This window comes from Cetorhinus maximus, chromosome 7 (assembly GCF_964194155.1).
Source record: "Cetorhinus maximus chromosome 7, sCetMax3.hap1.1, whole genome shotgun sequence".
Classification (NCBI taxonomy): domain Eukaryota; kingdom Metazoa; phylum Chordata; class Chondrichthyes; order Lamniformes; family Cetorhinidae; genus Cetorhinus; species Cetorhinus maximus.
This window is the reverse complement of record NC_135885.1, coordinates 108,603,709-108,675,797: the sequence shown is the minus strand read 5'-3', so window position 1 is coordinate 108,675,797 and position 72,089 is coordinate 108,603,709. Positions and strand designations below refer to the sequence as shown.

Below are 72,089 nucleotides of genomic sequence, written 5' to 3'. Positions count from 1 at the left end.
ACAGAACAACACTAAACTCAGAGTGCAAATCAGGTGTTAAGCCCCAAGCTGACTTAGAATAGAAGCTGAGTGGGACTAATTGCTCCAAGAGAAATCACTTTGCTGTCTGACCAGGCCCCAACCCTAGGTTCTGGCTACATTTACGTTAACTGTGGTATTGATCTGAAGCCAAACTGTTCCACAGTTCCACAATGATTGTCATGTTCAGAATACAGCAAAGGAGTACCAAGAAGTTGATAAAGAAAGGGAGAATAGAATAAGCATGTGAACTTGCAAAAAACATAAAAACAGACTGTAAAAGCTTCTGTAGGAAAAATTTGGCTAGGACAAATGTGGGTCCATTATAGGCAGAGCCAGGAGAATTTATAATGGGAAATAGAGAAATGGCAGAGAAGCTAAATGATTACTTTGTGTCTGTCTTCGCTGAGGAAGAGACAAGAAATCTTCCAGAATTAGAGATCCAAGGGACTATGGAGAATGAGGAATTGAAGGAAATTAGTATTAGTAAGAAGGCTGTATTGGAGAAATTAATGGGACTGAGGGTTAATAAGTCTCAGGGACCTGATATTCCATATCCCAGTGTTAAAAAATAGCTATGGAGATAGTGGACACATTGGTGATCATCTTCCAAAATTCTATAGATTCTGAAACAGTTCCTGCAAATTGGACGATAGCAAATGTCACCCCACTATTTAGAACAGTGAGAGAGAGAAAACACAGGGAGCTACAGACCTGTTAGCCTTACATCGGTAGTAGGGAAAATGCTAGAATCTATTTTAAAGGATGTGATAAATGGACACTTGTATAATAATGACCTGACTGGTATAGTCAGCATGGATTTATGAATGGGAAATCATGTTTGATGAACCTGTTGAAGTTTTATGAGGATGTTACTAACAGAATTGGTAAAGGGGAGTCGATGAATGCAGTATACTTGGATTTTCATAGGCTTTTGATAAAGTCTCCCACAGGAGGTTGGTTACCAAAATTAAAGCACATGGGATAGGAGGCAATATACTGGCATGGATTAAGGATTGGTTAACAGGCAGAAAACAGAGAGTAGGAATAAATGGATCATTCTCACTTTGGTAGGCTGTGACTGGTGGGGTACCACAAGGATCAGTACTTAGGCCCCAGCTGTTCACAATATATATCAATAATTTGGATGTTTGGACCAAATGTAATATTTTAAAGTTCACAGATAACACAAAACTAGGTAGGAATGTGCGTGTGAGGAAGATGCACAGCGGCTTCAAGAAGATTTGGACTGACTTAATGATTGGGCAAGAACATGGCAGATGGAATATAATGTGGAAGATGTGAGGTTATTCACTTTGGCGGGAAGAATGGATGTGCAGAGTATTTCTTAAATAGTAAGAGATTAGAAAGCGTAGATGTAGAAAGGGACCTGGGTGTCCTCGTCAATAGGTCACTGAAAGTTAGCATGCAGATGCTGCAGCAAGCAATTAAGAAGGCTAATGGTATGTTAACCTTCATCACAAGAGGATTTGAGTACAGGAGTAGTAAAGTCTTCAATTGTGTAGAACAGTGGTTTCACTGCACCTAGAGTACTGTGCACAGTTTTGGTCCCCTTAGGATGGATGTTAGTGCCATAGAGGGAGCGCAACGAAGTTTCACCAGACTTGTTCCTGGGATGGCGGGACTGTCCTAGGAGGAGAGATTGGGGAAAGTAGGCCTGTATTCTATAGAATTTTGAAGGATAAGAGGTGATCTCATTGAAACCTATAAAATACTTAAAGGGATAGAGAGGGTGGATGCAGATACAATGTTTCCCCTGGTTGGGGAGCCTAGAACCAGGGGACACAATTTCAAAATAAGGGGAAAGTCACTATGAACAGAGATGAGGAGAATTTTTTTTACTCAGAGGGTTGTGAATGTTTGGAATTATCTACCTCAGACGGCTGTGGAAGATCAGTCATTGAGTATGTTTAAAGCAGAGATTGACAGATTTCTAAATACCAATGGGATATGGGGATAGTGTATGAAGATGGTGTTGAAGTGCATGATCAGCCATGATTATATTGAATGGTGGAGCAGACTCAACTGGCTGAATGGCCTACTCCTGCTCCTATGTTTTTTTTAATTCATTCATGAGATGTGGGTGTCACTGGCTAGGCCAGCATTTATTGCCCATCCCTAATTGCCCTTGTTCATAGGGCATTTAAGAGTCAACCACATTGCTCTGGGTCTGGATTTACATGTAAAGCAGATCAGGGCAGCAGAGTTCCTTCCCAAAAGGACATTAGTGAACCAGATGGGTTTTGGGGTTTTTTTCAACAATTGGCAATGGCTTCATGGTCATCATCAGACTTTTAATTCCAGATTTTTATTGGATTCAAATTTCACCAAATGCAATGGTGGGATTTGAACCTGTATCCTCAGCGGGTTACCCTGGGTCTCTGGAATATTAGTCCAGTGAATATACCACTATACCACCGCCCTCCCCCTTCCTATGTGTGAATGCACCCTAAAAGCTGTCTTTCCCTTTGTGATTCTCTATGAAAATTGTTGGATCGATCAAAATGTTGTTGAGCTTCAGCTTCATATAAGTACTGCTGAATTATATAGTAAGAGGCAACAGCCCAGCCATATATAGGATTCTGATAAAATTACCTCTTGTAGCAAGTAAATGAAACTGAGGAATGTTTAATATTTAAGTGAAACACAACAGAGATCCAATAAATATTTAAATATTACTTAAATAATTTACCATCTCAGTTGCATCCTATGCATGGCAACAGAAATGTTTCGGCAAATTAGGCACAGCCAATAAACTGTAAGCAATAATTATGATTTTGGTATCCTTGAAAGAGGGTAGAGATTGTCCGCAGAGGACAGCAATTTTTCTCACCCTCCCTTGCTGTTTCATGTCAATAGGAAAATATAGTCTTGAGTTACCTAGGTTGCTGATTTCTTCCAGCCTGCACAATCACCTCTGAAGCTTCATAAGATATAGGGCAGGATTTTCTGATCCCTCCTGTGACAGGCATCATGGTGGGTGGGAGTGGAAGGTACTACAGCAGTGAAAAAATCAGCTTCCCATCGGCATAAAATCAGGGACAGGATGTTCCAGTCGACGAGCAGGGGCGTGGCCTGCTCGCCGACGCGTAAAATGATGCGGGATGATGTTGGGTGGAACTCCTGATGTCACCCCGTGTCATTTCCATTTTCAGGTCGGCGGGGGCGCAGCCGAGTCAGCTGCCAGCCCGCCGACCTGTCAACGGCCTATTGAGGCCATTGAAAAACTAATTAAGGCAATTAATGGACCTGCCCGTCTAACCTTCAGGTTGGTGGGCAGGCCGGGAGCCCTGGCAGGCTTTGGAAAAAGCATGAAACCTCATCCATGGGTGGGATGAGGTTTCATGAGGGTATTTAAATTTTTATCGAATTTTTCAATAAAAGTTATGGACATGTCCCAACTCATGTGAGTGTCACATGAGGGGACAAGTCAGGGAAATTTTTTATCATTTCTATTAAAAAATGTTAATTCCGAGCCAATCTCCCTGAGGCAGCACTTAGCTGAGGGAATCCCCCCGTCAGCACAGGGAGCACATAGTACCCATGTAAAATGGCAGCACGCCCCCAAATCAGAGGCGCACCTGCCCATGCCCGCTCCTGCACTTCCCCCCCAACGGGGGGGAGAATTTTACCCCAGGTTGCGATCATCCACTCCAGGCCTCAATGGCAGCATGTGTTTCTCACCGCGCCATGTCAGGAGTGCCATTTGAATACATCTGAATATCATGAATGCTTATTATCAAGACAATCAACCCTTCCAGGGTGAATCAATAGGCCACGCCAGCCTCAGCCTTTGGCTGGGGAAAACGTAATGTACCTGCCCAAAACTTTCAACATAATTTTTGTGTTCAAGAGTGCTTAATGCACTCAATTAGAATTTGACATCAGAACTTGTAATTTAGAATCAATTTGACATCAAATTTGATAGTGCACTCAAAACTATCCAGAGCACTCAAATCTATATCCAGTGTGCTCAAAGCTATCTGCAGCGTGCTCAAAGCTATCCAATGCACTCAAAGCTATCAGATACGCTCAGCTACCTGCAATGAAAAATACAAAGGAATTAATTACTTAAATAATATTGGAATTTATTCAATTTTTCACTTAGCCCAAAAAAATCGTTCCGCTATATAGCACATGAGCACACTACCCCATCAGTTAGAATGATAGAACCATGGAAAAGTTACAGCAAAGAAAGAGACCATTCAGCCATCCTTTCTGCACTGGCTGAAAAAAAAACTAGCCACCCATTCTAATCCAATCTTCCAGCACCTGGTCCGTAGCCTTGCAGGTTACAGCATTTCCAGTACAGGTCCAGGTATCTTTCAAATGAGTTGAGGGTTTCTGCCTCCACCACCAAACCAGGCAGCAAATTCTATACACCCACCACCCTCTATGTGAAGCAGTTTTTCCTCATATCCTCTCTAATCCTCCTACCATTCGCCTTAAATCTATCTACTCCATCTAGGCCCCTCATAATCTTGTACACCTCAATTAAGTCACCCCACAGCCTCCTCTGTTCTAAGGAAAACAACCTTAGCCTATCCAATCTTTCCTCATAGCTGCAATTTTCAAGCCCTGGCAACGTCCTTGTCAATTTCCTCTGTACTCTCTCCAGAGCAACATGCCCTTGCTGTAACGTGGTGACCAGAATTGTACACAAAATTCTCACATTTCATACAGTTCCAGCATTACATCCCTGCTTTTGTATTCAATGCCTCAACTAAAAAAGGAAAGCATTCCAAATGCTTTCTTTACCACCTTATCTACCTGTCCTGCCACCTTCAGGGACCTGTGGACAAGCACTCCAAGGTCTCTCACTTCCTCTACACCTCCCAATATCCTCCCATTTATTGTCTGTACCCTAGCTTTGTTTGCCCACCCCAAAAGCATGACCTCATACTTCTCTGAATTGAATTCCATTTGCCACTTTTCCGCCCACTCCAACAAACCATTGATATCATTATTGAGTTGACAGCTATCCTCTTCACTATCAACTACATGGCCAATTTTTGTGCCATCTGCAAATTTCCCAGTCATGCCTCCTATATTTAAGTCCAAATCATTAATATTTGCAACAAACAGCAAGGAACCCAATTAATTCATTTTAACCTCAGGCTCTATACTTACCAGCCACACTTCTCCAGGTCTCAGGGCCTAAAGCCTCTCCCCTCCCCACTCTCAGAGTCTAAAACCTCCACCCACCCCACACCCTAGTCTCAGAGTCTAAACAATCTCTTTCGCCCCCAATCTCAGGGTCTAAACTCACCCCTCTCCTCTCCCCCTCCAGTCTTGACTCTCTCTCCCCACTCTCCCCACTCTCCCTCCCGTCTCCAAACTCTCCCGCCCTATCCCTCCAGTGTTGAAACTCTCCCCCTCTCTCCCTTCAGTCTCCAAACTTTGCCCCTCTCTCCCTCCAGCCTGCAAACTCCCTCTGTCTCCCTCCAGCCCCCAAATTCGCCAGCCTCCCTCTCCCCACCTGTCTCCAGCCTCCAAACTGTCCCCCCTCTCTCTTTAGCCTCCAAACTCTCTCCCTTCTCCCTCCAGCCACTAAATTTTCCCCCTCTCTTTGCAGTATAGACCTTTGGCCCCACTGATGCCACTGATGTTGCAGGGCCTCACTGATGCCAGGGGGTTCGTGGGCCTCCCACACTCTCTCTCTCCCTGAACTCTTTATCCCCCTGACCTCTCTCAATTCCCCCCAACCTCTCTTGACCTTCTCCTCTTCTCTCAACCCCGGCAAAACCTCTCTCCCCCCCACCCCGCCAACCTCCCAAATACTCACCTAGGAATGGTCCTCAATGCTGTTGTGCCAGCTTCAAATCCACAGCAGGGCCAGCTGGAAAACATCACTTCCGGTCTCCAGTCGGCCCTGTACGCTGAGATCTCCAGTTGGTGGGGGGGTGGGAAGAGAAGTGGGGAGGGAAAAGGAGGGAGGGTGGAAGAGAGAGGAGGGGGGAAGCGGGGAAGAAGGGGAGGGGGGGATGAAGGGGAGCAGAAAGGCAGGAAGAGGGGAAAGTGGTGATAGAGAGGGGAAGAGGGGAAGAGGATGAAAGGGGAAGAGGGGATGGAGAAGGGAAAAAGGGTGAAAGAGAGGAGAGGGCAAAGGGGAGGAATAGAAGGGGAAAGAGAAAGGACGAGGAGGGAGGGGGAGGGAGGAAAGAGGGGGAGGGGAAAAGGGCGAAAAGGAAGAGGAGAAGGGGAAAGAGGGAGGAGAGGGGAAGAGGGAAGGGAGGAAAAGGGGAACCAGAAAGAAGGAAGAGGGGGAAAGAGGTGAGGGGAGATGGTAAGGGGAATAAGATTGGTTGGGGAGGTTGGGGAGAGGGGGGTAATAAGAGGGGTAGGAGAGGGGGATAAGGGGGTGAAGGGAGGGGTAGGGAGGGGGGAGAGAGAAGGGGTGGGGGAGAGAGGAAGAGAACTGCTGCAATCTGGAGGGTAGGGAATGGGGCGTTTTTCTGGTTTGGATTTTTACACTTATTAAGGTAAATGCAAAGGACTGAAAGACCTTCCTGTCAGGAATTCCCAGTCCCGCCAATGGCAGGACCGAAAAATCATGCCCTCCATTTCAGATATCTAGGCGAGGATTTTTCCCGCAGGCTTCAGGATTCTGATGTCAGTGTTAGATAGGGGTCAGAAACATGCATTGTGGGGAAGGCAGCCCATGGTTTTCCCTGAATCTTGAAAACCCATTTAACCTCTTTGACCAAGCTTTTGATCATATGGCCTAATACTGTCTTATGTTGGCTCGCCCTACCTTAAAAGTTTGACTTTTGAAAGTTTGTGGGGTGGTGGCAGGAGAAACTTGCTCGGGGGTGCTGGTGGGGGAGAAACTTGCTCGGGGGTGCTGGTGGGGGAGAAACTTGCTCGGGGGTGCTGGTGGGAGAGAAACTTGCTCGGGGGTGCTGGTGGGGGAGAAACTTGCTCGGGGTGCTGGTGGGGGAGAAACTTGCTCGGGGGTGCTGGTGGGGGAGAAACTTGCTCGGGGGTGCTGGTGGGGGAGAAACTTGCTCGAGGGTGCTGGTGGGGGAGAAACTTGCTCGGGGGTGCTGGTGGGGGAGAAACTTGCTCGGGGGTGCTGGTGGGGGAGAAACTTGCTCAGGGGTGCTGGTGGGGGAGAAAACTGCTCGGGGGTGCTGGTGGGGGAGAAACTTGCTCGGGAGTGCTGGTGGGGGAGAAACTTGCTCGGGGGTGTTGGTGGGGGAGAAACTTGCTCGGGGGTGCTGGTGGGGGAGAAACTTGCTCGGGGGTGTTGGTGAGGGAGAAACTTGCTCGGGGGTGCTGGTGGGGGAGAAAATTGGAGGAATGGTGGGAGAGAAAATTTCTCCAGAGCAGGGGGAGCTGATGAGGAAAGAACTTTTGCAGCCTGGGGTTGGTTGGTGCAGGGTAGGTGCGGTGGGGGCGAAGGGAGGTGGTGTGCAGGTGTGCTGCACAAGTTATAGGTTATAAAGAAAAACATAGAAGTACCTCATCAAAACAGAGTCTTTTTCCAAAGTTAGCTCAGTTTTTTGATGTTTGAAGTTATGTTTGAAATTCAAAAATTTGGAAAATAAACTATTTGATCATTTTTGGTGTCTGAATGCTTAAGTGATGTTGTTAATTGCAAATGTTTGAGCACTGGTTTGGGGCAACTGATGACATTGATATCAGTTACGGTACTTGTAATGTTAAATGACAGCTAAACGATTGATTTGAATTCAATCGATGTCAAATAATGACTAAAAATTACTGCTTTTGAGTGCAATTAATGTCAAATGATAGCTAAATTATTGTTTTTGAGCACAAAAGATATCAAATGAGTGCAAATGAATGCTGTTAAATGCAAATGATGTCAAACTTTTCAGGTAGGAAGGGGCACTCAAAGGTTTCATGGCAATAGGCCTCAAGATGGAAAGGGGTAAGGTTCACGTAGGGCATAGGCACATCCATCTCAAATAATTCAGGGTGTCATCCAGGGATATCCACTATCACAATGGGATGAAGGATTAAAGGGGGAGGACTGAGTGTTATTAGAGGGAGGGAAACCTGAACATTATGCTCATCCAGAACGATGGGAGGGGCTTCCACAGTCACACAGGGAGGGTCCAAGTTGGTCTGGTCGTAAAACCTCAGCAAGACCATCTTGAAACCTAAAGCTATGGCACAGCAGAAAATGAGAATGAGACTCTGGTGGGGAGGGCTCTGAGGACCTCAAGGAAGAGTGCTGCACTGCACTGGAGGGGCCAATTAAAGGGATACCCAACTGAACTGTGTATGACCAAATGAGGAGAGATGTGCAGCTGAGAAATGTTAGGAGCCCTTCAATGACAATACATGGAATCAGAAGAGTTAAGCAAAAAAGCTCATTCATGCAAGATTAATCCTGAATCCTGTCACTAATTGATCTCTTTGTTTTGATCTCCATTTAACTCCTCGTTCCAAGTGTGGAAATTCCCCAGAGCGATGACAAAGTCAAGAGCAAGTGAACGACTGGATAAGTTGCAGATGCCTGTTAAAACCAGGAGGGTTAGGGTTAGCAGGTTGGAAACCCTCAGCACCCCCCACCCCCCGCCCGCCCCCACTGAAATAAACTCATTCCCTCACTAAACATTTGACCTTACCTGTATACCAAAAGTATAGTCTTACAAGCAGCATATCCAAGCGCCTGGCCAAATCTCATTGCTGTAAAGGCAGAGGCTGGGGGAGGGTGGGGTGGTGTGGGAAAGAGGGAGACCATCTGGATTTCAGTAGAAAATAGGTACCAACAATGGTACCAGCCCCTTGAACCCACAGTCACTCACTAGTCATTGACAGAAATAGGACTTTTGAAGGCCGATGCTCACTCATGTCTTCTTTTTATTGATGCTGCAGAGAGGAGACCTTCAGGAAGATGGAGGCTGGGTTTATTGCTGCCTGCATAATCACATACAGGTAGGAGAGAAGGTGGAGACGATTTCAACACAGGCTCACCAAAGGGAGGGGCTGCAGCCTTATGAGCAAGGGGCAGCAGGGCTCCCTTCAGATGCAGAGAATGAGGCTCAAAGAAATGTTGTGCATTAGCGGCTCTCAAGAGCAGGGCTGTACAGCACACGCATGCCTTTTCTGTAGGTGAACAAGAGACAGTGTTGTCAACACCTCTGTATGTCCAGGGATCTGGTGGCTCACATCTGCCACATTCTCCAGAAGTTGATGCCACGGGGACTGGAAGGACATCTATTGCCAGTGGCTCTGAAAGTCAGTGCCGCTCTAAACTTCAACATAGTGTCTCTTTCCAGGACTCCACTGGGGACCTCTGTGGCATTTCTCAAGCTTCCACCCATTGGTGGCAGGCATACAGGAAGTAGCAGACACCCTCTTTGCCAAGGTCAACAATTACGTGCACTTCGTAGAGATCAAGCTAGCCAGGAAGCCAGAGTACTGGGCTTTGCTGCAATTTCGGGGGCACAGTTGCAGGGTGCCCTGATGTGGCTATAAACGCTCCCTGGCAACAGGCACTCCAGTATATCAACACGAAAGGCTCAATGTGCAGCTGGTCTGCAACCACAAGAAACAAATCATGCAGGTTTGTGCCAGATACCCAGGAAGCGTCACGACTCATACATCTTGAGTAGATCGCAGATCCCGGACATCTTTGAGTTACCACACAGGATCCAGGGTTGGCTCATTGATGACAAAGAGTTGGCTGATGACATCCGCGTGGGGACCACAACATCCAGCTGAGAGAAGTACAACGATGCTCATACCGCTCCTTGATAACATTGGTGGAGCAAACCATTGGCATCTTAAAGATGCAATTACAATGCCTCGACATCTGGCAAAGCACTCCAATACCCTCCCCAGAGAGTCTCACGGATCATCATGGCTTGCTGCATGCTGCACAACCTTGCGCCTCAAAAGGGGCAGGGCTTGCCAGATGGTAACATGGAGGAGCTGCATGTCTCCTCTGATAAGGAGGATATGGAAGGGATGAGGGTGATGAGGTCAAGAAAGGCAAGGTTGCAGGGAAAGAGACCATAGCATGGGCCAGATGAGGCAGGCTTGCACATGGAGCCCGCATAGCCACCAGATTCCATGAGGATGGTGATGAGTAGTACTGAGTTACCTCTTGGACAACTGTCCTCCATCATGGTCCAGCATTAACACCAGCACTGCTATTCCTCTCATTTCAACCATCCACATCAATATGAGAATCAGGCTCACATTGTCCTGATCCTTTGGAGGATGATGAAGCCTGGAGAGCATGTGTACTTGAGGTGCTAACTGGAGGAGGGATCAAACATCAGAAGGCGCTGCCTCTTCAAGTGTCCCTCCAGGACCCCAGTTGCTACAGTAGCCTCCAAGAGGCAGGAGCTGTTCTACAGTACTCAGTGGGCTCACAGCAGTATACCTTCAGTCTGTCAAATATCCTCAAGGAGATCCATCTCCAGCAACAGAACAATGCATTCAGTGTAATCTCAATGGTGATACTAATAGGCAACACTAGTGCCAAGGCAGCTGAGGATGATCTGCAGGTGTTAATCCATTCTGAGATCATTCAGTCCTCTGTGTCACCTTCATTTGCATCACATTGCTATTCGGCACTCTTAGTTCAGGATGTGGGTCTGCATTTAACCGGACATTTCAATCGAGATGAATACCTCAGGATTACCATGTTCACACACTTGCCTGACAGACATCAAAATGCCCTCTCTTTAACACAAACGATCTCCCCTAATGGCCAGCCCTGGCCTTCGTGAACTCAAAAATGCAAACACAGAATGGAGCCCTCAAAGTGACACTTTGTTGATAATAAACAATACACACCGGCTTCATTAGATCCTTGCTTCTAGCCCTTTGTGGCCCTCAACAGTGTCTTCCCATCAAGCTAACATATGTTCATCGAGAGCATGCTCAAAGGCTCCATTGACCTCAATGTGTCACCATTTGAGTTTATCATTGCTGAATCTTAGCAGGTGTTTAGGTGAGGAGACACTAAGCAGAACATATGGCCCAATGCTGCATCCCTATATTGTGATGAGAGTCTTGTGGGCATAATGCAAACATTTACAATGTGGGAAATGCTCACTGTTGTAGCTTCAAGTGCCAGGACAAGAATGTGGCTACATCTCCAGTACATTGAGTAGGAAGGTGCCCACACTTATTGGTGAGTTTAGCAGATGCACACTTGGAGGATTGGCAACGTGCAAAGCAGAATGGAGGGCACACAAGATCTGAGTACGGGCTCATAGATTGAAAACCCTGCCGGATGACAGAAATTACATGGAGTTCCAGGAACTCCCCTTCTCCAGGCATTTCGACTTCTATCCTTCTACAGTACACCTTCACCTTTCAAGAATGCAGACGAGTCAGGTGAACACCTCAGCCTCAGTCTTACACAGCCATGAATGAACACGACATGACCTTGCATAGTATGTAAATAAGATGCCTTCCACAAGAACACTTTACATCGAGGGTGAGGTATCATTGATGTCAGAAACGTGCTGAAAACAGACACACACTGTGGTGAGATGGATGCACAAAACATTGAACAGAAACACATGATAGCGACATCTGCAATAAGTGGTGGGAGGGACCATGGTGTTTCACCTCATTGACTACAACACAGCTCAACATAAAGAGGCATACACAGGAGATGTGAAAAAGGTGCCATTCTATCTGCAGTGCTGAGAAGTATATACATGTGGTTAACACATGTTTCTTTCAAATATTTCTTTCTATTCCTAACCCTACCACTATGTTTTGGTGCAACCCCAACATCCAGAGGTCGAGGCAGCCTGCTGACGATGATGCCCTGTTGTTCGTGATAACTTTGGTGAGCATCCTGTGGAGGGCTGAGGCCTGGAGGGAACTGGCCTGCTTTGGGTATCCTGCTGTGGGCCAGATGCACCCATCTTGGCCTGTGGGGCTGGAGGCAATGGGGTCACAGGAAGAGAGGATTCAGATGAGTTGGACACTCCTGGAGTCACCTGGGTGGATGGCTCCGGGGTGTCCAGCTGCTGGTCCTCATCCTTATGGATGCCTGAGGGCCTGGATGACTCCTTGAGGAGAAGGGGCAGCTGGAGTGAGATTGAGGTGCCCTGGTCCCCTCTTGTATAGCCACTGCTGGATACCACCAATGCCTACAGTGATGGAGTGCAACTCCCGCAGCCGCACAGGCGCTATGTCCTAGAGCAGGGTCTCCAGTATTGACCTCGGTGCTCTGGCATGCTGGTGCTATAACATCAGACTGAACGTAGACGGACTCCTCCATCATATATTGCAATCTGTGGAATGCAACTGACAACCCTTCCTGATTATCAGTGCAGCTCCACTAACTGAGTTAGGACTGAGTCCAGGGGCTCATCATCTGACTCGGGTTTAGCAGAATTCTAGCCTCCAGCAATTCTCCAAATGCTGGCAACCTTGGATGTCCCTGCCTCCACCTGCTGTGGACTGGATTCTGTGCTGTGCTCACCAGTTTGAGACACTGAGCCTGCTCTAGAACTAAGTCCCACCGAGGTGTGTGTCTCTGCACTGGAGGAGGGTGTGGGTGAATGCTGTGACAGGTCTTCTCCATGACTTTGTTCAGATCCTTATCTGACATGTCTTCAGGGCTTGAGATGAAGGGCTGGTTCATGGTCTCCTTGGAGCATTTTCCAGAGGTGCCTATGAAAGAGAATAGAGAAAATTAGTGCATGGCAGGCGACTCAAAAACAGGACAATGGACTCACAGTATCGTTGTCTGGGGGATCAGCTGATGCAGGATCCTCACTTCATTGTGCACTGCCAATCTCACTGTTGCCACATGAAATAGTCCCAGTCCTCTCCGGCCAACTCATTAGCCTGCTCCTCAAAGAGAGTGAGGGACTTTATTTCAGCCACGCCACCACTGGTCTGGGATTGCTTCCTCCTATTGTGGGCAAGCTCATCCTGCATTGACAGATGGAAAGAATGTGAGGAGAACACATGCCAAGGCAGAGAATAAGGGTGCCTGGCATGCATGGGTGGTGAGTGGAGCCATCCACAGGATGAGGATGCAAACTACACAGGACATGAGCCCAGAGGCACACACAGAGGTGTGTGTGGGAGAGTGGTGATGTCCCTTGAGCTGGTAGTATGAGAGATCACTCTGGAGTATCATCCTGCAAATTTCTGATGGTCTTGTGAGTGTGTGAGTTGAGAGTGAGGAGCTGGTTGACTTATTCGTTCTGTTTCTGCACTGGTTGGCTGACCTCTTCTGTACGACGTTGGACTCACAGCCGTGGCCACCTTCTCCCAAACCGCAGCTGAGAGGTTTCTGGACCTCCTCCAGCCATGTCAGGGATAGAGCACCTCCCAGCAGGCCTCCACTACATCCAGAAGGTGGCCCAGTGAGGCGTCACTGAACTTGAGGGCAGAATGTTTCTTGGCTCTGGGGGCCATCTCTCGCCTGTAGCAGTCCTGGAAAGCAGACATTGAGAAAGCTGTGCGTGGGTGCGCTTTAAATATGGCACCTAGAGTGATGACGCGCTGAAGTCATGCTGGGGCAAGCAAATCAGAGGCTGCCCATGATACGACGTAATTCCGGCTGATGCATATTTAATGAGCCAGATGGCGGACAATACCCAAAATATAAAAACCCACCAAAATGCCGCTTTTCCTGCCTGCCACCACACTTAGTGCACCGAGGGGAAAATCTCGCCCATAGTTTAGTTTGACCACTGACATGGATAACCAATATAAAATCAAAATACTGCAGATGCCGGATATCTGAAATAAAAACTGAAAATGCTGAAATTACTCAGTAGGTCAAGCAGCATCTATGGAGAGAGAAAACAGAATTAACATTTCAGGTTGGTGATCTTTCATCAGAACAGGAAAATGTCAGAAATGTAACAAGGGAAAGGGGATAGGGAAGGAAAGAACAAAAGGGGAGGTCTGTGATAAGGTGGAAGTCAGGAGAGACAAAAGCAAGGTTAAAAGCTGTGACAATGACGTAAGTAAAGGAACAAAAAATGAGTCCAGAGGAGCTCTAACTGGCAACAGGAGAATCATTAAGAGTCAAAAAAAATTAGAAGAAATTGTTGAACTCAGTGTTGAATCTGGAAGCTTGTAATGTGCCTAATCGAACGATGATGGGCTGTTATAGAGCTTCTGTTGAGCTTCATTCAAATCATATAGGAGGCTGTGCAGAGAGAGGTCAGAGTGAAAATGGGGTGGAGAATTAAAGTGGCACATGACCAGAAACTCAGGGTCATACTTGTGAACTGAATGGCGGTGTTCAGCAAAGTGATAACTTAATATGCGTTTGGTCCCCCTGGTGTATAGGAGACCCGATCATGAGCAACGATACAATATATTAAATTGAAAGAAGTACAAGCAAATTGCTTGTTTCACCTGGGAGGAGTTTTTGGGTCCTTAGATGGTGGTAAGGGAGAAGGTAAAAAAGTCAGTATTGCATCTTTTATACTTGCATGGGATGGTGCCATGGGAAGGGGAGTGGATGTTGGAGGTGATTGAGGAATAGACGGGGTATCCTGGAAGGAACAGTCCCTTCAAAGTGCTGAAATAAAATGTAGGGAAACTACTTCAGCTCACTCATTTGCAAAATATGATCAGCTGAAATGTTTGAAAAATGTTTGAAAAAACCCAGGTATGTGGCAAATAATATAACAACACAACTTTGCACAGAAATCAACATTCAATATGTTTGTATCATCCCAGCAGTAAAGTTAGGAACACTGTGGAACAAAGGAAGAACTCTTATTTATTTGGTTTCTTTCGTATATTCAGGACATCTTAAAGCAACCTAATAACAAATGAAATATTTCTGAACCTCTGGTAAATAGGCAAATATGGCAATCTATTTGCCTTCAGTAAGTTCCCATAACTAGCAAATGAATGATTAATAAATTAGGATAATTTTCAGTCCATTATGCTTCCAGGAGCCTTGCCCATAAAAGCTCCACATTCACAGTCCAAATCAGCAAACTGCACTTCCACCAAGCCTCCAAACATTCGATTTGTGTTGTCCTCTGTTGACATCGCAAACTTGCAAAACTAACCCACAGTACTATTTTGTGCTCTAACAATCCCTTGAGCGATGTCATTGGGAGATCCTGGCTGTTGGTAGGGTCACAGGGGGATGTGCCACACAACGCATGGTCCAAAAAGTCCTCAATGTGGAACAGATGAAGGAAGACTGTGCATTTCACAGGCGGCGAAGGCAGAAGAAGGCTGCAGTGATAAGGTGGTCCCGATCATTGTGAAATATTTTACCATTTTTACACCAAAATCTGACCACCAACCCATCAAGATCATATGGACAATACCAGCACCCCAAGGTCCTCACATTAAATAAAGTCACATGCAAGCTTCTACTAGGGTCCATTTGCCAAGTCCTGTGGCAATGGATAATTGGCAACAGGGACAGGACTGTGAACCTAGGAGTTCCTAGTCAAAGAATCTGCACAAAGACAACAGGCTCATGAAAGCCATTGGACATTTGTGTTGGGACAGATGTAACTTTGGGAAGCAACATCTGTGACTGAGAAGTCCTCTTCTGGATACCCACTGCTAACCTTAAATGGGGAGGGGGAATTTAAAAAGTGCCCTAAAAATAGACTGTCCCACTTTCTCCTGGCTGGAGAACCATACTGTTGATCACCATCTTTCTGATCAAAGAAAGAAAAGTTTAAATTTTGCAACTTGGAATGTTAGAACAATCATGGATATTCTCAAGAGTGACCATCCAGAAAGAAGAACAGCAATCCTGTTAGAGGAAGCCAGGGAGGAAACAGCGGATGCTCTGAGGATTATTTTCCAATCCTCACTAGATACAGGCAAGGTACCAGAGGATTGGAGGTCTGGGAACATTGTAACAATATTTTAAAAAGGTGCAAGAGATAGGCAAAATAATTATAGGCCAGTCAGCCTGACTTCGGTGGTGGCAAAATTATTAGAATAAATTCTGAGAAATAGGATAAACTTAGAAAGGAATGGATTGATCAGGGATAGTCAGCATGGTTTTGTTAGGGGAAGGTGTGCCTTACTAATTTAGTCAAATTTTTTGAGAAAGTAACAGGTGGATTGATGAGGGCAGTGCAGTGGATGTTGTTTACATGTATTTTAGTAAGACATTTGACAAGGTCCCATATGGCAGACTGATCAGAAAAGTAAAAGCCCAAAGAATACAGGGCAAGTTGGATCTAAAATTGGCTCAGTGACAGGAAACAATGGGTTATGATCGATGGATGTTTTTACAAGTGGAAAGCGGTTTCCAGTGGCGTTTCACAGGGCTCAGCGTTGGGTCCCTTGCTGTTTGTTGTATGTATTAATGATTTGGACTTAAATGTGAGAGGCAGGTGGCACAAAAATTGGCTGTGTAGTTGATTGTAAAGATGATAGATGTCGACTCCAGAATGATATCAACGGTTTGGTTGAGTGGGCGGAAAAGTGGTGGATGGAATTCAATCCAGTGAAGTGTGAGGTAATGCATTTGGGGAGGGCAAACTAAGCTAGGGAATACACAATAAATAGAAGGATATTGGGAGGGGTAGAAGAAGTGAGAGACCTTGGAATGCATGTTCACAGGTTGCTGAAGGCGGCAGGACAGGTGGATAAGGTGCTAAAGAAAGTATATGGAATGCTTTCCTTTATTGGACAAGGTATAGAATACAAAAGCAGGATGTAATAATGGAACTGTATAAAACGCTGGTTAGGCCACAGCTGGAGCTTTATGTACAGCTCTGGTCATCACATTACAAGAAGGATATATTGCTCTGGAGAGAGTACAGAGGAGATTCACAAGAATGTTGTCAGGGCTTGAAAATTGCAGCTATGAGGAAAGATTGGATAGACTAGGGTTGTTTTCCTTAGAACAGAGGAGGCTGTGGGGTGACTTAATTGAGATGTACAAGATTATGAGGGGCCTAGATGGAATAGACAGGAAAGACCTGTTCCCCCTAGTGGAGAGGTCAATTACCAGGGGGCACAGATTTAAGGTGAATGGTAGGAGGATTAGAGAGGACATGAGGAAAAACTTCTTCACTTAGAGGGTAGTGGGTGTCTGGAATTTGCTGCCTAGTTTGGTGGTGGAGGCAGAAACCCACAACTCATTTGAAAGGTACCTGGACCTGCACTAGAAATGCTGTAACCTGCAAGATCAGGTGCTGGAAGGTTGGATTAGAATGGGTGGCTAGTTTTTTATTTTTCAGCCGGCACAGAAAGGATGGGCTGAATGGCCTCTTTTTATGCTGTATCTTTTCTATGGTTCTATCATTCTAACTGACGGGGATCAGGTGGTGTTCTCTAGCATGTGCTATGTAGCAGAATGATTTTTGGGGGCTAAGTGAAAAACTGAATAAATTCCGATATATAAGTAATTAATTCCTTTGTATTTTTCATTGCAGGTTGCTGAACATATTTGATAGCTTTGAGTGCACTGGATAGCTTTGAGCACACTTAGTCTGCTCCTATCTAATATTGTATTGTTTCCTTCTTTAGTACTATTCAACACTGTCACTCCTTTATGCACCTTATTCCTTTTTCTATTTCTACATGCTGGTGCTCTTCCCCCTGCTAATGTAGTTTACACCTTCCTCAAGCACACCAGTGAACCTCCCACAGACATCGATCCCAGACCTATTGATTTGCTACCTTTTGAAGAGGTACGTACTGTTCCAGATCTAGTGCAAATGCCCCAAGAATCTGAAGCTTTCCCTCCTGAACCATGGTTCAAGCCACACTTCATATTGCTACCCTCGCTTGCATGTGGCACTGGGAGTAATGCAGAGATTACTTCCTGCAAGGTCCTATTTTTTAACTTCCTCCCGAGCTGCTGAATGTGACTGAAGGATCTCAATACCTGCCTTCTCTATGTCATCAGTGCTGACATGTACCACAATTTCTGGCTTACTCCCATCCCCCTGCAGAATATCCTGCACCCTCTGCATAATATCCCTTACCCTGGTTCCAGGGAGAAAACACACATGCAGGACTCACAATGATTGTTTAAAAAATGCCTTCCTGTCTGCCTAACTATGGGATTTTCTACAACTGCGTTTCTACTTTTTGCTATTCTCTCCTTTGCTTGTCTATTACTGCCATGGTTATGAATGCAATCCTTCAAGGTGCTGTCACTTCCAGCTTTCTCCAATGCTGAATACTGGTTTAAGAGTGGCATAAACCCTGAGGACTTTTGCACTTCCTGCCTTTTCCTACTGTTTGGCTGACCACCTATCTATCATTCTGAACTTGCGCTGGCTATGAATGGCCACCTCCTGGAAGGTTCAATCCAGGAAGTTCTCTGTCTTGCTGATGCTCTGATGCTCTCTCAGGGACAGAGGTGGGAATCTGTGTGTGGAGCCTGAAGAAATGGGAGAGATACTAAATAAGTACTTCTCATCAGTATTCACCAAAGAGAAAGACTTAGTGGTCGATTTGTCTAGGGAAGAGTGTGTAGATAGCCTGGATCATGTTGAGATCAAGAAAGAGGTGTTAGGCGTCTTGAAGAATATTAAGGTGGATAAGTCCCCAGGGCCAGATGGGATCTACCCCAGAGTACTGAGGGAGGCAAGGAAGGAGATTGCTGGGGCCTTGACAGAAATCTTTGTATCCTCACTGGCTACGGGGGAGGTCCCAGAGGACTGGAGAATGGCCAGTGTTGTTCCATTGTTTAAGAAGGGTAGCAGGGATAATCCGGGAAATTACAGGCCGGTGAGCCTTATGTCGATGGGAGGGAAATTATTGGAGAAGATTCTTCGTGATAGGATTTACTACCATTTGGAAGCAAATGGGCGCATTAGTGAGAGGCAGCATGATTTTGTGAAGGGGAGGTCGTGTCTCACTAGCTTGATCGAGTTTTTCGAGGAACTGACAAAGATGATCGACGATGGAAGGGCCAGTGGATGTTATATACATGGATTTCAGTAAGGCTTTTGACAAGGTCCCTCATGGCAGACAGGTACAGAAGGTAAAGTCACACGGGATCAGAGGTGAGCTGACAAGATGGATACAGAATTGGCTTGGTCATAGAAGACAGAGGGTAGCAGTGGAAGGGTGCTTTTCTGAATGGAGAGCTGTGACTAGTGGTGATCTGAAGGGATCAGTGCTGGGACCTTTGCTGTTTGTAGTATATGTAAATGATTTGGAGGAAAATGCAACTGGGATAATTAGTAAGTTTGCAGATGACACTAAGGTTGGAGGAGTTGCAGATAGTGAAGAGGATTGTCAAAGGATACAACGGGATATAGATCGGTTGGAGACGTGGGCAGAGAAATGGCAGATGGAGTTTAATCTGGACAAATGCATTTTGGAAGGTCTAATCCAGGTAGGAATTATACAGTGAATGGCAGAACCCTTAAGTGCATCGACAGGCAGAGGGATCTGGGTGTACACATCCACAGGTGGATAAGGTAGTCAGGAAGGCATAAGGCATGCTTGCCTTCATTGGCAGGGGTATTGAGTATAAAAGCTGGGAAGTCATGCTGCAGCTGTATAGAACCTTGGTTAGGCCACACTTGGAATATTGCATGCATTTCTGGTCACCACATTACCAGAAGGATATGGAGGCGTTGGAGAGGGTACAGAGGAGGTTTACCAGGATGCTGCCTGGTCTGGAGGTTTTAAGTAGTGAGTGTCTGGAATTCGCTGCCAGAATAGGTGGTGGAAGCAGGTACGATAGTGGTGTGTAAGAGGCAGCTTGACAAATACATGAATAGGATGGGAATAGAGGGATACGGACCCTGGAGGTGCAAAATGTTTTAGTTTGGCAGGCAGTATGATCGGCGCAGGCTTGGAGGGCCGAAGGGCCTGTTCCTGTGCTGTAGTTTTCTTTGTTCTTTGTACTCAAGCTGCCCCTCAAGCTCAGAAATCCTAAGCCCGAGCTCAAGCAGCTGGAGACACTTTAAACACATGTGCTCACCCAAGACACATGAGGTATCCTGAAGTTCCCACATTGCTCAGGAATTGCAAGCAACAGATCTCAACTCCCCAACTATAGTTAAAAATAGTCTCTGTTCCGCCTTTATGAATCTTGTTAGTACCTTATTTAAATTATGAATTTTAATAAATGCCTTTAGACCTGTTCTGTGTTAATGCTCTAAACATTAATTCACTTACTGTTATACATACCCTGACTGAATTTTAATTTCATCTCTATTAAATCTATTCGAATGAAAGTAGGATTGTTGCTTGTTTTTGCAGTTGTGGCCAATCTTCTAAATTATTTTTTCTCTCTTTATAAACAAGATCTGTGAGGCTTGAATGCCCAGCTGCCAACACCAGTCTTAACTCATTGATTCGGCAATTCATTCGGTGCTTCGCTGTCACTCTCACTACCTGGCAATGCATGACAAAGTGTGGTGCTCAGCTGAAATATTACTTATTCAAACTTGGGAGACATGGGCTTCCTGGGATGCACTGATTTTAGATCCTTTCCATATCTTTTATTTCTGTTAAAGACAAGAGATTCAATAAGGCGGACTACCAGTGACTGAAAACTTCATGGGTTCTATAATGGGTCGCTGATCTGCTCAGTCAGATTATCACCCCATGTGGGTGAAGATGAAGATTAGCCTAATTGTGTTTGCAGTGCAGTGGCCTCGAATTTTGAGATACCCCAATTCCTCTATGATCCCCATTCCAATGGCATACATGGCATTGCTGAGATGCAGCCACAATTAAATTCGATTGGCCAAGGGTTACGAGTGCTACATGTCCAATCAAAACCAGGCATGATTTGACCAAAAATATCCTGCAGGCCTTGCAAGGAGGCCTGCCATCAGAAGCAAGATATTCTGTCATGATCAGCACACTGTGTTTGCCCACAGGATGAAACTGCAATGTTATATTATGGCTTGTAATATGTGGCTGAAACTTGTAGACACCTATTCCAATAAGAAGATGCACAAAAGGATTGAGAGCTTTGGGGAGGGGGTATGGTACTGAAAACCACAAGAATACCATGAAAGGAAGAAATTTTTTGAAGCAGATGGACGATATGTATTTCACTAATGGCCACCAGCCTTCATTTGAATGTCCTGTCTGTTTTGTTCTCTGCTCTTCGAACAGAGAATCAGCTGTCACCATACCTTAGATAAAAACAAAAAACTACTGCGGATGCTGGAAATCCAAAACAAAAACAGAATTACCTGGAAAATCTCAGCAGGTTTGGCAGCATCGGCGGAGAAGAAAAGAGTTGACGTTTCGAGTCCTCATGACCCTTCAGCAGAACTGAGTGAAGTTGGGAGAGGGGTGAAATATAAGCTGGTTTAAGGTCGGAGGGGGGAGAGAAGGGTGGGGGGGTGGTGGTTGTAGGGACAAGCAAGCAGTGATAGGAGCAGATAATCAAAAGATGTTACAGACAAAGAAACAGGGAGGCGTTAAAGGTGGTGATATTATCTAAGAGATTGTGCTAATTAAGAATGGATGGCAGGACACTCAAAGTACAGCTCTAGTGGGGGTGGGGTGGAAAGACTGACAGGATATTATAGTTATAGATTTAAAAATAATGGAAATGGGTGGGAAAATAAAAATCTATATAAATTATTGGATAAAAAACAAAAGGGAGGGGGAAGATACAGAAATGGGGGTGGGGATGGGGGAGGGAGTTTAAGATCTAAAGTTATCGAATTCAATATTCAGCCCGGAAGGCTGTAAAGTGCCTAGTTGGAAGATGAGGTGCTGTTCCTCCAGTTTGTGTTGGGCTTCGCTGGAACAATGCAGCAAGCCAAGGACAGACATGTGGGCAAGAGAGCGGGGTGGAGTGTTAAAATGGCAAGCGACAGGGAGGTTTGGATCTTTCTTGCGGACAGACCGCAGGTGTTCTGCAAAGCGGTCGCCCAGTTTGCGTTTGGTCTCTCCAATGTAGAGGAGACCGCATTGGGAGCAACGAATGCAGTAGACTAAGTTAGAGGAAATGCAAGTGAAATGCTGCTTCAGTTGAAAGGAGTGTTTGGGCCGTTGGACGGTGAGGAGAGAGGAAGTGAAGGGGCAGGTGTTGCATCTTCTGAGTGGGCATGGGGAAGTGCCATAGGTGGGGGTTGAGGAGTAGGGGGTGATGGAGGAGTGGACCACAGTTCTGTTTGTGGATTTTGGGTAGGAGGTAGAAGCGGGCCGTCCGAGGTTGGGCGACTATCAGGTTGGAAGCTGTGGGAGGAAGATCTCCAGACGGCCCGTCTCAGACCTCAGACAGACCTTGGACGGCCCGCTTCTACCTCCTACCCAATATCCACAAACAGAACTGTCCCGGCAGACCGATCGTGTCAGCCTGTTCCTGCCCCACGGAACTCATTTCTCGTTATCTTCACTCCCTTCTCTCTCCCCTTGTCCAAACCCTTCCCACCTACATCTGTGATTCCTCTGACACCTTACGTCACATCAACAATTTCCAGTTCCCTGGCCCCAACCGCTTCCTCTTCACCATGGACGTCCAATCCCTCTACACCTCCATCCCCCACCAGGATGGTCTGAGGGCCCTTAGCTTCCTCCTTGAACAGAGGCCCGAACAATCCCCATCCACCACTACTCTCCTCCGTCTAGCTGAACTTGTTCTCACACTGAACAATTTCTCCTTTAACTCCTCCCACTTCCTCCAAATAAAAGGTGTGGCTATGGGTACCCGCCTGGGCCCCAGCTATGCCTGTCTCTTTATGGGGTATGTGGAACATTCCTTGTTCCAGTCCTACTCCGGCCCCCTCCCACAACTCTTTCTCCGGTACATCGATGATTACTTCGGTGCTGCTTCATGCTCTCGTCGGGACCTGGAAAAATGTATTAATTTTGCTTCCAATCTCCACCCTTCCATCATTTTCACATGGTCCATCTCTGACACTTCCCTTCCCTTCCTTGGCCTCTCTGTCTCAATTTCTGGTGATAGACTGTCCACCAATATCCATTACAAGCCTACCGACTCCCACAGCTACCTCGACTACAGCTCCTCACACCCCGCTTCCTGTAAGGACTCCATCCCATTCTCTCAGTTCCTTCGCCTCCGTCGCATCTGTTCTGATGATGCTACCTTCAAAAACAGTTCCTCTGACATGTCCTCCTTCTTCCTTAACCGAGGTTTTCCACCCACGGTCGTTGACAGGGCCCTCAACCGTGTCCGACCCATCTCCCGCGCATCCGCCCTCACGCCTTCTCCTCCCTCCCAGAAACATGATAGGGTCCCCCTTGTCCTCACTTATCACCCCACCAGCCTCCGCATTCAAAGGATCATCCTCCGCCATTTCCGCCAACTCCAGCATGATGCCACCACCAAACACATCTTCCCTTCACCCACCCTGGCGGCATTCCGTAGGGATCGTTCCCTCCGGGACACCCTGGTCCACTCCTCCATCACCCCTTACTCCTCAACCCCCACCTATGGCACCTCCCCATGCCCACGCAGAAGATGCAACACCTGCCCCTTCACTTCCTCTCTCCTCACCGTCCAAGGGCCCAAACACTCCTTTCAAGTGAAGCAGCATTTCACTTGCATTTCCTCTAACTTAGTCTACTGCATTCGTTGCTCCCAATGCGGTCTCCTCTACATTGGAGAGACCAAATGCAAACTGGGCGACCGCTTTGCAGAACACCTGCGGTCTGTCCGCCAGAAAGACCCAAACCTCCCAGTCGCTTGCCATTTTAACACTCCACCCTGTTCTCTTGCCCACATGTCTGTCCTTGGCTTGCTGCATTGTTCCAGTGAAGCCCAACGCAAACTGGAGGAACAGCACCTCATCTTCCAACTAGGCACTTTACAGCCTTCCAGGCTGAATATTGAATTCAACAACTTTAGATCTTAAACTCCCTCCCCCATCCCCACCCCCATTTCCGTTTCTTTCTCCTCCCTTTTGCTTTTTCCAATAATTTATATAGATTTTTCTTTTCCCACCCATTTCCATTATTTTTAAATCTATAACTATAATACCCTGTCAGTCTTTCCACCCCACCCCCACTAGAGCTGTACTTTGAGTGTCCTGCCATCCATTCTTAATTAGCACATTCTCTTAGATAATATCACCACCTTTAACACCTCCCTGTTCCTTTGTCTGTAACATCTTTTGATTATCTGCTCTATCACTGCTTGCTTGTCCCTACAACCAGCCCCCCACCAACTTCTCTCCCCCCACCTCAACCCCCCCCACCCCCACCCCCGCCACCTCCCCCCCGACCTTAAACCAGCTTATATTTCACCCCTCTCCTCACTTCACTCATTTCTGTTGAAGGGTCATGAGGACTCGAAACGTCAACTCTTTTCTTCTCCACCGATGCTGCCAGACCTGCTGAGTTTTTCCAGGTAATTCTGTTTTTGTTTTAGTTGCTAGCTCAAAAACAGTTTTTTCCAGATCTTCACAGCAGTAACTGCTTCTGTCTCTCTCTCTCTGTCCATGCGTCTATGTCTCTGTGTTTTACAAAGCAGCTCCTTTACTGGGGGTTACTGTGTCAAGATGTAAAAACTGTCACTTGATTCTAAATAGGTTTCTGTTTAGATTTCTTTCCCCATGACAACAAATCACATGGTCTTGGCTCCGGGCAGAGTTAATATAACCACTATCCCCCCATCCAGAACATTCTGTTTCACTTTAAGTTAAAAAGAGACATTTTAAGACATAACTGTCTTGGAAAGTCTTGCATTCGTAACACTATTCAGTTCTGGATGGTGGTGAGAATGATGGCACCTCTGGGGAATGCAGCCAGAGCCAGTCCCATGGCAGCTGTACAGGGCAGCAGCAGGAACATTAGGGGCAGAATTTTGCCCTTGGTGTGGGGGCTTGGCAGGGCAGGTGAGGGCGTTCGGGAAGCTGATCGGGGCCCACGTTTGGGCCTGGAAGGCAATTTCACGCTGGCGGGCCAATTAAGCCCCCCCCAGCATGAAACATGAGCGGCAGCGAGCGTGACCTTCGCGCATGCGCGCAAGTGAGCACTGCATAATCTCCCTGAGGCATGGAGCTACCTTAGGGAGATGAAGAAAAATGAAAAAAAAATTTAAAATAATGTCCCCTCATGTGATTCTGTCACATGAGCAGGGACATATTATTAATAAAAAATTAAAGATTTTATTTCATTTCTATTTGATTTTGGAAACCTCATCCCGCCCGTGGTCCAAAGCCACCTGCTGTTGAGTAGAGAAATAGAGAATAGAGCATATAATTGCTCTAGCATGGCATGGAAGATGATGCATATTCCTAGGCTATTGGGACTGGTTTTGGGGGAACAGGACCTACACAGGCCAGATGCGTTGTACCTCAACAGGTATTGACCCATGTCCTCATGGGCAGTTTGTTAGCATTGTTGGGGAAGGCTTTCACAAACTTGTCTGGGTGATGGGAACCAGAATGGAACATTATAGAAGAAATACAAGATGCACAAAGGATTAAAAGAAACAGATTCACAGAAAAGTTACAGCACAAAAGAATGTAATTCGGCCCATCCTCTCCATGCTGGCTCCCTGAAGGAGCATCTCACCTAGTGCAATTATCCTGGCTTCTCCTTATAGCCCTACACATTCTTCCTTTTCAAATAATAATCCAATTCCCTCTTCAATACCTCAACTAAACCTGACTCCACCACAGTCTCAGATAATGTATTCCAATCCTCAACACTTGAGGTGTAAAAAATCTTTTCCTCATGTCGCCATTGCTTCTTTTGCCAATTACCTTAAATCTGTGGTTCTTAATCCTTTCACCAAGGGGAACAGTTTCTCCCTATTTACTCTGCCCGACCCCCCATGATTTTGAATACCTCTATAAAATCTCCTTTCACCCTTCTTTCCTCGAAAGAAAACTGTCCCAACTTCTCCAATCCATCTTCATAACTTAAGTTCCTCATCCCTTGAACCACTCTTGTGAATCTTTTCTCACTCCCTCCAACACCTTCATATCTCTCCCAAATGTGGTTCCCAGAACTAGACACAATACTCCAGCCAAGGCCAAACCAGTGTTTTATACAATTTTAACATAACTTCCTTGTTTTTGTACTTTATGTCCTTATTAGTGAAGCTAAGGGTGCTGCGTACTTTTTTCAACTGTACTGTCAACCTGTTCTGCTACCTTCAATGATTTATGCATATATACACCCAGGCCCCTCTGCTCCTGGACCTCCTTTAGAATTGTACTCTTTGGGCAGAATTTTCCCATCCTGCCCATGGTGGGTTTCATGGCAGGCGCGAGTGGAGAATTTAGCAGGAACCAAAAAATCAGAATCCCGCTTGCATGAAAACAGTTCACAATTCTCCCAATGGCAGGTTAATGGTGGGTCGGGTATCCCATAGATCACAGAATCACAGAATCACACAGTGCAGAAGAGGCCATTCGGCCCATCGAGTCTGCACCGACACGTGAGAAACACCTGACCTACTTGCCTGATCCCATTTACCAGCACTTGGCCCATAGCCTTGAATGTTATGACATGCCAAGTGCTCATCCAGGCACTTTTTAAAGGTTGTGAGGCAACCCACCTCCACACCCTCCCAGGCAGCGCATTCCAGACTGTCACCTGGGTAAAAAGGTTTTTCCTCACATCCCCCCTAAACCTCCTGCCCTCACCTTGAACTTATGTCCCCTCGTGACTGACCCTTCAACTAAGGGGAACAGCTGCTCCCTATCCACCCTGTCCATGCCCCTCATAATCTTGTACACCTCGATCAGGTCACCCTCAGTCTTCTCTGCTCCAACAAAAACAACCCTAGTCTATCCAACCTCTCTTCATAACTTAAATATTTCATCCCAGGCAACATCCTGGTGAATCTCCTCTGCACCCCCTCCAGTGCAATCACATCCTTCCTATAATGTGGCAGCCAGAACTGCACACAGTACCCCAGCTGTGGCCTCACCAAGGTGTGAAGACCAATGGCGTGAATTCCATTTGCATTAATTATCATGAATGCTTATTAAATTACCTGCCTGCTGGTATCATGTGCCGCCTTCCAATCTTATGTCACGGCAACAGAAAATCATGTCGGTCTGAATCACGTTTGAAAAAGAGTGCTGTGCAGTGATCAGACCTCACTTCACAGGCAACTTCGAGGTGAGTGAAACATTCATAGTCTACCTGCCGCACCGCTGCAGTGGTCTTGTCGCAATGCCAATGGAACGCCACACTGCTGGGGGTATTGGGTGTTCTGCTCCTGGTGGGTGCCTCTGTAGTCTAGAAGAACATGACTGTGCAGTGGTATTCAGACCAGTCTGAACCTGCAGACAGAGACCAGCATTTCAACTGGGGTGGGGGGTGTTGGGGAGAGCGGAGCAGGAGGGCATTGCAAGGGGTTGAGGAAGAGGAAACACAGTGGGGGCAAAGGCAAGGAGGCATTACAAGGGTTGGGTGGGTGAGAGAACGATAGAAGGCAGAGGGAGAGGGGCTGGAAGTCATTGCATGGAGGTGGAGGAGGAGGGGGAATGATTGCTGGCAGAGGAAAGAGGGAGAGGAAGCTGGAGCCTGACAAGGGAAACTGAAATGCTGACAACAAGGAGGTGGATGGGATACCACATGTATAAATGGGAGGTGATGCATGCAAACTGCGGAACAGGAAAGGAGGGGGTGTATTAGTGTGGCCCAAGAGGAGTGGGACATGTGGAGACTCATAAAGGGGGTGCGATGTGGTAGGTTGGGAAGGGAGATAGTGTAGTGTTCAGTTCTGAGGGCAATGGAGAACTCATTGAAATTCAAAGCTCTTAGTCTGGGGCGAGCAGCTCAGAGTGAGAGAGTAGAGACAATCCTTGGATTCCCAGTCGGGAGTCAGAGAGGAGAGACACTCCTTGGCTCACAGTCAGAAATCAGAGTGTTGAGATAGTCCTGGGGCTCTGTGGACTTCACAGTCAAGACTAAGAGGGTACAGAAAGTCCTGGGCTGCAGTGAGCAATGCTACAGGGCTATCCATGGCACGCACATTGTTCTCCCACTCCAGGGAGTGGCACGGGCTGTGTGCTCAGTTGGGATAGTGCACAGCTTGGTGTGCAGGGCGTTTTCACAGTCACAGTCCATGGGCTTGTCTGGATCTGTATTGGGCTCTGGATGGGATGGTAATGGTTATGGGAGGCACCTGCAGCCTGTATTCAGGGAAAATACAAATAAAGGCACCTGCAGCCTGTATTTGGGGTGATGGGGGTGGTTTCCTCTGTAGGTGACTGTGCACACAGCCACTAGATGGAAAGGGTAGAAGTCCACATTAGGCATGGATGCATCTACATTGCTGGGCTCGGGGGAGGATAGAAATGTCGACCTCAACAACAATGGATCTAGTATTACTGGGAGAGGTTGGAGAATGACAGGAGGGAGCTCTATCTTCACATTGTGAGGTTTCAGGTAAATTTCTGGGACATGGACAGTGAGAGGGAGCATTGAAGCTGGTCTCAAATTAATAGCGGAGAACGACCATCTTGCACTCTCAAACTAATGGCACAGTTATAACCTGGAAGTAGAAGCGAATCTACAGGGGAGTGCCTGAGGCAGTCTGGGAGGAGCGTACTGCTGGAATAAGGGGTCCTTTCTGGGGGCGCCATCTAACTTGTTGGTGCCACAACATTAAAATGGAGTCAGAGATGCGAGAAAAGAGGAAGACCTCCTTGGGAAGCTGGCCATTGGAACCCATTCCTTTTGCCATGCTGTAACAGGGAAATGTAGGAGAGACTGGTTTAACATCACATTTGCTGCATTTCAACATTAACACACAGGAATGTGAAATTTGGATATGCAGGCAACTGTTGAGGAGTCATGGATGCTGCATTTTTTTTTTCATTCGTTCATGGGATGTGGGCATTGCTGGGCAGGCCAGCATTTATTACCCATCCCTAATTGCCCTAGTTCAGAGGGCATTTAAGAGTTAACCACATTGCTGTGGGATCTGGAGGCATGCCATCAATGGAAGACTTTCATGTGCTTTCCAGGATTGGCATTCATAATGGGCCAAAGGGCATCCAGTCACTTAGCAACTTGTTAATTGGTATACCAGATCTGAGATTCATGCACTGATCTAGGTCAGGTAGTGCATGTCATTCAAACCTTCTCCAACCTCTGTGGGATTTAGATGTTAAGTCTCAGGGATGTCATCTTGGTTATCTCAATGTGTATGTTATCGCCTCAGATACAAGGCTGTATCAGCGACAAGGTTAGTAGGGCAAAAACAGTATAGACCATTACAGTTGCTATTGGTTCAAGATTGTGAACTTCACTATGTTCACTCACTATTCATTAATTTGTTCAATCTGTCATTTCAGAGAGAAGGATGAAACAATTATGGATCCAAGGCTTAATGCTGCATTTTTTTAGGGTTCTAATACAATGGAGGAGGTAAAGAAGGGACAGGTGATGCTGAGTGCAACTTGAGGAGGAGGCCCCGCCTAAGGTCCAGGATGCAGGAGAGCCACAGCAAGAACATGAGGGTCTGCAGGATTGACCCAGAACATGGAGATGACTCACTAGACCTAGGGTATACTGAAGAAGACTCTCCTATTTATAATGAGTGAGAGACAATGCCGCACACGTCACCGCTTGTCTGAGCTCTGGTAGATCACATCTGCCACATTCTTCATGAGGAACTAATGGCTCATTAGGCTCAGTCGGACGCTATCTGCTGCCGGTGGCATTGAAGGTAACCACTGCACTCAATTCCTTTGCCTGCAAGCCATTCCAAGGATCCATAAGGGACCTGTACAGCATCTTGCAGTCCGCCACACATAGATGCATCAAGGAAGTCACAGATGCCCCCTACAGCAAGGCACAGCACTATGTGAGGTTTACACTCGCTGAAGAAAGCCAGGCTGCGAGATTCAATGGGTTGTAGCTATCTCAGGCTTCCCAAGAGTGCAGGGTGCAATCAACTGCAACCATGTGGCATTAAGGGCTCCCCAATGTTCAATTGGTGTACGCTCATCAGAAGCACATCATTCACGTTTGTGCCAGGTATTCTGGGAGTTGCTATAACTCATACATCCTGAGTTACTCCCAGGTGCCTCAGATGTTCGAAGGGCCTGAGCGTCTGCAGGGATGGCTGCTTGGGGGATAAGGGGTACCCACTGAAACACTGGCTCATGACACCCTTGCCTTGGCCTCAGAGTGCTTTGGAGGAGAGGTACAACGCAGCTCACAGCTCCACACAGTCTCTAATTGAGCATCCTGAAAATGCGCTCCCATGGTTTGGACCGCTCAGGTGGGGCACTGCAGTACATTCCAGATAGGGTCTCCCGCATCATCGTTGTGTGTTGTGCCCTTCACAAGCTGTTGCTGCAAAGGGGTGATCCTTTGCCAGAGGGAGAAATGGAGGAAGATGATAGTTCCTCGGAAGGTGAAGAGCAGGAGGGCCAGGAACCTGAACAGGGTAATGAGGGTCAGCTTCCACCGGACAATATCATCGAGGAAGCACAACATGGAAGACTTACTGCTGACACTTTAATTGCTACTATATTCCAGGAGGAGTAAAGTGAAGGTAATGGGAGATGGCCACATTCCTCCTGTCCCTTATTGCTTTACCGTTGCATTGAAAGAGATGTCCAACCATTCACATCAAGAGCAAGTCTAGCATTCCAATTTGCACCTACCAGCCTCATGATTCACCGGGCCACAACCTTTAAGAAGGTAAATGCTGCACCCTGTACGCACTTGCTCTGAAAAGTGAGAGTCGACACAACAGCATGAACGCTGTGGCAACTTACTCGATGCAGTCATCACCACATTAATGAGAAATTATAGTGACTAATGAGATGAGGACTCGTTTGGGGATATCATCCTCCTGTCCAGGTTTTGCCCTTTGGCATTACCGCTGAGGAGACACAACTGCTGCTAATCCCTCAAGGTTGCTGAGCTGTTCTCACACAATGGTGTGTCATGAGGGAAATGGTTTACAAGTGCATTAAGCACAGATATCCAATTAAGATTTTAACACACCTCTATTACATCACACAAGAGCGCAAAAATTAGCTTCAGTGAGGTTGACATCACATGAATGTGAATCGCACAGTGGGAAAATATCACTGAGTGGGTGGATAGCTGAACCTCGAAACAAAAGGATTCATATATATATAATTACAATGCCTTCAGTTTACCAAGGCAATGATGAACATATATTGACAAAGTTCAATAATTTTACAGTGGTTGCACACCTGTGATCCAAAAGTGATTTGAATATTTCTTAATTTTTCTAACCCTACCAATACAATTTATATAAATGATTTGGATGAAGGGACCAAAGGAATAGTTGCTAAATTTTCTGATGACACAAAGATAGGTAGGAGAGTAAATTGTGAAGAGGACGCAAGGAGGCTACAAAGTGACATAGATAGGTTAAGTGAGTGGGCAAAGATCTGGCAAATGGAGAATAATGTGAGCAAATGTGAAATTGTTCATTTTGGCAGGAGGAAGAAAAATTAAGTTTATTATCTAAATGGTGAGAGATTGCAGAGCTCTGAGGTTCAGAGGTGTCCAAGTGCATGAATCACAAAAGGTAGTATGCAAGTGTAGCAGCTAATTAGGAAAGCTAATAGAATGTTATAATTTATTGTGAGGGGAATTGATTACAAAAGTCGGGAGGTTATGCTTCAGTTGTACAGGGCATTGGCAAGACCGCATCTGTAGTATTGTGTCTGGTCTCCTTATTTAAAGAAAGATGTAAATGCATTAGAAGCAGTTCAGGGAAGGTTGACTAGACTAATACCAGGAATGGCAGGTTGTCCTATGAGGAAAAGATGGACAGGTTAGGCTTGTATCTACTGGAATTTAGAAGAGGCCACTTAATTGAACCCTTTAAGGTTCTGAGGGGTCTTGACAGGGTGGAGATGGCAAGGATGTGTCGCCTTGTGGGAGAATCTAGAAATAGGGGTTACTGTTTAAAAATAAGGGGCGGCTCATTTAAGACATAAATGAGGAGACATTTTTTCTCTCAGAGGGTTGTGAGTCTTTGGAACTCTCTTCCTCAAAAGGCGATGGAAGCAGAGTCTTTGAACATTTTTAAGGCAGAGCTAGATGGATTCTTCATTAACAAGGGGGTGAAAGGTCATCAGGGGTAGGCAGGAATATGAGGTTGCGGTTACATTCAGATCAGCCGTGATCTTATTGAATGGCGGAGCAGGCTCGAAGGGCCGAGTGGCCTACTCCTGCTCCTAATTCGTATAGCTGGTTGCAGCCCCAACGTCCACAGTAGAGGTGGATGCAGCCTGCTGACTGCAACATCCTGATGTCTGTGATCACCTTGGTGGACTTCCTCTGGTGGCCTGAAGCCTGGAGGGCCCAGCCTGATAAAGGTCTCCTGATCAGGGGCAAATGCACCTTTCACAGCCTGAGCAGCTGGAGTGGATAGGGTCACAGGCAGAGAGAAATCAGAGCAGTTGGACACCCTTGGAGTGTTCTGAGTGGAGGCCCCTGGGGTGTCTGGCTGATGCTCACCCTCCCTGTGGGCGCCTGAGGGTCACCTGGAGGGAGGTCAAGGTGCCTTGTCCCCCTCTCACCTAGACACTGATGGTATCCACCAGTATGTGTGGCCATGGAGTCCAGCACTGAGTGCAAATCTGGCAAAACCTGCTGCACCATGGTCTCCATGGTGGCTGCCAACTTTCCGATAGTGACCTTGAGGCGCTCGCATGTTGGAGCCATGACATCAGACAGAATGCAGGTGGATTCATCCATCCTTCACTCTAGTCTACTGAGTGACTGCCGCATCTCTGCCTAATGTTCCACCGCCTATCATTGTATCTCCAGCATTGTGTCGGCGGCTGCTCGCAGAGGTTCACCATCTGACTCAGACTCAGTAGCTGGCTGGTCTCCAGCAGCCCTCCAAGTGCCAGAGAAATATGGAAAATTCTGACCTTTATTAGATATTGCCTCTCTACGCTCCTTTTGAATCACTTCGCACTTCTCTGCATTAAATTCCATCTGCCATTTGTCTGCTCACTCCATCAACTTGCCTATGTCCTTTTGAAGTTCTACACTCTCCTCCTCACAGATCACAATATCTCCAAGTCTGAAAATTTTGACATTATGCCCTGGGGAAGATGAGACCTGTACAAGCTGGATGGATTGCACCCCAGTAGAACCAGGACCAATATCCTCACAAGTACTGTGACAGAGGGTTTAAACTAGACTGGCAGGGGGATGGGAACCTGAGCGGGGGGACACAAGTGAGGAAAGCAAAGATAGGAATGAAAGACAGAAAAGTAGAAAGCAAAAGTGGAAGAGAGAAAACAAGGGCTATCAGCAAATAGGGCCATTGTACAAAAATGGATGTGTAAAAATGTTAAAAAGACAAGTCTGAAGCCGTTGTATCTGAATGCATGGTGCATTCGCAAAAGGGTCGACGAATTAACAATGCAAATAGATATAAATGGGTATGATGTTATTGCAATTACGGAGACATGGCTGCAAGGTGACCAAGGCTGGGAACTGAATATCCAAGCGTACTTGATATTTAGCGAGGACAGGCAAAAAGGAAAAGGAGGTGGCATGGCATTGTTAGTTAAGGATGAAATCAGTGCAATAGTGAGAAAGGATGTTGGCTCAGAAAATCCAGATGTAGAATCAGTCTGAGTAGAGCTAAGGAGCAACAAGGGGTGGAAAATATTAGTGGGAGTTGTCTATAGGCCTCCAAACAGTAGTGATAAGGTAGGGGATGGCATTAAACTCAAAATTAGAGATGCATTTAACAAGGGTGCTACAGTAATCATGGGTGACTTTAATCTACATATAGACTGGGCAAACCAAATTAACAATAATACTGTGGTGGATCAATTCTTGGAACGTGTACAAGATTTTTTTTAGACCAGTATGTCAAGGAACCGACTAGGGAACAGACTATCCTAGGTTTGGTATTGTGCATTGAGAAGGGGATAATTAATTATCTTGGGCGGGGTCCTTTAGGGAACAGTGACCATACCATGATAGGATTCTCCTTTCGTTGGAAAGTGAAGTAGTCCAGTCTGAAACTAGGGTCCTAAATCTGAACAAAGGAAACGATGACAATATGAGGAATGAGTTGGCTAAGTTAGACTGGGGAACTTTATTAAAAGGAGGTGGATTGGCAATGGCTAATATTTAAGAAAAGAATGCATGTATTGCAACAGTTATGCATTCCTTTCTGGCACAAAAATACAACAGAAAAGGCAGATCATCCATGGCTAACAAAAAAAAATTAAGGATAGTATGAGATCCAAAGCGGAATCATATAAAGTTTCTAGAAAAAGTAGCAAGCCTGAGGATTGGGAGCAGTTTAGAATTCAGCAAAGGAGGACCAAGAGATTGATTAAGAGGGGAAAAATAGAGTATGAAAATAAACTTGCAAGAAACATAAAAGTGGACTGTAAAAGCCCCTATAAGTATATAAAAATTAAAAGGGTAGTGAAGATCATGTGGGGCCCTTACAGTCCAAAATGGGAGAATTTATAATATAGAACAAGGAAATGGCAGAGCAATTAAACAATGACTTTAGTTCTGTCTTCACGGAGGAATAACTTCTTCGAAGTGCTAAGGATCAAGGGTCTAGTGAGAAGGAGGAATCGAAGGAAATTAATATTCCTAAAACAATAGTACTGGAGAAATTAATGGGACTGAAAGCCGATAAATTCCCAGGGCTCGGTAATCTACATCCCAGAGTACTAAAGGAGGTGGCCATGGAAATAATGGATACGTTGGTTGTCATCTTCCAAAATTCTGTAGATTCTGGAACAGTGCCAGCAGATTGGAGGGTAGCAAATGTGACCCCATTATTTAAAAAAGGAAGGAGGGAGAAAACAGTGAAATACAGACCAGTTAGCCTAACATCAGTAGTAGGGAAAATGCTAGAGTCTATTATAAAGGATGTGATAGCAGGACACTTAGAAAATATCAACAGGATTATACAAAGTCAACATGGATTTATGAAAGGGAAATCATGCTTGACAAACCTACTGGAGTTTTTTGAGGACGTGGCTAGCAGAATAGATAAGGGAGAACCAGTGGTGTATTTAGATTTTTAGAAATCTTTTGCTAAAGTCACATGTAAGAGGTTAGTTTGCAAAATTAAAGCACGTGGGATTGGGGGTAATATATTATCATGGACTGAGAATTGGTTAGCAGACAGGAAACAGGCAATAGGAATAAATGGGTCTTTTTCGGAGTGGCAGGTGGTGACTAGGGGGGAACCGCAGGGATCAGTGCTTGGGTCCCAGCTATTCGCAATATATATCAATAATTTGGATGAGGGGACCAAAAGTAATATTTCCAAGCTTGCTGATGAGAACGTGAGCGGTGAGGAGGGTGTTAAGAGGCTTCAAGGCTATTTAGACAGGTTGAGTGAGAGGGCAATACATGGCAGATTCAATATAACGTGGATAAGCGTAAAGTTATCCACTTTGGTAGGAAAAATAAAATGGCAGTGTATTACTTAAATGGTGAGGATGTGATTGCACTGGAGTGGATGCAGAGGAGATTCACCAGGATGTTGCCTGGGATGAAATATTTAAGTTATGAAGAGAGGTTGGATAGACTTTGGTTGTTTTCATTGGAGCAGAGAAGATTGAGGGACGACCTGATCGAGGCATACAAGATTATGAGGGGCATGGACAGGGTGGATAGGGAGCAGCTGTCCCCCTTAGTTGAAGGGTCAGTCACAAGGGGACATAAGTTCAAGGTGAGGGGCAGGAGGTTTAGGGGGGATGTGAGGAAAAACCTTTTTACCCAGAGGGTGGTGATGGTCTGGAATGCGCTGCCTGGGAGGGTGGTGGAGGCGGGTTGCCTCACATCCTTTAAAAAGTACCTGGATGAGCACTTGGCATGTCATAACATTCAAGGCTATGGGCCAAGTGCTGGTAAATGGAACCAGGTAAGTAGGTCAGGTGTTTCTCACATGTCGGTGCAGACTCGATGGTCTGAAGGGCCTCTTCTGCACTGTGTGATTCTGTGATTCTGTGATAGATTGGGAAATGTTGATGTACAAAGGAACCTGGGTGTCCTTGTACACCATTCACTGAAAGCAAGCATGCAGGTGTAGCAAACACTTAAGAAGGCAAATGATATGTTGCCCTTCACTGCAAAAGGACTTGAGTACAGGAGCAAGGACTGCATCTGTACAGGGCCTTGGCAAGACCACACCTGGAGTAGTGTGTGCAGTTTTGGTCACCTTACCTAAGAAAGGATACACTTGCCGTGGAGGGAGTGCAGCGAATGTTCACCAGACTGATTCCAGGGATGGCAGGACTGGGGAGAAATTGGGCCGACTAGGCCTGTATTCACAGGGGTTTAGAAGAATGAGTGGGGATGTCATTGAAATGTATAAAATCCTGACAGGGTTGGCCAGGCTGGATGGAGTGGTGATGTTTCCTCTGGCTGAGGGTGTCAAGAACAAGGGGTCACAGTCTCAGGATACTGGGCAGGCCATTTAGAGCTGAGATGAGGAGAAACTTCTTCACTCAGAGGGTGGTGAACTCATGGAATTCCCTACCGCAGAAGACTGTGGAGGCCAAGTCAATGAATATATTTAAGAAGGAAATAGTTAGGTTGCTGGACTCTAAAGGCATCAAGGGGTATGGGGAGAGAGCAGGAGTGTGGCGTTCAGATAGAGGATCAGCCACGATTATATTGAATGGTGGAGCAGGCTCGAAGGGCCGAATGCATGCTCCTGATTCTATTTTCTATATTTCTATGTACACCAAGGTCTAGGTCATCAATAAACATCAGGAAGAACAGCACCTGACACTGACCCCTGAAGAACTCGACTATAAATCTTCCTCCAGCCCAAAAAACATCCATTAACCACTTCTCTCTGAACTACCTGGAAAAACTCAGCAGGTCTGGCAGCATCGGCGGAGAAGAAAAGAGTTGATGTTTCGAGTCCTCATGGCCCTTCAGCAGAACTGAGTGAAGTTAGGAGAGGGGTGAAATATAAGCTGGTTTAAGGTCCGGTGGGGGGAGAGAAGTTGTGAGGGGCGGTGGTTGTAAGGACAAGCAAGCAGTGATAGGAGCAGATAATCAAAAGATGTTACAGACAAAGGAACAGGGAGGTGTTAGAGGTGGTGATATTACCTAAGAGAATGTGCTAATTAAGAATGGATGGCAGGACACTCAAAGTACAGCTCTAATGGGGGTGGGGTGGAAAGACTGACAGGGCATTATAGTTATAGATTTAAAAATAATGGAAATAGGTGGGAAAAGAAAAATCTATATAAATTATTGGAAAAAACAAAAGGGAGGGGGAAGAAACGGAAATGGGGGTGGGGATGGGGGAGGGAGTTTAAGATCTAAAGTTATTGAATTCAATATTCAGCCTGGAAGGCTGTAAAGTGCCTAGTTGGAAGATGAGGTGCTGTTCCTCCAGTTTGCGTTGGGCTTCACTGGAACAATGCAGCAAGCCAAGGACAGACATGTGGGCAAGAGAGCAGGGTGGAGTGTTAAAATGGCAAGCGACAGGGAGGTTTGGGTCTTTCTTGCAGACAGACCGCAGGTGTTCTGCAAAGCGGTCGCCCAGTTTGCGTTTGGTCTCTCCAATGTAAAGGAGACCGCATTGGGAGCAACGAATGCAGTAGACTAAGTTAGGGGAAATGCAAGTGAAATGCTGCTTCAGTTGAAAGGAATGTTTGTGCCCTTGGACGGTGAGGAGAGAGGAAGTGAAGGGGCAGGTGTTGCATCTTCTGCGTGGGCATGGGGAGGTGCCATAGGTGGGGGTTGAGGAGTAAGGGGTGATGGAGGAGTGGACCAGGGTGTCCCAGAGGGAACGATCCCTACGGAATGCCGCCAGGGGGGGTGAAGGGAAGATGTGTTTGGTGGTGGCATCATGCTGGAGTTGGCGGAAATGGCGGAGGATGATCCTTTGAATGCGGAGGCTGGTGGGGTGATAAGTGAGGACAAGGGGGACCCTATCATGTTTCTGGGAGGGAGGAGAAGGCGTGAGGGCAGATGCGCGGGAGATGGGTCGGACACGGTTGAGGGCCCTGTCAACGACCGTGGGTGGAAAACCTCGGTTAAGGAAGAAGGAGGACATGTCAGAGGAACTGTTTTTGAAGGTAGCATCATCAGAACAGATGCGACGGAGGCGAAGGAACTGAGAGAATGGGATGGTGTCCTTACAGGAAACGGGGTGTGAGGAGCTGTAGTCGAGGTAGCTGTGGGAGTCGGTAGGCTTGTAATGGATATTGGTGGACAGTCTATCATCAGAAATTGAGACAGAGAGGTCAAGGAAGGGAAGGGAAATGTCAGAGATACATGCCCTGAGCGGGGGAAGGTCAAGGAAATATCAAGCTCCCTGGATGATGAAAGAGGTAGAAAATAAAATGAAGCAGAAATAGGGTATGACAGTAATCGAGTCACAGAGCCATAGAGTCCTTATGGCAGGCCACTTGGCCCAATGGGGCCATGCCAGCACTCTGTAGAGCAATCCAATTAATCCATTCACCTGCTCCATCCCCAGATTCTTCAAGTGCCCATTGCACTTCTCCACCACCCACATTGGCAATGAGTTCCAGGACATTACGCTCGCTCCACCAACCACCCCCCCCACCACCCCCCACTCTCCACCCCCCACCCCCCCCCCCCCACCCCACCCACCCCCCGGCTACCCCCCCACCGCCTCAGCATCCTTTGCCCAAAGCCTTAAATCTATGTCACATCATCCTTGCGCCATCAGCTAAGGAAGAGTTTTTTCTTTGTCTACCTTATCTAAACCTGTCATAATCTTGTACTCCTCTATCAAATCTCTGCTCAACCTCCTTTGCTCCAAGGAGAGCAACCCCAGCTTCTCCAACCTAACCTTGTAGCTAAAATCCCTCATCACTGGAACCATTCTGGTAAGTCTCCTCTGCACCCTCTCAAGGACCTTCACTTCCTAAAGTGTGGTGACCAGAACTGGACACAATGCTCTAGTTTTGACCTAACAGGGGCTTTATACATATTCAGCATAGCTTCAACAGCTCTAATTATAAAGTCCAAGGTCCCATATGCCTTGCTAACGACTCTCGCAATATGTCCTGCCACTTTCAATGATCTATACACATGAGCCTCCAGGTCTCTCTGTCCATGTTAGAACTGTGTCATTTATTCCATCTCCCTCTCCCTGCTGCCAAAATGCATTATCCCACGCTTCTCCATATTGAATTCCAACTTCCACCTGTCTGCCCATTCTGCTAGACTATCTTTGGCCTGTTCCAGTCAATTGGTATCATCCTCACTGTCCGAAATAGCTCTGAACTTGGTATTGTCAGCAAATTTTGAAATTTAACCCCACATTCCAATATCCATATAATTTAAATATATCAAAAAATTAGGGGTCCTGGCACTGAATCATGGGCAACACTACTGTCTACCATCCTCCAGTTTGAAAAACAACTATCTAGTGTGACTCGTTATTTTCTGTCCTCAAGCTAATTTTTATCCAAGCTGACATTGACTTTTCTATTCTATTAAAATTAGGGGTCGCCCTTTTAGGGCAGAGATGAGGAGAATTTTTTTCTCTCAGAGGGTTGTTGACTTTGGAATTCTCTGCCTCAGAAAGTGCTGGAGGCAGGGACATTGAATATCTTTAAGGCAGAGGTAGATAGCTTCTTGTTAGGCAAGGGAACCAAAGTTTATTGGGGCTAGATGGGAATATGGAAATCAAAACACAAGAATATAAGCAATGATCTTATTGAACGGCAGAGTAGGCTTGAGGTGCTGAATTGTCTACTCCTGTTCCTATTTCTTATGTTCTTATGTTCTATGTATTCCACTTGTTCACCAGCCTTTTATGTGGTACTTTGTCAAATGCTTTCTTAAAATCCATGTGAACAATATTCATTGCTTTCACTTCATCAACCTTCTCAGTTGCTTCATCAAACAATTCAATTAGATTAGTCAAGCATGATCTGCCTTTTACAAATCTATACCGACTCTCCTTAATTAACTCAATTCAAATGCTTGTTGATCCTTTTCCCTGATTATTGGTTGTAAAAACAAACCTTCCACTGGTGTTAATCTGACTGGCCTATAGTTGCAAGGAACATCCTTACATCCTTTTTTTCATCAGGACATTAACATTCGCCGCTCTCCAACCCTCTGGCATCTCCCGCATATCAAGCAAAGATTGAAGATTGGAAGATAATGACAAGCTCTTCCACTAAGCACACTCCTTTAGCAACCCAACATCCAGACCAGGTGACTTAACCTGTCTAAACATAGACAGTCTTTCCAGTACTCCCAGAACTCCCTCCTATCAGCATGTCGGAATGAAATGTTGCTGGCAAAGACAACATTTGTTGCTAATGCTTAATTGCCCTTGAGAAGGTAATCGCAAGCTACCTTCTTGAACCGCTACAGTCCATGTTGTGTAGTCCATCTCTGTGATTTCTCTGCAGCTATGCTGCTCCATCTCATTTTCTCACTATTTGGAGGCCTATAGAACACCACCAGCTTGCTTTGTAACACTAACCAAATGGATTCTTCCTTACCTCCTTAAGGCCACCCTCCCTTTTTAATCCAACAATGTGTTCCCTAGTCAATACTGCTACTTCACCTCCATTTCCTTCTTCCCTATCTTTTCAGACACATTGTATCCTTGAAAATTAAGCACTCAGTCCTCACCATTTTTAAGCTACGTTTCAATTATTGCCATTACATCATATTCCCAAATGGCAATTTGTACTTAAAGCTCACCAACCTTATTCACCACAATTTGGGCAGAATTTTCTGGGTGGTGTGTGGGGGGTGGGCCCTGCACGTCAGCGCTTAAAATGGCACGCAATGATGTTGGGCGAGCGTGCCGACGTCACCGCGTGCCATCATAATATTTAGCTGGGCGGGCGTGTGATGAAGTGCAACGCGCGCCCGCCATTAATTAAAGGGCTTGTTAAGGCCCTTAACTTGGCAATCAATGCCGATTTTGAGGCGCCTGTGCGATTTTCGGCTCGGTGCACAGGCCCGACGAGCAGGCGGGTAAATGACTTTTTAACAAAACTCATCCACAGGTGGGATATGTGGACTTAGTGGGTTGTCAATGTTTTATGTGAAGTATTTATTGCAGCAAGTATTTTAAACTTGCCTGTGTGATCTGTAGGAGTTCAGAATGAATTCCAGCAGCTTTCTCTGTACTTTGAAGCTTCTGCAGTCAGGAATCTTTATCGGGCCTGCAGCTTTCCGGAGGCCTCTCTTTAGCCTGGGTATGGGTTCTGACATCTCCACTGGAGGCAGCTCCTCTGAGGAGGAAGGAAGGGATAGAATAAAGAGGAGGTCAGGAGTGGACAATCAGCCTCCAGGAGAGCCACCTTTGGGAGGCCAGGCACAGGCACAAAGGGCGCAAGGCAAAGAGGTTGTCTAAGGTGGAAGGGGGCCGCAGAAGATGCCATTATCCTGCTGTCAGGGTATACAGGCAGCGAAGCAGCTACCTCAATATGACTGAGGTGCAGTGCCGAAGGAGGCTCCGACTGTCAAGGGAGACAGTCAACTATATCTGTCAGATGATTGGCCCTGAGATCTCTCCTAACTGTGTGGACAGACACCCCATGCCAGCAGTCCTGAAGGTCACAGTTGCCCTCCACTTCTATGCCTCTGGCTCCTTCCAGGGCTCGGTGGATGATCTTTGCGGTGTCTCCCAATTAGCCGTCCACACTTGTGTCAAGCAGGTCACAGACACTCTGTTCAGGTGTGCATTGACCTTCATCCACTTCCGCTGCGATCAGGCAAGTCAGGCACAGCGAACCAGAGGCTTCGTGGCCATTGCTGGCTTCCCCCATGTCCAGTGTGCTATAGACTGCACACATGTGGCCATCAAGGCACCAGCAGGTGAGCCCGGTGCCTTTGTCAACAGGAAGGGCTTCCACTCCATGAACGTGCAGATAGTGTGTGATCACAGGATGCTGATTCTGCAAGTTTGTGCAAGGTACCCAGGCAGCTCCCATGATGCCTACATCCTCAGACACTCCCAGGTGCCGGGGCTCTTCAGTGCTCCAGCTCAGCTGGATGAATAACTGGTGAGTGACATGGGCTATCCCCTCAGAAGGTGGCTCATGACGCCTCTCTGCCATCCAAGAACAGAAGCTGAGGAGCTCCACAGCTCCACAAGGGCTGTGGTGGAGAGAGCCATTGGTCTTCTCAAGATGCACTTCCGTTGCCTGGACCGCTCAGGGGGCGCACTCCAGTACCCCCCAGATCGCGTCTCTCTGATAGTGGTAGCATGCTACGCTCTGCACAATCTTGCACTGGAAAGGGGGGATGCAGTTGATGATGAAGACCTTGACGCAGTGGATGAGGCTGCACATGATGAATCCAGCAGTGGCTCAGAGGATGAGGAAGCACAGGGCAATGATGAGGGGCAGCACGCCGACCCACTACTACACCAAGGAAGCAAGGACATCTGGGAGACTTTGATCCAACAAAACCTCAGCTAGCTCCACACAAATGGATCTGCAGGACTACCATTGCCTGGCACTTCCATACGTGGCACTTAAGTGTTACATCTTCCACTTCCTCAGCTGCAACTCAGGGCTTAGGACATAAACCTCAATGTCCATTCAAACACTCATGACATGTCTGTGAAACATACAAATGCAGCACAAAGGAGACATCCTCAGCCATGGTAACAAATTTGGACTCTATTCACATCCATCAGATGGTGCCACAAAAATCAAAACAAAACGTTGCTCCAACATTGAAAAATATAAATTCCCTAATCTGAGGCCAACACACATCACCAGTGACAAACCCATTGAGTGCCTAAGGTGCCTTATGCTTACGTTTATGGGTGCTACGTCTTGGTGCCGCCCCATCACTCGGAGTGGCTTGTGAGACAGCCTGCTGACTCTGCTGTCCTGTTGGCCTCGATGACCTTGGCGGGCGTCCTCTGGCCCGTGGAGCCCGTGATGGCCCCACCTGGGAGAGAGTGGCCAGTTCCAGAATTGGCACCTCCCCAGTTTTCGCAGCCTCAACGGATGTAACGATCACTGGCAGAGGGGCGGAGGTGCCGCTGCTCTCATCCGGAGCGCCCTGAGAGGAGCTCACAGTGATGACAGGCAGCTGCTGCGCTGACGTGAGGTCACATTGGACCTCCCTGCTCACCGCAGATAGTGCCCAGCACATCTCCCACATTGCCAATGACCACCTGTGGCCAGTAGCACTGTGAGGGCTTGCAGGTCCAAGCGTAACACCAAAGGAAGCTGATCAATCTGTTGGAAACCCCTCTCCATGACAGTCGCCAATCTCTCCATGGAGGAAGCCTGATGCTCTGACATGAGGTTCATGCCATCACTAATGCTCTGCCTGGATTCCTCCACTACAGAATCCAAGTGAAGCACACCCTCATGCAACACTGCCAGATGCTCCCGCGCACCTGGCCGCTTTTCCTGCAGCTGCTGCATGGCGGACAACTCCAGAGGCACATCATCATGGCCCGACTCAGCATGTACCTGGTTCCCTGCAGTCCTCTGGCTGCTGGCGCCATCGGCACTCACTGTCTGTGCCATCTCCTCCAGCAATTGTGAAGTGCCCCGGGCCACTAGCCGATGTTACATTCCCCACCGATGTGGTAGTCGCTGCACTGGTGCCTACCTCGCTGAAATGGTGTGACGCTCGTGACAATTGACGCCACTCAGGTGTGGAAGGGGGCATCTGGACATCCTCATTGCGGCCATGCTCTGGTGATGTTGAAATTAACAACAAACAGTGGATCAGTTAGCGTTCAGTTAGTAACACAATTCATCCTTTTCCCCCCAGGCTCATAATGCGCTCAACCTTCCACAGCCTAAGGAGACGAACATTGGTGGGGCGGCAAATAGTCAGGAGGAAGCCCAAACATTACAGGCAGATACAGATAGGCTGGTCAGATGGCCTAAGGAATGCCACATGGAATGTTATGTGGATAACTGTGAGGTGATGCACTTAGGCAGGACAAACAAGGTACGGGAATACAGGAGAAATGGTTGGACCGTGGAAAGTAAGGACGATTACAGGGACCTTGCTGGGCAGACCCGTTAAGGTAGCAGAACAGGAATATAAGGCATTTAACAAGGTCAAAGCCAGACTTGACTTTATTAGCGGAGGAATAGAATGTAAGAAAAGGGAAGTCATGTTGCAAGTGCAGAAAACGCTGCCAAGGCCACAGCTACACTTTTGCATTCAGTTGTGACCTGCGCTTCATGGGAGGGATGGCATTGGAGTGGGGAGAGTGCAGAGGTTCCTGACCTGGATGCATGCTGGTCTGGAGAGTTGGAGTGATGAGGAAACATTGCATAAACTTGTGACATTTGCCATGGATCACAGGAGATTGACAGGTCACATTATTGAGCTTCATACCGTTATGAGGGGCATAGAACGGGTGGGCAGAAGACAACATTTCCCCTTGGCACAGGGATGACTGACGTGGTGGCATTTATTTAAGTTGAGGGGCATGAGGTTGACAGGTGAGGTGCTGAGGACCTTTTGGACAGAGTAATGTGGGACGCACTGGCTGAAAGGATGGTGGAGGTACAAACCCTCCTAAGATGCAATAAGTATTTGGATGTGCAGCAGCGATGCCATGGCATACAAGGCCATGGGGATAGTGGTCAGAAATGGGATAAGGCGGCTTTGGAAGGTGCTAGAGACGCGCATCCTCAAGGGGCTGAGGGACCTTTGTGTATGACCCACACGTCTGACTGTATCAGTCTGTGAATGAGCAGTGTTGCTGCATTAACGATTGCAGCAACCATCAGTGGTTTGGATGGTGGGAAGACAGAGTGGATGGGACTGTGGGCCTCAAATACCTGGCCACTGCACCCCAGCCTCGCCGACACCTGACAACCTGGCCAGATGGCGCCTTTCCAACTCAACGGCCTGTTCATCAAAACGGCTGAGGATGAGAAGCATGGGCTAGCCACCACCAGTGCGCGAATGTGCGCATTTTTCTCCTGCAGAACAGAGAACACCATTTATTGGGGCTGATCCCTCATGTACTCTGCATGCGCATGCCGCACTCCAACCACAGTGGCCCATCGGAGGCCTTCAGCGGCTCCTATCCACATTACTGGTGATCGGTCACCAAATTATAGTATGGCTGCTCCTAACCCCCTCCCATAACGGCCACCTTGGACACATTTGGCATCCATCACTTTCAATAACACATGGGTCTTAGTGCCCATGGCAAGGAGGCGCAACTAGGTGTGGCACCGAGGCCACCAGATGGCACTTGGCCATGACACCTTGAGGCTCCCCTTCCACCATCTCATCACTGTGAATAAGACATGTGTTGGAGTCATGAGTCTGCGCCTAGCTGCATCTCCTGCAGGTTGCCCCCAGACTATTCAAGTGCGATGAAGACCAACACATGGTGTCAGGAGAACCCATCTTCTCAATAACCACTAAAGCTGATGTAAGCATGGTCACTATCTGCTTGACCACCCAGCGTGTGCCAAATGCCCAATACAGTAACGACACTAAGATGTGGGGCGGGGGAGTGCCCTCAAAGGCTAAGGCTACCTGCTGGGTTAAATGGCCAAGGCCAACATGGTACTCACCCTTCCAGAGTGCAATAAATCATTGAAGCGCTTGCAACACTAGATCCATGTTCGCCGCACAACATCCCTGGAACTGACCACCTCTGCCACCTCCTGCCAGGCCTGCTTCGTCACATGGGGGGCCCTCCTCCTCCCATCCTGGGGAAACAGGACCTCTCGCCGTGCAGCCACCTCCTCAACAAGGGCAGCCATGCAGTCATCAGAGAAGCAAGGGATATATTGGCCCCTCGCTGGCCTACCCTGCAGTCTGCCCTGCTCCTGGCCCACACCCTGCAGCCTGCCCTCCTCCTCTGGCCTTCCCTCTACCATAGCCTGCTGTGCAGACCCCCTGCAGTACAACCTGGAGCTGGCCATGGTGATCAGCCTAAAGGAGGCTGCCTGGCCTTTTTTTATACAGATTGCTGGTTCCCCATTGGAACTGGTGGTCTGTACACGCCTGCCCGCAATTTTAAAAATCCCGCTCTCCACGAGAGTGTGAAATGCACCAGGCGGGCCTTAATTGGCCCACCCGTGCAAAATGGTGGTGCAGCCCATGATTGCTTCAGCTCCGCCCGCCTGCCGAATGGAAAATTCAGCCCTTTGTGTGTTCATATGCAATCATTCTAAACCTGTCTTTATAATATTCGTAGTCCTTCTTACTCTGCCCCTTTCAAATATGGTACTACCTACTTTTCTAGTACTATCTAACTGTCACTCCTTTATACACCCTATTCCTATTTACTAATTCTATATGCTGGTGCCCACACCAGCCAATATAGTTTGAACTCTTCTCGCACTACACTAACGAACTGCTCCATGAGGACGTTGGTCCCAGTCCTGTTGAGATGCAACCTGTTCCTTTTCAATAGAGACCTCCAGCCCTAGAACTGGTCACTATGTTTCAAGAATCTGAAGTCTGCTTTCTTGTAACATGCCTCACTATCTTCCTTTTTCTACTCATGTTGGTGTGTGGCACTGGGAGTCATCCAGAGATTGCAACCTTTGAGGTCCTACTTTTTAAACTTCCTTCCTACCTACTAAAAATCTGACTGTAGGAGCTAATGCTCTCTCTATGCCATTGATACTGATGTGTACCAAAACTTCTGGCTCACACAATTCCCCAGCAGAACGTTCTATATATTCTCCTTCTGTGATACCCTTTAACTTGGTTACAGAAATACCCTTCTGTTCACTAACAATGGAAATGCAAATGGTACTGAACACTGTGCAGTCTTCAGTGAATGTCCCCATTTCTGACCTTATGTTTTAGAGAAAGTCATTGATGAAGCAGTTGAAGTTGATTGGGCCTAGAACCCTGAGGAACTCCTACAGCAATGTCTGGGGGCTGAGGTAAATGTTTTTATTCTTTCATGGGTCATGAATGTCACTGGCAATGCGTGCATTTGTTGCCCAACCTTAATTGTCCTGCAGAAAGTGGCAGTGGGGTATTCAGCAATGGTAATGCCATTGAATGTCATGGGGAGATGGTTAGATTCTCTCTTGTTGGAGATTGTCATTACCTGGCACTTGTGTGGCGCGAATGTTACTTGCTACTTGTCAGCCTGGACTTGAATCTTGTCCAGGTCTTGCTGCATTTGGACATGGGCTGCTTTAGTGTCTGAGGAGCTGCAAATGGTACTAATCACTGTGCAAGCATTGGTGGGCATCCCCACTTCCGATCTTATGATGGAGGGAAGGCCATTGATGAAGCAGCTGAAGATTGTTGGGCCTCGGACACTACCCTGAGAAATTCCCAGCGATGTCCCGGGACTGAGATGATTGACCTCCAACAACCACAAACACTTTCCTTTGTGCGAAGTATGACTCCATTCAGTGGACAGCTTTCCCTCAGCTCCCATTGACTTAATTCTGCCAGGGCTCCTTGATGCCACACTCAGTCAAAAATGGTCTTGATGTCAAGGGCAATCACTCTCACCTCACCTCTTGAGTTCAGCTCTTTTGTCCATGTTTGTCCCAAGGCTGTAATGAGGTCAGGAGCTGAGTAGCCCTGGCGAAACCCAAACTCACCATCAGTGAGCAAATTGCTGTTCTGTAGGTGCCACTTGGTAGCACTGTGAATGACACATTCCATCACTTCCCTCAGGCTGAAGAGTAGGCTTTTGGTGTAATAATTGATAGGGTTGGATTTGTCCCGCTTTTTGTGGAGAAGACAAAACTGGACAACTTTCCACATTGTTGTATAGATGCTAGTGTAATAGCTGTACTGGAACAGCTGACGATGCATCTACCCATGATAACCTTTCACCCTCTTGTTTATCAAGAATCTATCCACCTCCACCTTAAAAATATTAAAAGATTCTGCTTCCACCACCTTTTGAGGAAGGGCGTTCCAAAGACCTTCTGAGAGAAAATAATTCTCCTCATCACTGTCTTAAATGAGCAATCCCTTATGTTTAAACAGCAACCCCTTATTCTAGATTCACCCACAAGAGGAAACATCCTCTCCACATCCACTCTGTCAAGTCCCTCAGGATCCTAAAGGTTTCAATCAAGTTGCCTCTTACTCTTCTAAACCCCAGTGGATAAAACCCTAACTTGACCAACCTTTCTTCATAAGACTGCCCATCCATTCCTGGTATTGGTCTAGTAAGCCTTCTCTGAATGGTTTCTAATGTATTTATGTCCTTCCTTAAATAAGAAGACCAATACTGTACACAGTAGGTCATTGCCTGTTGTAGTCAAAATGTCAGAAGCCCTGAACATCTTTGCTTTTGGCCCTTTCCAGGTTGCCACAAGGAATATCAGTGACATCTGTCAGTAGCCCATGCTTGAATTAAACTGATGACTGAAACTTTGTTTACTAGGGAAAATACATTCATAATTTTCTCCATCAACAAAGACAGGATAGAATTTTCACAGTCTGCTGGATTCCCCACATGCAGGGTATTACATTCATGTTGGCATTGAGTTCCTACACACATGACTGCTTCATGAATTGCAAGGGATTTCACTCGGATGACATGTAACTGATGTTTGAGGAGCTGACGTTTGTAGCGGGAATAGCAGTGCAGTTAACAGCACTCACCATGCAGGAGATAACTGTTAATGCACAGTTAAACACAGGAGGTTGCTGTCAGAATTGCCCAGTTCCTTCTACAGTTAAATGATAACTGAATCTTTTGCTGAGAGATGACAAGGAGTAGCATGAATTTGCTGTACTTGCCTTATAGATGTAGTCTAAATAATCAGATAAAGTTAGGGGTTGACTACTGTGGTGGAATTACATTTTAGCAGTGTTATTATAGATTCATAGAAGGAATCACTTAAAGTGGATCCTTCAGGTGTGTGCATGGAACCTGGAAAGTGGCCACAAAAATGGTATTCTGCAGGGATCAGTGCTGGGACCTTTGCTGTTTGTAGTATACATAAATGATTTGGAGGAAAATGTAACTGGGCTAATTAGTAAGTTTGCAGACGACACTAAGGTTGGAGGAGTTGCAGATAGTGAAGAGGATTGTCAAAGGATACAATGGGATATAGATCGGTTGGAGACTTGGGCAGAGAAATGGCAGATGGAGTTTAATCCGGTCAAATGCGAGGTAATGCATTTTGGAAGGTCTAATACAGACAGGAATTATACAGTAAATGGCAGAACCCTTAAGTGCATTGATGGGCAGAGGGATCTGGGTGTACAGGTCCACAGGTCACTGAAAGTGGCAATGCAGGTGGATAAGGTGGTCAGGAAGGCATATGGCATGCTTGCCTTCATTGGCAGGGGTATTGAGTATAAAAGCTGGGAAGTCATGCTGCAGCTGTATAGAACCTTGGTTAGGCCACACTTGGAATATTGCGTGCAATTCTGGTCACCGCATTACCAGAAGGATATGGAGGCATTGGAGAGGGTGCAAAGGAGGTTTACCAGGATGCTGCCTGGTCTGGAGGTTATTAGCTATGAGGAGAGGTTGGAGAAACTCGGATTGTTCTCACTAGAGCGACGGAGATTGAGGGCCGACTTGATAGAAGTTTACAAAGTTATGAGTGGCATGGACAGAGTAGATAGTCAGAAGCTTTTTCCCAGGGTGGAAGAGTCAATTACTAGGGGATATAGATTTAAGGTGAGAGGAGAAAACTTTAGAGGAGATATGAGAGGCAAGTTTTTTACGCAGGGGGTAGTGAGTGTCTGGAATTCACTGCCAGAGGAGGTGGTGGAAGCAGGTACGATAGTGGTGTTTAAAAGGCAGCTTGACAAATACATGAATAGGATGGGAATAGAGGGATACGGACCCCGGAAGTGCAAAATGTTTTAGTTTGACAGGCAATATGATCAGCGCAGGCTTGGAGGGCTGAAGGACCTGTTCCTGTGCTGTACTTTTCTTTGTTCTTTGTTCTTGATTCACATGTACTTCAGCAGGCCCAGGTGCCACAACTTTTCCAGCCCCTCACGCATATTCAGGGTTGGATATTGGGAGGCAAGGGCTACCCATTAAAGATATGGCTACTCACACCGAAGAGGAACTCATACATGGATGTAGAGGAGAGGTACAATATCTGCCATGGGGAAAACCGAGCAACCATCTGGCAGGCATTGGGCTTCTAAAGATGCGATTCAGGCATTTTGACTGGTCTGGTGGAGCCTTTCAGTATGGTCCAGGCACGGGCTCAGGTATTGTGGCTGCCTGCAGTGCACAGCATAACCTCGAGGACAGGGGGTTAAGAACAAAGAACAAAGAAAAGTACAGCACAGGAACAGGCCCTTCGGCCCTCCAAGCCTGCGCCAATCATATTGCCCGTCAACTAAAACATTTTGCACTTCCGGGGTCCGTATCCCTCTATTCCCATCCTATTCATGTATTTGTCAAGCTGCCTCTTAAACACCACTATCGTACCTGCTTCCACCACCTCCTCTGGCAGCGAATTCCAGAAACTCACTACCCTCTGCGTAAAAAACTTGCCCCGCACATCTCCTCTAAAGTTTTCTCCTCTCACCTTAAATCTATGTTCCCTAGTAATTGACTCTTCCACCCTGGGAAAAAGCTTCTGACTATCAACTCTGTCCATGCAACTCATAATTTAGTAAACTTCTATCAAGTCGCCCCCCAATCTCCGTCGCTCTAGTGAGAACAATCCAAGTTTCTCCAACCACTCCTCAAAACTAATAACCTCCAGACCAGGCAGCATCCTGGTAAACCTCCTCTGCACCCTCTCCAACGCCTCCATATCCTTCTGGTAATGTAGTGACCAGAATTGCACGCAATATTCCAAGTATGGCCTAACCAAGGTTCTATGCAGCTGCAGCATGACTTCCCAGCTTTTATACTCAATACCCCTGCCAATGAAGGCAAGCATGCCATATGCCTTCCTGACCACCTTATCCACCTGCATTGCCACTTTCAGTGACCTGTGGACCTGTACACCCAGATCCCTCTGCCCATCAATGCACTTAAGGGTTCTGCCATTTACTGTATAATTCCTGTCTGTATTAGACCTTCCAAAATGCATTACCTCGCATTTGACCGGATTAAACTCCATCTGCCATTTCTCTGCCCAAGTCTCCAACCGATCTATATCCCGTTGTATCCTTTGACAATCCTCTTCACTTTCTGCAACTCCTCCAACCTTAGTGTCGTCTGCAAACTTACTAATTAGCCCAGTTACATTTTCTTCCAAATCATTTATGTATACCACAAACAGCAAAGGTCCCAGCACTTATCCCTGCGGAACTCCACTAGTTACAGCTCTCCATTCAGAAAAGCACCCTTCCACTGCTACCCTCTGTCTTCTATGACCAAGCCAATTCTGTATCCATCGTAGATAAAAGCAAAAAACTGCGATGCTGGAAATCCAAAACAAAAACAAAAATACCTGGAAAAACTCAGCAGGTCTGGCAGCATCTGCGGAGAGGAACACAGTTAACGTTTCGAGTCCGAATGGCCCTTCAACAAAACTAAGTAATAATAGAAGAGAGGTAAAATGTAAGCCAGTTTAAGGGGGGGTGGGACAAGTAGAGCTGGATAGAGGGCCAGTGGAGATAACCAAAAGATGTCACAGACAAAAGGACAAAGAGGTGTTGAAGGTGGTGATATTATCTAAGGAATGTGCTAATTAAGGGTAGAAAGCAGGGCAAGCAAGGTACAGATAGCCCTAGTGGGGGTGGGGTGAAGGAATCAAAAAAGGTAGAGATAAAACAATGGATGGAAATATATTTAAAAATAATGGAAATAGGTGGGAAAAGAAAAATCTATCTAAATTATTGGAAAAAAAGGGGGGGGGATCAGAAAGGGGGTGGGGATGGAGGACAGAGATCATGATCTAAAATTGTTGAACTCAATATTCAGTCCGGAAGGCTGTAAAGTGCCTAGTCGGAAGATGAGGTGCTGTTCCTCCAGTTTGGGGCCCACGCGGGTACCCATAGCCACACACTGAACAATTTCTCCTTAAAATCCTCTCACTTCCTCCAAATAAAAGGTGTGGCTATGGGTACCCGCATGGGCCCCAGCTATGACTGTCTGTTTATGGGGTATGTGGAACATTCCTTGTTCCAGTCCTACTCCGGCCCCTCCCACAACTCTTTCTCCGGTACATCAATGATTACTTCGGTGCGGCTTCATGCTCTCGTCGGGACCTGGAAAAATGTATTAATTTTGCTTCCAATCTCCACCCTTCCATCATTTTCACATGGTCCATCTCTGACACTTCCCTTCCCTTCCTTGACCTCTCTGTCTCAATTTCTGATGATAGACTGTCCACCAATATCCATTACAAGCCTACCGACTCCTACAGCTACCTCAACTACAGCTCCTCACACCCCGCTTCCTGTAAGGACTCCATCCCATTCTCTCAGTTCCGTCGCATCTGTTCTGATAATGGCACTTTCAAAAACAGTTCCTCTGACATGTCTTCCTTCTTCCTTAACAGAGGTTTTCCACCCACGGTGGTTAACAGGGCCCTCAACCGTTTCCGGCCCATCTCCCGCGCATCCGCCCTCACACCTTCCTCTCCCTCCCAGAAACATGATAGGTCATCACTTATCATCCCACCAGCCTCCGCGTTCAAAGGATCATCCTCCGCCATTTCTGCCAACTCCAGCATGATGCCACCACCAAACACATCTTCCCTTCACCCCGCCCCGGTGGCATACCACAGGGATCATTCCCTCCGGGACACCCTGGTCCACTCCTCTATCACCCCCTACACCTCAACCCCCTCCCATAGCACCTTCCCATGCAACCATAGAAGGTGCAACATTTGCCCCTTTACTTCCCCTCTCCTCACCGTCCAAGGACCCAAACACTCCTTTCAAGTGAAGCAGCATTTCACTTGCACTTCCCTCAATTTAGTCTACTGCATTCGTTGCTCCCAATGCAGTTTCATCTACATTGGAGAGACCAAATGCAGACTGGGTGACCGCTTTGCATAACACCTTCGGTCTGTCTGCAAGCATTACCCAGACCTCCCTGTTGCTTGCCATTTCAACACTCCACCCTGCTCTCATGCCATGTCCATCCTTGGCATGCTGCATTGTTCCAGTGAAGCTCAATGCAAACTGGAGGAACAGCACCTCATAATCCGACTAGGCACTTTATAGCCTTCTGGACTGAATATTGTGTTCAACAGTTTTAGATCATGAACTCTCTCCTCCATCTCCACCCCCTTTCCGATCCCCCCCTTTTTTTCCAATAATTTATATAGATTTTTCTTTTCCCACCTATTTCCATTATTTTTAAATATATTTCCATTCATTGTTTTATCTCTACCTTTTAGCCATTTTTGATTCCTTCACCCCACCCCACCCCACCCCCACTAGGGCTATCTGTACCTTGCTTGTCCTGCTTTCTACCCTTAATTAGCACATTCCTTAGATAATATCACCACCTTCAACACCTCTTTGTCCTTTTGTCTGTGACATCTTTTGGTTATCTCCACCTATCCCTGGCCCTCTATTCAGCTCTACTTGTCCCACCCCCCCTTAAACCAGCTTACATTTCACCTCTCTTCTATTTTTACTTAGTTCTGTTGAAGGGTCATTCGGACTCGAAACGTTAAATGTGTTCCTCTCCGCAGATGCTGCCAGACCTGCTGAGTTTTTCCAGTTATTTTTGTTTTTGTTTTGGATTTCTAGCATTCGCAGTTTTTTGCTTTTATCTTAGTGTTTAATTGACTGTCACGTCTCTTCAAGGAATGCCTACCTTGAAGAAGTATTACTCTTCTCTCCGTCAGGATTTCCGTATCTCTCTTTTGCCTTGTTCACCTTCATTGCTTTCCATTTCTCTCCTGGTGTTTGACAAGGTGTTTACTAAAACCCGCTTTCACAGCCATATTTCCTTCCTCAGTGACTGTCTCCGTCTCCGATTTACCCCATGTGGATTTCAACTGAAATTCCATCCCTAATGTTTCGGACCCACCCAGGATTACAGGTATCTCTGGGACATACAACGTTCCTCAGACTGCTGTTCCCGTCGCATTCTGAGACCCACACTCAGTGCCATGCGCCGCCATATGAACACACTCGACCTCTCCCTCCAGCAGCACCGCCGCACCCTTTTTCAAAGCTGCGCGTGCCCCCAATTTCATTTTATTCTTCGTCTCATCCGACGCCTCAACAAAAAACTTTGTCTCTTTCTTTCAGGTGCAAAGGAACGCAAGCTCCAACAACTCATCGACACCAACACCCATCCTGGACCCTCCACCCCTGCCAATCCCGCTGACCCCATCCCGTCATCCTATCCCAGAACCGGCCGTGTATTCACCAAACCCCCTGACCTTCCCCTCTCTGATGCTGAACGTTCAGTGCTCAGCAAAGGACTTAGTTTCATATGCTTACGCCCTCATCTCAATGAATTTCGGGCTCGGCATGATGCTGAACTCTTCTTCCGCCGCCTTCATCTCTGTGCTCACTTCTTTGGGCAGGAGTCCTTTCCCCATTCAACGGATCTTTTTACCCACCTCCAATATTCTCCCTCCACCTGGACCCCTCCCTCTGGATTCTTACCTTCTCTTGATCTTTTCATTGAGAACTGTTGGTGTGACATTAGTCGTCTCAATTTCTCTGCTCCTCTCACTCACTCTAACCTGCCTCTCTCTGAACTTGCTGCACTCCGTTCTCTCAGGTCCAACCCTGACATTGTCATCAAACCCGCTGACAATGGTGGTGCTGTTGTTGTCTGGCGCACTGACCTCTACCTCGCAGAGGCTGAGCGTCAACTCGCAGACACTTCCTCCTACCTCCCCCTGGACCATGACCCCACCACTGATCATCAAGCCATTGTTTCCAGGACTGTTACTGACCTCATCTCCTCTGGAGAACTTCCTTCCACAGCTTCCAACCTGATAGTCTCCCAACCTCAGACGGCCTGCTTCTACCTCCTACCCAAAATCCACAAACAGGACTGTCCCAGCAGACCAATCATGTCAGCCTGTTCCTGCCCCACGGAACTCATTTCTTGCTATCTTGACTCCATTCTTCCTCCCCTTGTCCAGTCCCTTCCCACCGACATCCGTGATTCCTCTGACACCCTACATCATATCAACAATTTCCAGTTCCCTGGCCCCAACCGCCTCCTCTTCACCATGGACGTCCAATCCCTCTACACCTCCATCCCCCACTGGGATGGTCTGATGGCTCTCCGCTTCTTCCTCGAACAGAGGCCCGAACAATCCCCATCCACCGCTACTCTGGCTGAACTTGTTCTCACACTGAACAATTTCTCCTTAAACTCCTCTCACTTCCTCCAAATAAAAGGTGTGGCTATGGGTACCTGCATGGGCCCCAGCTATGCCTGTTTCTTTATGGGGTGTGTGGAACATTCCTTGTTCCAGTCCTACTCCGGCCCCCTTCCACAACTCTTTCTCCGATACATCGATGATTATGTCGATGCTGCTTCATGCTCTCGTCGGGACCTGGAAAAATTTATTAATTTTGCTTCCAATTTCCACCCCTCCATCATTTTCACATGGTCCATCTCTGACACTTCCCTTCCCTTCCTTGACCTCTCTGTCTCAATTTCTGGTGATAGACTGTCCACCAATATCCATTACAAGCCTACCAACTCCCACAGCTACCTTGACTACAGCTCCTCACACCCCTCTTCCTGTAAGGACTCCATCCCATTCTCTCAGTTCCTTCGCCTCCGTCGCATCTGTTCTGATGATGCCACTTTCAAAAACAGTTCCTCTAACATGTCTTCCTTCTTCCTTAACCGAGGTTTTCCACCCATGGTGGTTGACAGGGCCCTCAACCGTTTCCAGTCCATCTCCTGCACATCCACCCTCACACCTTCCTCTCCCTCCCAGAAACATGATAGGGTCCCCCTTGTCCTCACTTATCATCCCACCAGCGTCCGCTTTGCAAGGATCATCCTCCGCTGAATATTGTGCTATCCTCAGCGAACCACTTCTGACCTTATGATGGAAGGAAGGTCATTGATGAAGCAGCTGAAGATGGTTGGGCCGAGGACACTACCCTGCAGTGATGTCCTGGAGCTGAGAAGACTGACCTCCAACAATCACAACCATCTTCCTTTGTGCTAGGTATGACTCCAACCAGTGGAGAGTTTTCCCCGATTCTCATTGACTCCAGTTTTGCTAGGGCTCCTTGATGCCACACTTGGTCAAATGCGGCCTTGATGTCAAGGGCAGTCACTCTCACCTCACCTCAGGAGTTCAGCCCTTTTGTCCATGTTTGAACCAAGGCTGTAAGAGGTCAGAAGCTGAGTGACCCTGGCGGAACCAAACTGGGCGTCAGTGAGCAGGTTCTTGCTAAGCAAATGCCACTTGATAGCACTGTTTTTGACCCCTTCCATTACTTTACTGATGAACAAGAGTAGACTGATGGGGCGTTGATTAGCTGGGTTGGATTTGTCTTGCTCTTTGTTTACAGGACATAGCTGGGCAATTTTCCACATAGCCGGGTAGATGCCAGTGGTGTAGTTGTACTGGAACAGCTTGGCTAGGGGCGCAGCAAATCCTGGAGCACAAGTCTTCAGTACTATTGCTAGTATATTGTGAGGCCCCATAGCCGTTGCAATATCCAGTGCCTTCAGCCATTTCTTGATATCATGTTGAGTGAATCGAATTGGCTGAAACTGGCATCTGTGATGCTGGGGGCCTCTGGAGGTGGCCAAGATGCATCACCCACTCAGCATTTCTGGCTGAAATTTGTTGCAAGTGCTTCAGCCTTATCTTTTGCAGTGATGTGCTGGGCTCCTCCATCATTGAGGATGGGGATATTTGTGGAGCCTCCTCCTCCAGTGAGTTTTTTAATTGTCCACCACCTGCTGGATGCGGCAGGACTGCAGAGCTTAGATCTGATCTATTGGTTGTGGGATCACTTGGCCCTGTCTATCACTAGCTGCTTCTGCTGTTTGGCACGCAAGTAGTCCTCTGTTATAGCTTCACCAGGTTGGCACCTCATTTTTAGGTCTGTCAGGTGTTGCCCCTGGCATGCCCTCCTGCACATTTCATTGAACCAGGGTTGATCCCTTGGCTTGATGGTAATGTTAGAGTGGGGGATATGCTGGGCCTTGAGGTTACAGATTGTGTTCGAGTACAATTCTGCACATCACAAATTGCCAAGGCTGAGGAAATGACCGAAAGCAACTTCCATCTCACTGAGGGAGCCAGGCTGTAGGTGAGATCTAAAAGCACAACAAGAATTGGAAGAAGATGTAGCCTCGGTGCATGAACCCTTTATTGAATGACACAACAAATACGAGGCTTAATATTCACATACTCAATTCACCTGACAACCCCAAGTGCAGCTGGGTGCTCCTCTTAAGGCACTTCCTGCTATGAGGTGCTCCCCTGTGCTTGCAGCTGAGCTGGAGGTAGACTGCTGACCTTGCTGGCCTGTGGTTTGGAATGACCTTGGTGGTCATTCTCTGGCTGCCTGAGAGCTGGAGGGCACCAGCATTCTGAGGGCATCTGTACAGGTGCAGGACCGTCCTCTGTCGTCACGTCTACCAAGGAGCTAGCGACACTCGCAGCGGGACTGAGGACCTACATTCTGAACTCTCTGAGAGGAGCCCCAAGATACGGAAAGCAGGCACTCCTCTTCCCTTGAAAGATGTACTTGTACCTCCTAGCTGACCAGAGAAGGGTGAGAACCTGGCAAGTGCCTTGTCCCCCTGTTGCCTTGCCAGAGCTGGATAGTGCTCAAGGATGAGGCAATGGCATGCATGTTTGCACACATCTCTGGCATCCATTGAGTGGTCTGCTGCATTAGGTTCTCCATGAGGATCGCAAATCTCCTCACAGAGGAAGCCATGCACAGACATGCCAGAGACATGGCTGCACTCCTAGCATGCCATTGTCTGCACATGATGCATAAAGCCTCTAGAAACTCTGCCAGATGTTCCTTTACCTCTTGCTACAGCTGCAACAGTTGCCTGTTGCTTAAGCTTCCAGAGGCATCTCCTTGGGGAGAAGAAGGATAAGTCGAGATTTGATTGCGATGTTCAAAATCATGAGGCGGGGGGGGGGGGTGACAGAGTAGAGTTAGCTCATAAAAGGATCAAGAATGAGAGGGCACAGATTTAAAGTGATTTGCAAAAGAAGCAAATGTGACATGAGAAAAAACCCTTTCACACAAACGAGTGGTTTGGCACTGTGTGGAAGTGTGGTGGAGGTAGGTTCAAGTGAAGCATTCAGGAGGACATTAGATGATTATTTGAATGTGCAGGGGTACGGGGAAAAGGCAGGACAATGGCACTAGGTCATAATGCTGATTGGGAGAGCCGGTGCAGATACGATGGGTCAAATGGCCTCCTTCTGTGCCGTTAAAAATTTGTGATTCTTTGATTAGCCTGAAGCCCAGCAATGACCTGACCTCCAACATTCCTCTGGCTGCTAATGGCCTCAGCTGTCATAACTTCCATCACCACTTGGGTGTGTCTGCCGTGTGTACCCCAGGTTATGTGCCTGAATCTATGAATGAACGGTGACAGCATCTGTGCTGCTGGAGGGTGCAGGGAATACCATGATGGCACATCTTCTAAGGCCCCTCCTCCTCCTCAGAGGCAGCCAGCTAGCCCATGGCTCTCTGTTGTTTGGCCTGACCCTGGCCTCCATGGGAGAACAGATACATTGAAGGATTATGGGCTTCCCAACTTCTCATTGTGTCATTCCAACTATCTCTATCATGGAGCTCCATGTGTCCAGTGTTAGTCACAGGAACACTATGCCCTGTGTGTTCCAGGTGCACCTTTGTGTCCCTGAACTCATTCACTGACTCTTTTTGGTGGGCATTTCTAATTTACCATCAGCGATGGAACAGTCACCATACTGCATTTCCAAGGCTGCATCATCATGAGATCATGAAGGTACAGCACCGCTCCACCAGTCTTGACCCTTTCCTTTATGTTAGGGGCTGTCTTCTTCCGCAAGCACAAAAATTAACAATGTAAGTTTCTTTACAGAGACTAGTGCAGCACCTTTCCTGGTGGGGGCCCAGCAGTCCATGATGGGGGTATACAAATGCCTCCTGCATAAGGCCATTCTCAAGGGGCTTTGTGGAAGACACCAATAACAGAGGGGTGCCTCTCACTGAGATGCAGCTGTAACTCTGACAGGATATTTTCCTGCCTGACCCCATTGCCACTTACTGGATGGTCAGTACCTCTCCATCAAACACATTGCTACCTGCAAGCTCCAAAGGGAAAAGAGATTTGGAGTATTCACCTTGGCAGACCAAATAAGGTCAGTAGCGTGCTTGCGGTACCCAATCCAGTTTTGGGGAAGAAGGGAGTGACCCCACGGCTGCTGCCATCATCTGTAACCTGCATCTAGGCGTGTTCCTCCCTCCGTGGGCATGAAGATCTCCCACCTTGCCCATACGCCTGGAGGAGAACCGGCAGAAAGGTGTCGCCGAATCATGGGGTTATCTGGGATCTTCCTTCTGTCTTTGTGGCTGCAGTCTTCCATTCAGCTCCCTGAAAAGAGTCAGACTTGCAAGGCTCCTTGACAGCAGTCATCAGTGAATGCAGGGCTGGCAGCCCTCCAAATATGGCACCAGCACCTGTCATGGTGACACCTGATGCCGCCATTTATTAAACCAAGCATAACTGAAATACAGGTATGAGAAACCAGTACAGAGACTTCTTTACTTATATCACTGTAGTAAAATCTGTAATATATGGCAAGGGTCTTCAAGCTATTGGTCACAGAAGGTCACTGAGGATGGGTAAACTTATCTCAATTGGTAGCAGTTTCGTTTTTTTACTGATGCAGAACTTGTGCAGTGGAAATTGGGTGTTAAACCCAAAGTGATTTGGAAGCCAAATAGTGTGATTTTCTCCTCCTCATTTTGCTCCAATCTTGCAATGGGTTGGTCCCTGACTCTGGATTCAAGCTGTATTTGTACTATTTGCAATAAGAGTGCAAAGTAAATACATGTGCATTACAAATGTCGACTTCAGTATATATGTAACCTAATTTGCATCAAATGGAGTTCCACTTGTCTCATGTAAAGAATTGCAATTCAAAACACCCAATTTAGAGAATAGATATAAGAGCATAGAAATTCTACTGCGATAAATACAGCTAAGCAATTCCATAACCAATGGATCAGATCAAAATTTTGCAGTCCTGCCACATCCAATCGTGAAGGATGCTACATAATTAAACAACTACACTGAGGAGGATGGGCCACAAATATTGACAATAATGTGGGAGCCTGCTCATCAGTGCAAAAGACAAGGGACAGAATTTTCTGTGCCGGCTGGCATCGGACATGTTTGGCAGTGTGAGCGGACAATATGGTGAGAAGGCCAAAAGTCGGTTTCATGACGTTGTGAAACCAGTTTGCAATCGTCTGCTTTGACAGATCTTCCAGGTTGCTTATTTCCAGCTCTTCAATGGAGGATGAGTCCTCTTGGCTGGAGCTGAGGCCGTGGGTGGAGCTGAGGAACTGGCTGGCTGAGGATGTCGGTCACTTCGCAGAGCTCCCTGTGAACCAAAGTAGGGATAATTAGTGCTTGGCAGAAGAGTTAAAAGCAGGAGGGAGAGCACTCATGTTTGCATTGAGAGAGGGATGATGTGGTGCAGGATCCTCATGTTGCTGTTCGCCACTGACCTCACCCTCGTTGCAGGCACAATCCTTATCCTCACCAGTTAGCACGATGGCACACTCCTCAAAGTGAGTGAGGGGCCTAATGTGGGCCACTCCACCCCTGGTTTGGGACCTCTCCCTGGTGTTGTAATGCAGGCTTCTCCTGCAGGAAAATAGATGGAGAGAGTGTGAGCAGGACACATGGCACTGCATGAAATGTTTGTGTGGTGAGCAGAGGCATGGACGGAATGAGGATGTGAGCTCCAGAGCATATGAGCCTGATGGAGATGTGAGGGTGTGTGTGAGAGTTAGTGATGTTGGCCTTTGAGATGTGAGATCCCTGTGGATGTGTGATGGGTTTGTGAGCGTGCGAGTTGCGATTCAGCATGTTTTGGAAGCTCCCTGATATGGAGTCAATGCCATCAGCAATTGCTGGTGCACAGGCATTATCTTACTTTTAAATGTTCCACCTCTGAAATTGGCAGGTCTATTCTCTTCAGCAGAGATATAATGAAGGCTGTTTTTACTTGATGCTTTACCTCCTGCTGTTTACTTGTGCTTGCTGAATCCCCTACTGCAGTCCCCTTGAACACACTTTGTAAGTCACAGGGCATGCTGATTTCTATATTGGAGCTTCCCAGAGTAAGGGCAGGTAACATTGCATCATCACCAGGAATTTCCTCATCTGTCTGTCTGCCACTGGTCACCAAGTCATCTGATTATCAAAAAAATGATGCAGGGACAAAGACTAAGGTGTATAGTTAAAGGGACAGGCAGTAGTAGATCAATGTTGCCATTCCTGTTTGTTGGAGCTTGTTGTATGCAAATAGATCACCGCATTCCATATATTATAGCAGTGACTACATTTCAAATACAACTGCTAGTTTAATGCTTGGAGATGAAAATAGCCACATGTATCTCCCTGTTTTGAGACTCTTATACATTTTTAGCTATTTTTTCTGTATCTTCTCCACCTGCTTTAAATGGAAACTGAATACTCTATCCTATGATGCCACCACTGCTATATTTCTTATACAAGCATTTAACTCTAGAAATTCAATTGAGCCTTAAAGCAATCAGGCGGAGGGCAGGAACGTGCCTGTTAGTATTGAGTCAGGCAGAATGTAATATTCGTGTTGCCTGCTGATAATTGTTTCTGAAAATCAACCATTCACCACTACTCTCTGTGTTCTGTCCCTTTTCAGATCCACACTGTCATTGCCATTTTAATCCCATGGGTTTAGCAGAACAAAAACTGAATAGAAAGGAAGATGATTGTGGTTGGTGGAGACTAACTATCACAGCTGCAGTCCAATGTTGCAGGAATGCCTCAGGACAGAACACATGGGTCACCCACCTACAACTGCTTCATGACTGACCTTCATTCTGTCCCAATGCCAGAAGTAGTACTATTCACTGATATTCTACAGTGGTCAGTTCTATTCACGATTCCTTGGATACCAAAGTAACTAAAGGCAGACCACTGATAAGGACAGTGATTGTTCTGCTAACAGTTGTTGATTATGACAGCCAATAATTCATCTCCAATTTAATGTCCAAAAGTTCAGATGTCTGCCCACTTCCTCAGTTCCTATCATTCAATAAAGTTGTGGATTCAGTTTAATGCACATAAGTGATATGCTATATGCAAATTATTAAGCAGCTTTTGTTTGGTTCCTTTCAGAGTAATTAGTGATTTATTGAAATTATTTATTAACTCATTTCACTGCAATGCAGTTACCTCTATTTTAGTGCATACATCTCATTAATTTGAATAGCTTTGAACTTGAACACGACATCTGATGTGATAGTGAGTGACTATTTTTTGTAATTACTTGGTAAAGTTAGTTAATAGAATCGGTAAATGCGTTTAGGATTACAGCACTGTACCCACAGAGCAAGGGGAGAACTGTGCGGAAACTTTGAAATTATTTCAACCATATTTGAGATATTAGAGCCGCATAACGCTTTTATTAAATATTACAGATAAAAGATAACATTTAGTTGTTTTTAATATTGTGCAGCCGCTTAAAATATTCTAAATTTAATGATATCTATATATTTAAATGAAATGTTTATGCCAATAAATTTGCGCGCATAATGTGTTACCTTGTTTTATTTGTCAGATTTAAAACTGAGCATTTACTACCTGAATTGTTGAAACGTGTTATTGGAGTGTAGCTGTGCATGCATGCTCTCATTGTTTTCCAACATGCCTCCAATGGGTCATGTGAACTATTGTTCCTCGCGTCACTACACGTCGTCTGCTGTCTGGATACCAGCTTAAATATTGCTGCACACTAAAAAACTAATGCTCATACTCTACCGTTTTCGATCCGTTCAGCTGGGAGACACGCTTTAGGTATCAACGTGCCCACCCAAACTGTGTTCCAGGGTGCCAAGAAGCAGCGAGGTTGAATAAGGCGTTGTTTTACCTCGGCAAGTTGCCAACGATAATTAACTAATGATATTAAAATTGTGTTTTCTGAGGTGTGGCAGCTGCAGTTTTTATAGGGGGATAATTGATTTGCTCAGGGTTTGTTTCGTAAATTATCTATTTGGATAAAAGAATCATTGGGATTCTGAAATAGTTTATATCGTTTAGAAAAAATGGTTATTTAGATGAGCAAGGCATAAAAGTGCAGATAAAGTACAGAATGGAAATGACATTTTTTTTGCGAGTTAAATTAACCGTTGCATTCTTTGAGGTCACATTCCATTGAAGGTAAAATAAACCAAAATTCTTATTAGTTCAAACCAAATATATTATTTTCTTTTAAACAGGTAAATCCGTGAAAAATGGGTGATTGGAGCTTCCTTGGAAATATTTTGGAAGAAGTTAATGAGCATTCCACTGTAATAGGGAGAGTATGGTTGACAGTGCTGTTTATTTTTCGAATCCTAATTCTTGGCACGGCTGCCGAGTTTGTGTGGGGAGATGAACAGTCAGATTTTGTTTGCAACACCCAACAGCCAGGTTGCGAGAATGTCTGCTACGATGAAGCTTTTCCCATCTCCCACATAAGACTTTGGGTTCTCCAAATCATCTTCGTTTCCACGCCATCCTTGGTCTACGTCGGCCACGCGGTTCATCACGTAAGGATGGAAGAAAAGAGAAAAGAGAGGGAAGAAGACTTGCATCGACAACAAGAGATGAACGCCGAGAGGCTGCCTTTAGCTGCGGATGAGGGCACTAAAGAGTCCTGCAAGACAAACAAGAAGTTCCGCCTGGAAGGCACGTTGCTGAGAACCTACATCTGCCACATCATTTTCAAGACAATTTTTGAAGTTGGTTTTGTGGTTGGTCAATATTTCCTCTACGGGTTCCGCATCTTACCATTGTATCGCTGCGGTAGATGGCCTTGCCCCAATATTGTTGATTGCTTCGTCTCCAGGCCAACTGAGAAGACAGTTTTTGTAATTTTCATGCTAGCTGTAGCCTCGGTATCTCTCTTCCTGAATTTCATAGAGATAAGCCACCTGGGTTGGAAGAAGATCAGATTTGCTTTCAGAGAGCCAGCCCAACAGAATGTAGACTATCCATCCCAGAAGCCATTCCATTCCATCAGCGTGGCCTCTGTGCAGAAAGCCAAAGGTTACAAACTGCTGGAAGAAGATAAACCAGTGACCCATTTCTTCCCGATGACAGAGGTTGGAGTAGATGTGAGCCCAGCACCGTTCATCAGCTACCAAGAGAAGCCGAAGAGTGTTGCTCCAGTGGAAGATCTGGTTAAGGTCTACAACGAGACGCTGCTATCCTACGAGCAACAAGAAGACCCTGAACCAGAACCACAAGCAGAACCAGAACCACAAGCAGAACCAGAACTGGTGCCAGAATCAGAACCTGCCCCGTTGGCAGAACCAGAAGACGAGGGCGAAAAGGCAGAGGCTGAGCCACTGACAGGAACTAGCGAAAGCCTCGCCGACACAAGGCCATTGAGCAGGTTAAGTAAAGCGAGTAGTAGGGCTCGGTCTGACGATTTAACTGTATGAGATAGTAACATCACAGAAAATGTTGGAGACATTTAAGTCTAGGAGCCTGTGTGTCAACACTAAAGGGGAAAGCTAATAGCAGGCATGGGGTAATTTGGAAAGTCTTGGTAACAAATATCATTGACACTTTGCAATACATATCCAATGAAATTTAAGATGAAAAAAAATCAATGTTTCCCTGCTCCCTGCCTTAGTTTTTACATTATCACAACAGTTACACAATAAGAAACCTTTAAAACATTTGTAAGAAACTATAGGACCCCAATATTTTTATTTATCTTCATTGTTTAATATGAAAAAATTTGCTGCCACATGAATTAACCATACCTCAATACTCATGTCAGGCCTGGTGTTTCCTCTGCATTTTGCCCAGGGAGATGTGTAACCTGGACGGAAACCGATTGTGCAATTTAAAAGATCACGGATTTTGGGCGTAAGTGAATTATGTGCAATACACCCAGGTATCCTCGATCTTTTGGGTCTGTCCATCAAAGCCTTCATTCAAACAAATTTCATTCCACAAAATTACCTACCCCTCCAACTCTCAAATACATGTATCCTCCCATGTGCTTGTATCGTTTTTGGGGAAGAAAGGAGATCTCAATAATATGGCCAGATTTTCAGGCGAAGCGGAAACGTAAGTCTATTGGCGTTTCACAGCAATTTTATGAGTTTTAAGGAAATATATATCCACACTAATACCTGCTCTGAATTACCCGTTCCGTCGAATGGGATTTTATGGCACAAGCATGATTTTTTAAAAACTGAAAAACTTCCCCGATTGCCGCTTCCCAAACACCGTGCCTGATGTGTAGAAATGTTAGATAAAGAAATTGAAATTTACATTTTTGTGGTGCCTCAAAAATGGAAACTCCAGGTCGTAAATTTTTGATAGGGAACAATAATCTATACAATAACAGAGAAAAGTGCAGGAATGAAAAATTCAATCTAGCATTGACCATTCAGATACTTGGAGAGAAAGAGATGTGCATCTACCTGTCATTTGTTTGCTGTTCCTAATCTGTAAAATATTTTAAAAAACGTAAACGTAACTGGCTTTAAAATATGTTGAATGGTTTCTGTTCTTGTGTATACTTTTCTGCATCAAATTTCGACGCCGTCACTGGCTCTGTTAATGTCAATGCAATGTTAATGTTCGAAGGTCATTAATAGATATTTGAGCAGTCAGCTTCACTATATCTATAACAATACATGATATTCTAGAGCTTTACAGATACAACATGTAATGACACATTAGGATACTGAACAATGATCTAAAATCATGCAAACTTTGATGCCCTAATATAACGAAGTATTAGGACATGGTCGTATTGAGTTTGACAGCAGCATTAAAACGCCAATTGTTTAGATACGGATGCGAGTGGATACCAGTAATGCTGCAGCTTCGTCAAACTGATGTAGGTAGGACCTTCATCATGCAACTGACGCAGCCAATGAAAGATGTAAAGATGATTCTTAAGATGCAAGTCACTTGCACAATAACATATTACATATGGATGATTCCACTAGAAAAACGAATAAAGGCTGCTGAATAAAACCGAAATGATGGGGATTGTTGGATCGAGCAAATATAGTGGGCTGAGCTTCCATGTGCAATAGCCAAAGGAATGGTAAAGATAGATTTGCGGAACAGTGAATCGCCTAACTTGAAAAGACGTGAATAAAAAGTTCTGATAATTACATCATGAGTGTTAATCCAGTGTTGAGTAAACTGTTTATGTTCAGTCTGATATGTAAAAGAAGCCTGGTGCTATATTACAAAGTCTGTAATATAGAATACCAATATAACGGAATAAAATAAGGAGTGTGCATATAGCTAAATACTATTTGTGCACATTTATACAATAAAAAGGGCAAACTCAAAGCTTCTCGGGATTGGTACCGCTAGATTCACAGCGTCCATAAAATTCATGAAATTGCAAAAGCTAAAAATCGCAATGGAGTTCTAAGGGTACTAAACTATTTACATTAATATTTTAATACCTCTTTTTGTCTACTAACAACTGGTCTTATTTAACACTAGTTAAAAACTGATTTATCACTAGCTGGTTGGAAGTTTGGCTCATTAAGAGAAGGATTATTATTAAAGTAAAATACCACATTTCATCCCTGTCTGCCATAAAAACGTCATCACATCAAAACTTGCATTAATTATATGCTCCAAATAAAAGGCATCATATAAAAATCAATATAAGTTTTAAAACTTATGCTACTGATAACTAAAGATTCGCCAATTGAGCTCTTAAGTGTGCTTTTTAGTCATGTTATTGCTTAGAATTTGAATAAATAAATTAATCATGTTCAAAATAAAAAATACATAATTTTGCAATAATTGTTGGGTGCTTTATTTATAAACCTGCCTCTTTGTTCCTTTCATTACTTCATGATAAGTGCACTTGTTCAACATTCATATACAGAAATCGACATTTAAGACAGCCAGAGTCGTATCACGTCCTCTGGGACTTTGAGAATACACTTAAAGCACTACTAGAGCATAGATAGGCCTAAGCACAAGTACATGGTTAACCAAACCAACAAAGTTTGTCAAAATACTGAAAGTCAGCAGATAATTATATGTTCAGCTTGCTGTCATGTGGCAATGATTGCAGCTTTTATAGTGCTTGGCAGTAGTAATATGAAATTGGATTGGGGATAGTTGGGAATGTGGAGTTAAGGTTACAATCAGATCAACCATGGTCTTTTTGAATGGCAGAGCAAGTTTGAGGGGCCAAGTAGCCTGCTCCTGTTCCTAATCGTATGTTCATATCTATGCACAAAAAAAGGGGCAATTTTCAGTGCCAAAGGGAATTGGCAGGAGAATAGGTCTAATTAGTACCTCTTTCAGGGAGCTGGCATGGACACAATAGGCTGAATGGCCATCTTTGCTGAACAATGCTATGATTCTATTAAATACACAATTCTTCAAACTGTGGAGGTCCAATTGAAATGTACCATGGCATGCGGCGGTGGAAGACAAAAGAATCATTTCTTAAATCTGTAAACTCAAATAATTTTTGGCAGTCTCAATCCATTTCCCACGAGCCAGAAACAACAGCATTAGAACTGTTGGGACCATATTGGGAAAGGTTATCATAGTAGCTGAGAGAAGTTATTTTTGCAACTTATGTATGCTGTATTTGGTTAGTGCTTTACTGAACTGTGTAGGCATCATTAATTTATTTCAAAGCATTCTTATTCACATTTATAGCTCATCTTTATCAATTCAGATTATGGAATTAGACATAAAACTGATTGATACAAAATTCACGATGACTAAATGTCAAATTTAATAAGTTTAGAAATTTGGAAGCATGCAGTGGGGATGGGCAGTGGGGATGGAAAGTGGGGGGTGGTGCAAGTTCGAAAATTCCCCAAGGTGCTTAACAGCAATGCAGGCAACATGTAACATTCATGCTCCCTGCATTTTGAAATTATTCAAGCATGCAGCCAGTACTACTTTTCATTGCCTGCATGTCCCTGGGGGATCTAATATTGGAAGGCCACAAAGCTATTTACAGGCAGCTAACACCTTTTGAAGAAGTGTATTCTGGGTGCAAGACCTGTTTGGATTACTCCTTACAACTGAAATGGCTGAAGCAAGGAAGGAATCTCCCTGGTGGGCTTGAAGACAGGGTCAGGAGGCAATTTACATATGAGGACATTGTGCATTCTCACCTTCAGGCAATTTTACTGGAGGTGAGTTTTCAAAGGTAGTGGCTACCCACCAGGCAGCAGTGGGCAGCCAATTTGAATAATTAAGTGCCCAATTATGGCCATTTTGGGGACACCGACAGGATCTTCATGGTGGCAAGTGAGCTATCAACTAAGGCAAAAGCTTGGCAGATACATGGAAGTAGCCTCCTTGTGGCTGTACCGGGGGACCCGCGAAACCACTTTTAGTACCCATCCCCATCTGAGGTGCAGGGACCGGCATGCCTACTTCCTTGCCAGACATTCAGCTAGTGCCCTTGCTGGTGCCATCAGCCAGCAGCCAAGAGTGCTGTAGCTCACATCAAGATACTTCAGTCTTCAGTCAGATATACTGGAGCAGAACTGCTTGAGGTCATCCTGCAACACCATCTCAAGTGTTGACAGGAGACATTTAGCAGTCTTCCCAAGTTGCCAGCCATTAAGGAAACACCTGATAGCTGTCCAAGGGTAGTAACAATAACCACTTATTTCATATAACACCTTTACTATAATAAGACACCCCAAAGCACTTCATGGGAACATTATAAAGCAAAATGTGACACAGAGTTGCAGTTGTCAGATGACAACGGATGACCAAACGCTTGGCCAAAGAAGCCGGTTTTAAAGAGAGTTTTAAAGGAAGGAAGTCAGAGAGTCAGAGGTTTGCAAAGGGAATTCCAGAGCTTAAGTACTAGATAGCTGAACGCACAGTTATGAATGGTGGAACAATTAAAATCAGGATACTCAAGAGGCCAAAAATTAGTTGAACATAGATATCTCATATAGCTTTGTGAGGCTGGAGGGGATTGCTGACATAAGGAGGGGCGTGGTCATAGAGGGAATCTTAAAAATCAAGGTGTTGTTTGATCAGGATAATTGTTATTCTTCATTAATTGCTAATTAATTAATGTATTTATTGATCTTTATTTCAACATAAAGGGGAATTCCAAAGTCTCCTATAGGCACATCAATAGTAAAAGGGTGGCAAAAAAAGGAATAGAGCCGATTACGGACCAGAAAGGAGATTTACACATGAAGGCAGGGGCCATGGGTGAGGTGTTAAATGAATACTTTGCCTCTGTCTCCATCAAAAAAGCAGGCCATGATAACAGAGGAGGAAAATCTGCCTCTAAAAGGGTTCAAAATTGATGAGGAGGAGTTGGAACTGTTCTCCTTGGAGATAGAAGGCTAAGAGGAGATTTGATAGAGGCATTCAAAATCATGAGGGGACTGGACAGAGTAGATAGGGAGAAAATGTTCCCACCCATAAAAGGATCGAGAATGAGAGGGCACAGATTTAAAGTGATTTGCAAAAGAAGCAAATGGGATGTGAGAAAAAACTTCTTCAGACAGTGAGTGGTGGGGGTCTGGAATGCACTGCCAGGAAGTGTGGTGTCAAGGCATTCAAGGGGACATTAGATGATTATTTAAATAGAAACAATGTGCAGGTTGCAGAGAAAAGGCAGGAGAATAGCACTGAGTCATAATGCTCATTCGGAGAGCCGGTGCAGACTCAATGGGCCGAATGGCCTCCTTTTGCACCATTACAATTCTGTGATTCTGAGGAGCAAACGTAGGTTAGAAAATGCAGTGGTGTTGGGTGAACGAGTGAGTAAAGACCCAGCCGCAGAGTTTTGAATCACCTCGCTAACAGAGGGTAGAGGGTGGTAGGCCAGTCAAGGGTGTATTCGAATAGTCAAATCAAGTGGTAAGAAAGGCATGAATGAGGAACCAAGGGCTGAATTTTTTGCCTGTCGGGCGGGCGGGCCTGACCCAATCTCCAGCGTGCGTTGAGCCGATCCCCGCCGGAGAAGCGGGCCCCGCCGCCATTGTAAGTGGGCAGGCCAATTAAGGTCTGCCCAGCGTGACGCCCGACAGGAAGCGCTATGCGCTTCCTGGGCAGGCAGTGGGGGATTCCCCAAATGCGAGAGTGCGCTCTTTCGTGCATGCGCATGAAAGAGTGCACATCTCCCTGAGGCTAAGTGCTGCCCTAGGGAGATCGCTGAAAAGTTTTCAAACTTTAAAAATAGAACAATAAAAAATCATTAACGTGTCCTCCTCATGTGACAATGTCACACGAGATGGGACATGTTAATTAAGTGCACAAAAACTTTAATAAACTTTTTTAAACCCTACGTGAAACTTCACCCCGCCGGTGGATGAGGTTTCATGTTTTTTCAGAAGCCCACCGGGGCTCCTGGCCTGCCCGCCAACCTTAAGGTTGGATGGGCAGGTCCTTTAATTGCTTTAATTATCCTGTCAATGGCCTCAGTTGGCCATTGACAGGACGGCGGGCGCACAGCTGATTTTGCTGTGTCCCCGCCTTCCTGAAGAGTTAAATAGGGTGGGATGACCCCTGACGTCATCCCGCATCATTTTTGGGTCGGCGAGTGGGCCCCGCCCCCTTCTCGTGGACGGAAAAATTCAGCCCCAAGGTAGGGTTCTCCTTGTCATCATCTTCCACCTCACTAGCCTTCGTGTTTGACAGATTATATTTTCCCATCTTAGGCATGAAGCAACCATCAAACACACCTTCTTCTCCAGTCCCCTTTTCAACCTTCTGAGGGGGCCTTCTCTCTGTAACACACTGGTCCGCTCCTCAATTACCCCCAACACCCCTTCTCTTTCCCATGGTAACTTTCTATGCAAGCGCAGAAGATAAAAGGCCTTCCCTTTCATCTCCTTTTCTCACTTTCCAAGGCCAATCCTTCCCGGTAAAACAATGACGTAGTTATAGGGGGTGGGGGGGTTTGTCAACAGTGCACTACTCCCAATGATGTAACGAGAGGTGTGTGCCACTTCCGCTCTCTTGCTTTTTGCTGTTTCCCACACGATTACAATTAAAATTTAACTTGCCGGCAGTATGCATAGGAAACACGTGATTCCATGATGGGGGATGCTTTCCATTGATGAGAGCTGCCCTCAAATGACAATGCTGCAGCTTCTGTTGGGCTATAAAAGAGCCTCCTGGACAAATGGGGAGGCCCTGCATTGCAGCCTGAAGGATCCATTGATGACGAGTTTTAAGTCCATTGGAAGAAGGCATCACAACCCTCAGACATCTTCCCTCACCATTTCCACCCAACCTGCTTACTACTGGTTCATCAAACCCATCCCACTGTCAATCCATGGCAGGTTCTCCTCCAGGCTATTAGGGAAAGGCAAGAGGTGTTCTTTGCTGCAGATAGCATCAGAAGTCCCTCTGCCTGCCCAAGGCAGCCTGGACAGAGATGGTGAGCAATCTTGGGGCCCTTGCAAGAACCTGGGTCCATTGCAGGGAACGGGTCAACAACTTGTTCCAAACAATCAGGGTAGGCGCCAGTGGCACACCTTCAACAGGAGCATCTCATGTAGTCATCAATAATGTAAATGTGTGAGTGGACAGCTTTGTCAGACGAATGCATGTGTTATCAGCCTTAGTGCCACATGGCAATTTGCCTTTTACGTGCATGGATGCAAAGTGGAGTGACAGGTCAATATGTTTGATGGCGATGCATGCAGACAAGGTGTTTAGGTGTCACTTGATATGTCACGAACTCTGCACTTTGTCATGCAGGACACCAGGCCAACAATGCTAGGTAAATATCAAGGACAAGAGGAGTCCCTGACCTTAGGCTCCTGACAGCAGCTGAGGAAGAGGCAATAGAGATGGCAGATGAGGAGGGAGTGCAATTCGGCACACATGGCAAGGTTGGACCAGTCAGCCATAAGGAGGTTTGGAAAACTATTATGCTGGTGGCAAATGAGCACTCAGGACGGATGTGATGAAATGTGAAGCACTCATACTGTGATTCTTAATGTGCCGTGCCCTTAGCCAAGCTGTTCCAGTACAGCTACAACACTGGCATCTACCCGGTAATGTGGAAAATTGCCCAGGTATCCCCTATACACAAAAAACAGGACAAATCCAACCCGGCTAATTACCACCCCATCAGTCTACTCTCGATCATCAGTAAAGTAAAGCAACAGTGCTATCAAGCGGCACTTGCTTAGCAATAACCTGCTTGCTGACGCCCAGTTTGGGTTCTGCCAGGGACACT

The 72,089-nt window shown here is 46.2% G+C and overlaps 1 protein-coding gene across 3 annotated transcripts; it reads left to right on the top strand.

Annotated features, from left to right (window-relative positions):
* The first annotated feature begins 62,616 nt into the window (after window positions 1-62,616).
* Window positions 62,617-66,680, top strand: gja8b (gap junction protein alpha 8 paralog b). 3 transcript variants are annotated; one of them, XM_078545904.1, is made up of 2 exons: window positions 62,617-62,707; window positions 63,130-66,680. In XM_078545904.1, the coding sequence occupies exon 2, from the start codon at window positions 63,145-63,147 to the stop codon at window positions 64,336-64,338; it is 1,194 nt and encodes a 397-aa protein (XP_078402030.1). In that variant the 5' UTR covers window positions 62,617-62,707; window positions 63,130-63,144; the 3' UTR covers window positions 64,339-66,680. The 3 variants fall into 3 exon arrangements, with proteins under 3 accessions (XP_078402030.1, XP_078402029.1, XP_078402028.1); XM_078545903.1 differs by having other exon boundaries at window positions 62,628-62,758; XM_078545902.1 differs by having other exon boundaries at window positions 62,644-62,784.
* Window positions 66,681-72,089: the final 5,409 nt, after the last annotated feature.

Coding starts and splice junctions, on each gene's coding strand:
- gja8b (XM_078545904.1), top strand. CDS start 63,145: ATGGGTGATTGGAGCTTCCTTGGAAATATTTTGGAAGAAGTTAATGAG.